Source organism: Phoca vitulina, unplaced genomic scaffold (genome assembly GCF_004348235.1).
Source record: "Phoca vitulina isolate PV1807 unplaced genomic scaffold, GSC_HSeal_1.0 scaffold10, whole genome shotgun sequence".
Classification (NCBI taxonomy): Eukaryota; Metazoa; Chordata; class Mammalia; order Carnivora; family Phocidae; genus Phoca; species Phoca vitulina.
Genome location: NW_022589713.1, coordinates 9,050,269 through 9,111,216, shown reverse-complemented (window position 1 = coordinate 9,111,216; position 60,948 = coordinate 9,050,269). Strand labels below are relative to the sequence as shown.

General features: G+C 40.3%; 1 protein-coding gene and 1 pseudogene across 2 annotated transcripts; one reads left to right on the top strand and one right to left on the bottom strand.

Moving 5' to 3' along the window:
* Nucleotides 1-2,593: 2,593 nt before the first annotated feature.
* TM4SF18 (transmembrane 4 L six family member 18) lies at nt 2,594-26,425 on the bottom strand. 2 transcript variants are annotated; one of them, XM_032408472.1, is made up of 6 exons: nt 26,192-26,425; nt 25,909-26,102; nt 23,010-23,099; nt 15,759-15,901; nt 10,482-10,651; nt 2,594-3,462 (listed from the first exon to the last, which is right to left on the bottom strand). In XM_032408472.1, exons 2-6 carry the CDS (start codon nt 26,083-26,085, stop codon nt 3,380-3,382), a joined length of 663 nt encoding a protein of 220 aa, XP_032264363.1. In that variant the 5' UTR covers nt 26,086-26,102; nt 26,192-26,425; the 3' UTR covers nt 2,594-3,379. The 2 variants fall into 2 exon arrangements, with proteins under 2 accessions (XP_032264363.1, XP_032264364.1); XM_032408473.1 differs by having other exon boundaries at nt 3,217-3,462; nt 10,482-10,662.
* A 5,993-nt stretch (nt 26,426-32,418) lies between these two features.
* On the top strand, nt 32,419-37,128 carry LOC116635217 (annotated as a pseudogene).
* The last annotated feature ends 23,820 nt before the right edge of the window (nt 37,129-60,948 follow it).

Sequence of the window (60,948 nt, the reverse complement as noted above, 5' to 3'; positions counted from 1 at the left end):
GTGTGTGTGTGTGTGTGTGTGTGTACAGGTGCCCCTTCAGATCACTACATTTGTATCCTGTGGATAAATACCCAGTAGTGCAATTGCTGGGTCGTAGGGTAACTCTATTTTCAACTTTTTGAGGAACCTCCATACTGTTTTCCAGAGTGGCTGCACCAGCAGGCATTCCCACCAACAGTGTAGGAGGGTTCCCCTTTCTCTGCATCCCCGCCAACATATGTCGTTTCCTGATTTGTTAATTTTAGCCATTCTGACTGGTGTGAGGTGGTATCTCATTGAGGTTTTGATTTGTATTTCCCTGATGCTGAGCAATGTTGAGCACTTTTTCATGTGTCTGTTGGCCATTTGGATGCCTTCTTTGGAAAAATGTCTGTTCATGTCTTCTGCCCATTTCTTGATTGGATTATTTTTTAAAAACCCAAACTCATATATTTGGGAATTTTAAAGCACATTTAAAAACACATAGATGGAAAAATAAATCCTAAAGAAAAGTAGAAAAATTTATAACTAAATAATAAGGAAAATATAACATATTGAAACTTGGGAGATGCAACCAAATTGACAAATAAAATGTGTATAGTCTTAAATGATTATTTTAAGGAAAAAAAGAAAGTTCGAAATTAATAAGCTAGGCATTCAATTTAAGAAGTTAGAAAAATTACAGTGAGAGAGAAGCAAGGGAAATAAGAGAGAAATAGCAAATATAAAAAATAAATGCATAAAATAGAATTCATTCTCAATTAGAATTAGCAATATTCGGTCTCTCTGAGAATGAGAAAATGAAAAGAACAAGAAAAAGGGCTATCACACACTTACCTTCATGTTTAGTGCTTTTCTATTTTAAGCTCCTTAAGCAGATTTTACAAAAAGGATGAGAGACTACTTCCTTTTAAAATGATATTTATTTTTTCTCATTATTCAGGTAACACATTTTCAAATGAAAATTTGAAAATATAGAACAATGTAGAGAAAAGAAACATGGGTCACAATCCAACCATTAGGGGATAATTATTAACTACTAGCATTTAGGTATCGTTCCAGTCTTTTTTTGTCTGTATCTGAAGGTTTGCACATGTCTACATGTAATCATATGGTTATTAAAAAATTTGGGCTCACAGTGCACACATAGATTTGTATCCAGCTTTTTCCCTTAAAACTGCATTATTAGCAGATGCTCTTTAAATTAAAAATGTGGGGTTGCTGTGTTAATATTTAATTTACTGATACAAATATTCTACTGCATGTGGCTGCAACCGTGTTCTTAGGCAATGTTTCCAATTCTGGGGTGGAGTCGTTCAGCTGACATCTGCTCATGGTCCCCTCAAGGCATGGTGCCATATTGAATCTAAACAAGGTTGAGACAGTCTGACTGTGTCAGACAAACTGGTGGGGTTGACCTGCCAGAAGTATGTTTACCAGAGGGTAAAGGAGTCATTGGGAGAACTAAGAAAGGTGGATGATAAATATGACAAGTTTATGGGCTGGGTGGAGTAATCAGATACTCTCTGTATGTTGGTGTCCTTTCTCCTCCTTTAATTATTTTCCTGACACCAATGATTAGATTGCTTTTTTCTTGGCTTCCTTGAGTTCAAATTCTCAAGCAAGAATGACCACTAATCTCATTTGGATGGTGTTTCCCTCTTGGCTAAGTCAGAGCTAGTAGGGCGACAATAGGCTGCCCATGGCTTGGGTGCCCATCCCAGTTCTTTTGGCTGGGTCCAGGCATGGAAGTAATCTGATATACAACATGGCTTGCTTTTAAGACACTCACATCAGCAAAGGCTGCGGTCAGGGCAGCTTCCTTTAAAGGAGGATGTGGGCAGAGCAGGTGCCAAGGAGAGAAGCATTTTTCCCTCTTCCGCCAGGCTGCTGCCCGGCTTTGGTACAGAGCAGGTATTGACAGAGCATTGTTGACAATGTTCATGGAGGAGAGCAACAGGGAAGGGGCAGAAGTGTTATGGCCCAGTGGGGCCTATGATGGAGACAGGTGTTCAGCAGAGCAGCCATGAAGGGCAGATGGGCCTGGCATAAATATCCAACACTGAGTGTCTGCTATACCTCTTTGTGCTATGTCCTAAGGAGAATGGGAAAATATATAACATAGCTGCTGTTCTCAAGGAGGTCATAGTAAGTATAGGGTATAGATAGAAAGTTTCTAAATGTTTCACTAAAAATTTTTTTTCTATAAATACAGGTAGTGGTAACTCCCTATGACATAGGTATCAACCAGTCAATGGTCACTTTTTTTAACCCATTGAGCATGTCCTCGACTGCTCATTTATTTCAAGGCTACCTCTTGTAGCCCACCACACTCATCCTCAGGAGTGAGACAATAAGGTTAAAGGCTCAGTTAGATTATATAAATTTGTATAACTTTTTTTGCTTTTTCTTCTCTTTTTTCCAAAGATTTTATTTATTTATTTGACAGAGAGAGAGACAGAGAGAGAGGGAATACAAGCACGGGAGAAGCAGGCTTCCCGCCGAGCAGGGAGCCCAATGTGGGGCTCCATGTGGGGCTCCATGTGGGGCTTGATCCCAGGACCCAGGGATCATGACCTGAGCCAAAGGCAGACGCTTAACGACTGAGCCACCCAGGTGCCCCCCTTTTTTTGTCTTTTCTATCTCAATACTTTCTTTATTGAAGGGTTGAAGCGTTATTTTATGATGTTTACAGATACTCAAGGTGGGAAAACATGTGGAAAAAGTATATATCTTTAAAGGTTGGCTAAAAGCAAACATTTTTAATAGTAAAAATATGAGTTTTAAAATATGTTTTAATTGTAAAACATGATAAAGAAAACTTGGGAAATAGAGAAAAGTAGGAAGGGTCACCTATCATCCAGACAAATGACAGTTGACATTTTTCTGTAAATCCTTCTAGGTTGAGTTTTTCTCCTAAATTTTGATTATTTGGTGTTTACCTTAGATGGTTATGTTTATACTGTAAACATAAATTTGTAATCTGCTTTTTTAATTAACAGTATTCATAATCTTAAAATATAATTTGTAATGACTGTGTATCATAATTTGTAATGACTATATAATATTACAACTAATGTACTACTCTTGATTTAATCCTTCCCCTAAAGTTAAACTTTGGGGTATTTCTAATTTTCTAGAATATTAAATAATATTGCATTATTTGTATTTGCAGAAAGTTTTATCTTCTATTCTTATTTATTTCCATAGTATAGATTATTGGAAATGGATTTGTTTGACCAAAGAATATGGATATTCCTGAAGATCCTGGCACATATTGCTTAGAAAAAAATTCCAAATTGAAGGGTGACATAGTTGGCACTTTCAGTGAGGACTATCAATTTTATAAGCAGGCTCAAAAAACACCAAACGGAGAAATCACCATCATTTAAATATTGCCTTAAGGTCTATAGTAGATATGAGACAGATGGATGGCATCTTGATAGTGGAAAATATTTTTGTTGTCATTCAAATGATTCCAGGCTATAAAAAAAGAAAAAGAAAATGAATAAAGTAGTAAATTTGGCTTGATTAATGATCCATGATCCAGGTAGCAACTTAAATTTATAGTTCATATTCAAAACATGATGAATTAGGAAAATATCTACTTGAAAATACTAGGAAGGGTATACATTATTTTTTGTTAAATAAGACACAAGATAACTCGTTCATGATTTCTCTTCACTCTGGACTTGCTGGGTAGTTTTAGCAATTTCAATCATAACGAAATTAACATCAGTATTTTAGCAAATGAAGCAGAAGCAGTTTTGAAGGGATAAAAACATCTTTCTTAGAGGGGGGTGGAGCAAGATGGTGGAGGAGTAGGAGATCTGGATTTCGTCCGGTCCCAGGAATTCAGCTGGATAGGGATCAAACCATTCTGAACACCTACAAACTCAACAGGAGATCGAAGAAAAGAATAGCAACAACTCTCTGAACAGAAAAGCGACCACTTTCTGGAAGAGTCATATTCTATCCCTTCATAGTAGTTACCCTTATTTTTGGCATATATATATAAGTTGTTCTCTCTTTAAAATTTTGAGATAGTTTCTCCTAACAGATCAAAATATACCCTAAATCTCTAGTGTATGGCTTTGTTCTAGTCTCCTGCCTGATCACATTCTCTCCTTTTTTTTTCTTTTTTTTTTTTAAAAATCCTCTTCTTTCTTTTCTTTTTTCAAACAACTTCTTATCAATTCCTTTTATAAAATTTTTTATAATTTTCATCTTTACAGTCATATTCCATCCCTTCATCATATCAACCCTTATTTTTGTACATATATAAGTTTCTCTTTCTTTAAAATTTTGGGAGGCACTTTCTTCTAACAGACCAAAATACACCCAAAATCTACTGTGTGGCACTGACCTATGCACCAGCCTGATCATATTTGATCATATTCCGTTTTATTTGTTTTGTTCTGTTTTTGTTTGTTTTTATCTTTTTCTTTTTCTTTTTTTTTTTTTCTTTTCTTTTTTCTTTCTTTCCCTTTCTTTTCCCCCAGCTTCAGGCCTTTTCTGATTTGTTTAGAGTATATTTTCTGGGGACGTTGTTACCCTGTTAGCATTTTGTTCTCTCATTCACCTATTCTCCTCTGGACAAAATGACAAGATGGAAAAAATCACCTCAACAAAAAGAACAAGAGGTAGCACTGACTGCCAGGGACCTACTCAATACGGACATCAGTACGATGTTGGATCTAGAGTTCAGAATCATCACTTTAAAGATACTAGCTGGGCTTGAAAAAAGCATGGAAGTTATTAGAGAAACTCTTTCTGGAGAAATAAAAGACCTAAAATCTAACCAAGTCGCAATCAAAAAGGCTATTAATGAGGTGCAATAAAAAATGGGGGCGCTAACTGCTAGGATAAATGAGGCAGAAGAGAGAATCAGTGATATAGAAGACCAAATGATGGAAAATAAAGAAGCTGAGAAAAAGAGAGATAAACAACTACTGGATCACGAGGGCAGAATTTGAGAGATAAGCGATACCATAAGACAAAACAACATTAGAATAATTGGGATCCCAGAAGAAGAAGAAAGAGAGAGGGGGGCAGAAGGTATATTGGAGCGAATTATAGCAGAGAACTTCCCTAATTTGGGGAAGGAAACAGGCATCAAAATCCAGGAGGCACAGAGAACCCCTCTCAAAATCAATAAAAATAGGTCAACACCCCGACATCTAATAGTAAAACTTACAAGTCTCAGAGACAAAGAGAAAATCCTGAAAGCAGCTCGGGAGAAGAGATCTGTAACCTACAATGGTAGAAACATTAGATTGGCAACAGACCTATCCACAGAGACCTGGCAGGCCAGAAAGGACTGGCAGGATATACTCAGAGCACTAAACGAGAAAAATATGCAGCCAAGAATACTATATCCAGCTAGGCTGTCATTGAAAATAGAAGGAGAGATAAAAAGCTTCCAGGACAAACAAAAACTAAAGGAATTTGCAAACACGAAACCAGCCCTACAAGAAATCTTGAAAGGGGGGGCGCCTGGGTGGCTCAGTTGGTTAAGCGACTGCCTTCGGCTCAGGTCATGATCCTGGAGTCCCTGGATCGAGTCCCGCATCGGGCTCCCTGCTCAGCAGGGGGTCTGCTTCTCCCTCTGACCCTAACCCCTCTCATGCTCTCTGTCTCTCATTCTCTCTCTCTCAAATAAATAAATAAAATCTTTAAAAAAAAAAAAAAAAAAAAAAAGAAATCTTGAAAGGGGTCCTCTAAGCAAAGAGAGAGCCTAAAAGCAACATAGACCAGAAAGGAACACAGACAATATTCAGGGACAGTCACCTTACAGGCAATACAATGGCACTAAATTCCTATCTTTCAATAGTTACCCTGAATGTGAATGGGCTAAATGCCCCAATCAAAAGACACAGGCTATCAGATTGGATTAAAAAACAAGACCCATCAATATGCTGTCTGCAAGAGACTCATTTTGCAAAGACACTCCCAGATTGAAAGTGAGGGGGTGGAAAACCATTTACCATGCTAATGGACACCAAAAGAAAGCTGGGGTGGCAATCCTTATATCACACAAATTAGATTTTAAGCCAAAGACTGTAATAAGAGATGAGGAAGGACACTATATCCTACTTAAAGGGTCTATCCAACAAGAAGATCTAACAATTGTAAATATCTATGCCCCTAACATGGGAGTGGCCAATTATGTAAGGCAATTAATAACAAAAGCAAAGAAACATATTGACACCAATACAATAATAGTGGGGGACTTTAACACCCCCCTCACTGAAATGGACAGATCATCTAAGCAAAAGATCAACAAGGAAATAAAGACTTTAAATGACACACTGGACCAAATGGACTTCACAGACATATTCAGAACATTCCATCCCAAAGCAACAGAATACACATTCTTCTCTAGTGCCCATGGAACATTCTCCAGAATAGATCACATCCTAGGTCATAAATCAGGCCTCAACCAGTACCAAAAGATTGGGATCATTCCCTGCCTATTTTCAGACCACAATGCTTTGAAACTAGAACTCAATCACAAGAGGAAAGTCGGAAAGAACTCAAATACATGGAGGCTAAAGAGCATCCTACTAAAGAATGAATGGGTCAACCAGGAAATTAAAGAAGAATTTTTAAAAATCATGGAAACCAATGAAAATGAAAACACAACTGTTCAAAATCTTTGGGATGCAGCAAAGGCAGTCCTAAGAGGAAAGTATATAGCAATACAAGCCTTTCTCAAGAAACAAGAAAGGTCTCAAATACACAACCTAACCCTACACCTAAAGGAGCTAGAGAAAAAACAGCAAAGAAAGCCTAAACCCAGCAGGATAAGAGAAATAATAAAGATCAGAGCAGAAATCAATGAAATAGAAACCAAAAGAACAGTAGAACAGATCAACAAAACTAGGAGCTGGTTCTTTGAAAGAATTAACAAAGACTTAGCAAAAAGAAAAGAGAAATGACCCAAATCAACAAAATAATGAATGAAAGAGGAGAGACCACAACCAACACCAAAGAAATACAAACAATTATAAGAACATACTATGAGCAAATATATGCCAGCAAATTAGATAACCTGGAAGAAATAGATGCATTCCTAGAGATGTATAAACTACCAAAACTGAACCAGGAAGAAATAGGAAACCTGAACAGACCTATAACCACTAAGGAAATTGAAGCAGTCATCAAAAATCTCCCAACAAACAAAAGCCCAGGGCCAGATGGCTTCCCAGGGGAATTCTACCAAACATTTAAAGAGGAATTAATACTTATTCTTCTGAAACTGTTCCAAAAAATAGAAATGGAAGGAAAACTTCCAAACTCGTTTTATGAGGCCACCATTACCTTGATCCCCAAACCAGACAAAGACCCCATCAAAAAGGAGAATTACAGACCAATATCCTTGATGAACATGGATGCAAAAATTCTTACCAAAATACTAGCCAATAGGATCCAACAGTACATTAAAAGGATTATTCACCACAACCAAGTGGGATTTATCCCTGGGCTGCAAGGTTGGTTCAACATCCGCAAATCAATCAACGTGATACAATACATTAACAAAAGAAAGAACAAGAATCATAGGATCCTCTCAATAGATGCAGAAAAAGCATTTGACAAAGTACAGCATCCTTTCTTGATCAAAACTTTTCAGAGTATAGGGATAGAGGGTACATACCTCAATATCATAAAAGCCACCTATGAAAAACCTACAGCAAATATCATTCTCAATGGGGAAAAACTGAGAGCTTTCCCCTTAAGGTCAGGAACACGGCAGGGATGTCCACTATCACCACTGCTATTCAACATAGTATTAGAAGTCCTAGCCACAGCAATCAGACAACAAAAAGAAATAAAAGGCATCCAGATCAGCAAAGAAGTCAAACTCTCACTGTTTGCAGATGATATGATACTTTATGTGGAAAACCCAAAAGACTCCACCGCAAAACTGCCAGAACTCATACAGGAATTCAGTAAAGTGGCAGGATATAAAATCAATGCACAGAAATCAGTGGCATTCCTATACACCAACAACAAGACAGAAGAAAGAGAAATTAAGGAGTCGATCCCATTTACAATTGCACCAAAACCATAAGATACCTAGGAATAAATCTAACCAAAGAGGCAAAGGATCTGTACTGAGAAAACTATAAAATACTCATGGAAGAAATTGAGGAAGACACAAAGAAATGGAAAAACATTCCATGCTCATGGATTGGAAGAACAAATATTGTGAAGATGTCAATGCTACCTAGAGCAATCTACACATTCAATGCAATCCCCATCAAAATACCATCCACTTTTTTCAAAAAATGGAACAAATAATCCTAAAATTTGTATGGAACCAGAAAAGACCCCGAATAGCCAGAGGAATGTTGAAAAAGAAAAGCAAAGCTGGCGGCATCACAATTCCAGACTTCCAGCTCTATTACAAAGCTGTCATCATCAAGACAGTACGGTACTGGCACAAAAACAGACACACAGATCAATGGAACAGAAGAGAGAGCCCAGAAATGGACCCTCAACTCTATGGTCAACTAATCTTTGACAAAGCAGGAAAGAATGTCCAATGGAAAAAAGACAGTCTCTTCAAAAAATGGTGCTGGGAAAATCGGACAGCCATATGCAGAAGAATGAAACTGGACCATTTCCTTACACTACACACAAAAATAGACTCCAAATGGTTGAAAGACCTAAATGTGAGACAGGAGTCCATCAAAATCCTAAAGGAGAACACAGGCAGCAACCTCTTCGACCTCAGCCGCAGCAACTTCTTCCTAGAAACATCGCCAAAGGCAGGGGAAGCAAGGGCAAAAATGAACTATTGGGACTTCATCAAGATAAGCTTTTGCACAGCAAAAGAAACAGTCAACAAAACCAAAAGACAACCGACAGAATGGGAGAAGATATTTGCAAATGACATATCAGATAAAGGGCTAGTATCCAAAATCTATAAAGAACTTATCAAACTCAACACTCAAAGAACAAATAATCCAATCAAGAAATGGGCAGAAGACATGAACAGACATTTTTCCAAAGAAGGCATCCAAATGGCCAACAGACACATGAAAAAGTGCTCAACATCGCTTGGCATCAGGGAAATCCAAATCAAAACCTCAATGAGATACCACCTCACACCAGTCACAATGGCTAAAATTAACAAGTCAGGAAATGACAGATGTTGGCGGGGATGCGGAGAAAGGGGAACCCTCCTACATTGTTGGTGGGAATGCAAGCTGGTGCAACCACTCTGGAAAACAGTATGGAGGTTCCTCAAAAAGTTGAAAATAGAGCTACCATACGATCCAGCAATTGCACTACTGGGTATTTACCCCAAAGATACAAATGTAGGGATCCGAAGGGGTATGTGTACCCCGATGCTTATAGCATCAATGTCCACAATAGCCAAACTGTGGAAAGAGCCAAGATGTCCATCGACAGATGAATGGATAAAGAAGATGTGGTATATATATATACAATGGAATATTATGCAGCCAGCAAAAGGAATGAGATCTTGCCATTTGCAACGACGTTGGTGGAACTGGAGGGTGTTATGCTGAGCGAAATAAGTCAAACAGAGAAAGACATGTATCATATGACCTCACTGATATGAGGAATTCTTAATCTAAGGAAACAAACTGAGGGTTGCTGGAGTGGGGGGTAGGGTGGGAGGGATGGGGTGGCTGGGTGATAGACATTGGGGAGGGTATGTGCTACGGTGAACGCTGTGAATTGTGTAAGACTGTTGAATCACAGATCTGTACCTCTGAAACAAATAATGTAATATATGTTAAGAAAAAAAAAAAAAAGATAGCAGGAGGGGAAGAATGAAGGGGGAGAAATTGGAGGGGGAGATGAACCATGAGAGACGATGGACTCTGAAAAACAAACTGAGGGTTCTAGAAGGGAGGGGGGTGGGAGAATGGGTTAGCCTGGTGATGGGTATTAAAGAGGGCACGTTCTGCATGGAGCACTGGGTGTTATACGCAAACAATGAATCATGCAACACTACATCAAAAACTAATGATGTAATGTATGGTGATTAACATAACAATAAAAATTTTAAAAACCATCTTTCTCTACTTTAAAACCAATTACTAATGATTCAGTATAAAGAATGATTATTAGGTTCATGTAGCAGCATTCAGAAGAGAAATTATTTCAATGGGATAATGTTGTGAGCCTTCAATTATCTTATGAACAGGGAAATTCTCAATAAATAGTAAGACCTCTTTGTGCTCTGAGTTATTTCTACACAAAACTGTGGCTCATTCAAAACACTTGTGCTGTTTTCACCATTCAGGACTGAGTGCAGATTTTATAATTATTCCATTGATTTAATCCACATAGGCAAGCCAACAGACACATTGGAATATCGAAAAAAAAAATTGAGCTATTTGTTGAGGGCAGTAGGGATGGAAAGAAAAAGATGGGAGGCTAAAAACCTTTCAACCAGAGTCATTGAATCTTGGGTAATGGGGGGTAAAATGGAGGAGGTACAGGTGCCAGTAGTGATCTATTACCTGGATGATGACTGAATAGGTTCCACACAGTATCTTGGATAACTGAGTGACTACTCTGATGAGGCAAACAATCACTTGAAGCCCACTGAGAGCTATGAGAATAGAAAATAAAATGATGTTCCACTCCACTACGTGTGCAGGTTCCAGGCACTCGGTCCATATGCTGGAGTCTGTAAGGAAACTGAGAGGAGGGATATAGTCAACAAGACTCGTGGCCAAGCCAAAATACTTGGTCCAAGTAAGAAGGCTACAGATGTTTGTATGTTTGGGAAATTAATATATATTACTGAAATACATAATATTATTAAATGTGAAAGAAAGCATTTAAAAAATCATTCAAATACATATATTGAGTATATAGCATGCATAAAGCATTGGGCTATGCTTATTTTAAACAGGGAGCCTGCCTCAGAGACAATTTTAATTCAGTTAGAAGGCAAGACACATTCTGAAGGGTTCACTAGTAATAAAAGGCAGCACGTGTCAATACCAAGAAAGGTAAAGATTGCTCATTCCCTAAAAGTCCAGAAGTTAGCCTGGGCTATCCGGGACAAGGCTGAGCTTGTGTTAGATATAAAAGATCACAGATGTGGCCAAATAACAAAGGGAAATGCTGCTAGAAATTCCTAGACTCAGGGCACCTGGGTGGCTCAGTGGGTTAAGCGTCTGCCTTCGGCTCAGGTCATGATCCCAGGATCCTGGGATCAAGTCCCGTGTTGGGCTTCCCGCTCAGCGGGGATCCTGCTTCTCAACCTCTCCCTTGGCTGCTCCCTGTTTGTGCTCTCTCTCAAATAAATAAATAAATAAAATTAAAAAAATAAATAAATCCCTCATAAGCCCTATTTTGCTTTAAAAAAAAGAAAAGAAAAGAAAAAGAAACTCCTAGACTCTGTCCCCAGAGTCCTTTCAAACAGTGGTTCCAGGATTATCTGGAGGGCTTGTGAAAATGCAGCTTGCAGAGACCCCACCCCCCCCCACCCCCCCCACCCCCACCACCGAGTTTCTGATCCAGAAGGTTTGGATGAGGCTTGAGGTTTTGCATTTCTAAGTTCCCAGTGTTGCTGCGGCTGCGGCTGGTTTGGAGTCCGCAGTGCGAGCACGTCTGCTTTAGAACACCGCTGCGCTCTGCTGCTGCTAAAATTTAAGTGATGAGGTGGGAATGCAAAAACTCGGAAGGTTCCATCAGTCTAGTTTAGCACTGGATTGTGAGAATTCAACCATGCCCCAAGATGATCTTGAAAGCACGCTGAATCTACCCGACTGACATTTGCTCACTTCCGGATCCAGCATGCCCCGCAGTGCTTCTCCGAAGGGTGACACTCTGTTCACTTTGATTCAACGGAATCAAAATGGAAAACTGGTCTCCTCAGAGAATTCTCCAAACAAAGATAATCAAACCTATTTGTAGGGCAGAGTTGTTCATAAATACCTTGTCAATAGCAAGATGCTTTTTCCTGAGACGGCGGCTAAGGCAAAGAGCCTACTGGGCAAGTGGCCTGGAGCACTGGTGTCTGTGGTGGGACCGGTGAATTCTGCAGTTCGGGGAACACCACCACCATGACTTCCCTCTTCTCTTTGTTTTTCCTTCTCCCCTACCCTCCCCCCACTCTGCCCCGTTTCTCTCCTATTCCCTTTCTTTAGTTCTCTCTTTCCTCCCTTTCTTTAGTTCCTACTCTCTATGCTCCGGGACCCTCAGAAGCACTCCGAGAATTTCCTGATCTTTCTAAAGGCACTTAGGTCTCAAGCGGCAAAAGTAGTCAGTAGGTTGTGTACTTGAGACCTTTCTTGTTTCTTGAGAAAGGCTTGTATTGCTATATACTTTCCTCTGGGGAGGGTATGTGTTCTGGTAAGCGCTGTGAATTGTGCAAGACTGTTGAATCTCAGATCTGCACCTCTGAAACAAATAATGCAATATATGTTAAGAAAAAAAAAAAGAAGAAGAAGAATGTAGCAGGAGGGGAAGAATGAAGGGGGGGAAATCGGAGGGGGAGAAGAACCATGAGAGACAATGGACTCTGAAAAACAAACTGAGGGTTCTAGAGGGGAGGGGGTGGGGGGATGGGTTAGCCCGGCGATGGGTATTAAAGAGGGCACGTTCTGCATGGAGCACTGGGTGTTATGCACAAACAATGAATCATGGAACACTATATCTAAAACTAATGATGTAATGTATGGGGATTAACATAACAATAAAAAAATTTAAATAAAAAAAAGTACTCAGTAGGGAGCTCTTGGTTCTGTATGATCTTGGACAAGAGACTTCATATCTCTGACCTCTAGAGTCTTATTTGGACAATGGGATTAACATATGGAACTCTGGGGTTATTAGGAAAATTCGGTGAAAGGTGTGTAAAAATGCTATGGAACCTGTAAAGCCTGATACAGATAAAATCTCCTGTTATATTTCCCTAGACCCATTCCATACACCCTCATACTCTGAACTCAGTCTCAGCCATCAGGGAAGCTAATCCCTTCAAGATCCTCGCTCTAGACTTCCCAGTACACGCTCTGCACAGATCACCCAACACCTGAAAGCAAGATGACCTTCATGGTGTTGATTTTTCTTCTGGACTGTGGTGCTTATTTATTCTTCCTGTAAACCACAGAGTAGTAAATGCACTAGCAGGGTCTGGAAGGAATGGAGATGCTATTTCTGATACTCCTTCCCTCCACAGCCTCCATATAAAGCTCTATCACAGCATTTACTTCCTTATATTGTAAATCTGTCTTATCTGTATCTATATCTATTCCCTCACTAAGCTGTGTACTCTGAGAGCCCTACCTTGATTTCTACACCCCTGAATAGCCAGGCCTAAGACCTAAGGCAGTGCCTGGCGCATTGCAAAGATCCACAAATGCTTGTTGAATGGAACTGATTCAGGATCCCCAGCAGTCGCCATGCCTGTGATTGAGCCTACTGACCACCCAGCAGATGGAGCCATAAAACATTATGCCCGGTAATGATGTTAATCATAAAATCTGGCTTATTCTAAAAATTTATTAAATCTTAATCTGTGCTTTGTTTCCATTTAATTGTCAATTCTGTGAGGTGGAAATGATTTACAGAGGCTCAGGGATATCTGTTTAAGGTCATCATACAGTTTTGTTTTGTTTTGTTTTTAAAGATTTCATTTATTTATTTCACAGAGAGACACAGAGCGGGAGAGGGAACACAAGCAGGGGGAGTGGGAGAGGGAGAAGCAGGCTTCTCGCGGAGCAGGGCGTCTGATGCGGGGCTCGTTCCCAGGACCCTAGGATCATGACCTGAGCTGAAGGCAGATGCTTAACGACTGAGCTACCCAGGTGCACCTAAGGTCATACAGTTTGTAAGTAGCAGATGGAAGACATGAACCCAGATGTGTAAGTATTGAAGGCTTGTGCTCTGAGGGCAATGTTCACTCCAAAGCCTCCATCTTAGCAGAACATTTTGTCAGGTCCGTGTGAGCTCCTAGAGGGAAGTAAAACTGTGTAACTTATCTTTGATTCTCTAGCACCTAATTCAAGACCTGGGCACAGTAGATGCTCAAGAAATATTTGTTGAAAAACATACAAATGAATAACTGATTTGTGGAACTTTAACATTAACATTTGTTCCACCCAGAATTTGCCAAGGTTTGGAAACTTCTCTAGGAGACCAGAGACTTAACTTCCCTTCATGGCTTCTAATGTTTTACCCCCAAATATTTGTCTGTAGCTGGAGTCAGGTGAATACAAATATCAAGGGCAACTTTCAATCTGTACCTCTGAAACAAATAATACAATATATGTTAAAAAAAAAAAAAAGGAGAAGAAGAAGATAGCAGGAGGGGAAGAATGAAGGGGGGGAAATCGGAGGGGGAGACGAGCCATGAGAGATGATGGACTCTGAAAAACAAATTGAGGGTTCTAGAGGGGAGGGGGTGGGGGGATGGGTTAGCCTGGTGATGGGTATTAAAGAGGGCACGTTCTGCATGGAGCACTGGGTGTTATACGCAAACAATGAATCATGGAACACTACATCAAAAACTAATGATGTAATGTATGGTGATTAACTTAACAAAAAAGAATTAAAAAAAGAAAGAGTAATGGAGAGGCATGTGGGCAATCTCAGATTCTTGCATTGAAAGGGAAATCTTCTTTGGTTTGGGGGTCTGGGGATGATGGCACAAAAAAATCATTTTTTGCACCTAGTGGGATTTTTTTTCATTAGGGTCCCCTTTCCTGAGCCCCTAAAGTCCCACAGGAGTGGTCCGAAATGCCTGAGGTTATTTTCTAGGTTCTCCCGACCTGAGAGAGAGCTCTGCTCACAGCACGTGGCACTTGGTGGAACCTTCAGGACAAAGGTGGCTATGGGCACAAAAGCAGTTTTGCAATCCAGGCCTAGCTGAGCATGTAAGACTTCAAATAGATGTGGGTCTTGAACAACAGAGCCAGTCATAGGGAAGTGAGAAGAGACTGTAACTTCCCTAGGGAGTGGTACAGACACTCCCTCCATTTATACCATTAGAATTCTGAGCATAGGACAAGACCAGGAGAGGTTCGATGGACGTCTCCTGCATCTCTAGATGGCCCTGCTACCTCTAGAGCTGTCTCTGCAGGTGGTGGCAGGTACAATGCCAGTGTGAGGTGTTCTGCGATCCAGCACTGGGTTCCCCAACAGCTAACTGAACCACCAGCCCTCTAAGTAAGGCTGCCTTCCTAGACTCCTCTTCAGTCCACACTAGATCATCTCCTGGCTCCCCCACAAACCCCTGCACCTGGTCGTGTCCCCGGATCTCACTCTGAACTTGGCCGCTCATGCTGCCTGCTTCTATCTCTGTGTGTCCCTGATAGTATAGAGCGGGTAACACCATCCAAGGGCACTGGGATTCTCTCCCAGACAAGCCCTTTCCCAGCTCTAACAGACCGCACAATCCGAACTGGCCACACAACGAGACTGAGTTGGCAGAACCATTGAAGCCCTAGGCTCCAGCAGTTGCCAGACCACAGTAACCACAAAGCTTTGCTCTGAAGTTTGGGAGAAACACACCTTTCATTTGGATATCTCCACATCAACCTCAAAATAGTGAATGCAAATGACATTAAAAGACTGGCCAAAAAAAGAGAGAGAGAGAGAGAAGAAAAACATCTAAACAGAGATCTATGTAGGAAGAAATTGGTCTATTATTTAACTAATAGGAAAATTCTGCACTAACATACCCACATGGAACCCCAAAGTGATCATGGAAAATGAGCATGAGCATGAAGCCAGGCGTTTCTGGCTTTCTGAGCCCCTTGATTTGGGGGATTATTCCTTACCGTCCTGCCGTGCCTTCAAAGGCGTACTCCCAGCCATCCAGAGTGCGGCAGTAGGGACCCTGAACGAGGCCCAGAGCAGATATGACCAGGCAGTATCCAGAGAAAGCAATTCCAAGGGCAGAAAAGATCATCGACAGCAGTGTCTAAATTAAACATAGAAGAAGGAGGTCAGAAAAAAAAAAAAAGAAGAGGAAGGAGGAGGAGGAGGAGAAGGTGGAGGAGGTCAGTGCCATAGAATGAGACAAGGGGATATTGTGGATAAATGTTCAGATAGGTACCTTCCCCTACTCACCCAAATCTACTGCATTCAGTCTGTGTAAATGCCCACAGAAAAACAGAAATATTTAATCCAAACCCACCTGATCTTTAAAATAAGTTTTTAAAATGACTTTTTGTTTGGGATTCCACAGAGGATCCTAGTTAATTTACTACATTTCTTCCTTTCTTCTGGAATTTCAATATCAAAATAATGATCATACATTAATGCAGTGAAAGGATGTGACCGATCAATCTATATTTACTAAAGACATTATTTTCTAGGTTGGGTGGGTTCTCTAAGAATCAGAAGCTAGGACCTTGGCTTTTCTCCTGTGAAGATGATATGTGAATACCTTCACTCACAGGAATATGAGGAGAAATATCAGGTGTTAGCCTACATGGCCATATTTATGTTCAAGTGAGGATAAGATTAATGGGGAAGAGGGTGTTTTCCTTGGAGTAGAGAGAACGAGCAGTGTTCACAGGCAGATCGGTACAAGCAGAGTTGTAAGGGTAAATAGATTAGTGTGATCTAAGAGAGGGTTCCTACCGAGCGTTAGAGAGAAGTTTATGAAGACCAGATTGACATGTTTGCTAATGTTGGGGAAATGGGGCTGTTGGACACAACCCAGCCCTCAGAGTTGCTTACAAAGTGAGTGCAACTTGGTATATGCAGGCAGAAGGTGACTTTGAATGCTGGATCAAGGAGGGTGGACTTCATCCTTCAGGGCAAGTAGCTTTTCCCCCCATACCTTTCACTAAATTTTTTTTTCAAATCTACCAAAAAGTTGAACATATAGTATAGTATACTAGAGTCAATGCATCTTTGTATACTCTTTGTCTAGACTCATCTTCTGTGAATATTTTATCATTTTTGCTTGCTCTCTCTCTGTATGTATATGTATATATCCATGCACATGTATGTATTTATTTATACATTTCTGTTCCCGAACCACTTAAAAGTAGGTTGTAGATACTGTGATATCTCACTCCTAAACCCATCAGCACATATCTCCCCAAAATAAAGATATTCTATTATTCTGCAACTGTGTTTTACTTTTTTGTACAGAATCCAATGAGAGTTTATGCACAGGGTTACATCTCTTTAGTTTCCTTTGATCTACATTACTCTTACTGCCTTTTTGTTTTTTAGAATATTAAATTGTTTTTGAACAATCCCAGCCAGTTGTCTTATAGAATGTCCCCCACAATCTGGGCTATTCTGATTTTTAACTCACAACTAGACTTGGGTTAAACATTTTGGCAAGAACACCTGATGGGCATGAATACCTTAGGGACCTCTCACTGCTATTGGTGATGCCTTTGACCTCTTCGTTAAGGTGGTGTCCTTCAGGTCTATAAACATACATTTTCCACTTTGCCATTAGTAAATAAATGGTGAGGTAATACTTTGAGACTGTGTAATATCCTATCCCCCAAAGACATTTCAACTGATGGATTTACCATCCACTGATGATCCTCATATCCATTGATCACTAACGATCACAATGACTGGTTGCAGGGTGCTGCTCATCTCATGATATCATTTCTTCTGCATTTATAACTTACTACTTTTCTGCACAGAAAAACTTCCATTTCCCATCTCTCTCTTTCTCTATTATTGTGTACACATGGATTTTCTAATTCAATGTGTTATCATTCATAACTGTTATTATTCTTTTAGATGCTCATTTGGTCCAAATATGGCCAGTGAGAACATCCTGTCAAGTCAATTCCTGTGCCCTTTGAGATATCCCTGTCATTCCTTGAACACCTTCTTGCTTCCTGGCACAAAATGTACCAAGCTTATTTTGAATTTATAAATAACCAGAATAGCTCTTTTTCCAACAAGCCATGTATTTGGTTTTTGAGTAAGGAAGTGACATGAACCAATGTATAATTTTGAAAGATGGCTCTGCGGCGATAGCATGCCAGCCAGAAGTGAGAGAGCCCAAAACAAGGATTCCATGTCAAGACAATTTCAACTTGCGGTGACAAAGACATGCCCTGGAGGAAAAGGAAAAGACATTGGGGAGGAAATAAGTAGCTAGAGATGGACTAAAAAAAAAAAAAAATTCTGGAATGAAAAGGACAGAAATAGGGATGCCAAAAAGGGTAGTTTGGTTTGGGAGACAACTTAATCTGGTTTTAGAAATGTTCCTTTCAAGCTGAGAGTAGAACAGCCAAGTTAGTTGATGATAAATTCAAAACTTGAGACCAGAAAAACTGAGAACAACAAACCTGTGATTTGGGGAACAAAAGTGATCTCACATTATATATATCTCAAATAATTTAACATTATTTTACTGATTATAACATTAATACATGCTCATTATGGGAAATCAGAAAAAAATGTATTTAAAAACCCAAAGAAGAAAAGAACAATTCTGCTTTTTTCCTATTTGATATTATTTCATTGGCATCTTCACATTGATTAAAAGATCATTCAAATTATATTTCTCATACTGATTTTAATAGAATGTTGGCCCATCATGGGATGAGACAAGCTACTTTTTTTTTTTTTAACAGGTTACTGACCATTACACTTTACAAAGAAAATTTACCTATTCACCAATGCCATCTTCCAAAAAGGAAGAAGGATGTTTTGAAAAGATTGAGCTCCTTGTTTACCAAATACGCTCTTAAGCAGTTCACTGGAAAGATCAACGAAGAATTTCTTCATTTGGTGAAACTGGCAACCATAGCATAGGACATATATTTGTATATATATACAAATTACAGTCTAATGAGTAGATACCATTGCACAATTGAGCCTCGAAATAAAACAGGAATAAGAATCTCTCTGAGTCAGTTTCATTTTCTATAAACTGTAGATGATGTAGATGATTATAGTACCTATGTAACAGGGATGTTTCAAAATTAAAGAACACAATGGATATAAAAATTATTTCAAAAGTGTAAATATAATCACAATTTTTATCTATTATTCCAAGCACCTCTATTTGGCAGATAGTTGTTTTCCAAGGTTAACAACACACAGGATTTTGGCAGAAAATGGGACTCCACAGAAGAATGAATAGCAAACAAGAAGTTAATGGAGTTCAGATCACCCCCAAAATATGGCACCTTAGCAGACTGAATATTTTAAACTGAAGGGGTTTGAGAAAATGGCAGAAACAGGATGGTCACTCCGACCCCTCCCAGCCCCTTCACCCTTCTTCTCTGAAACAGGTCATAAAACTCCCACGTGCAAGTTACCCTCTCTGTACAAGGAGGAAAAGGAAGACATTTTTATCAGCAGAGACAGGGAATTTGGGGCCAAGAAACCTATGTAAACAAACTTCATTAAACTCAACCTTATCTTCCTAGTTACTTCTTCACCATTTACTACCCCTAGCCCAAACCCCCTCACTTGCCAATTCTTTAATTGCTGTTTCTTGCTACTCTGGTCACCCCTTTAGGTCTTCATTCTCTTGTGAAGGCTCCCATGTATACATAAAATTCAATAAAATGTGTACCCCTTTCTCTTGCTAATCTGTTTTTGTCAGTTTAATTTTCAGATTGAGTGCCAGGGACCCTAAGAGGGTCGAATAAAACTTTTTTTCCGCTACAGTATCTGGCACCCAACAGGGGGCACCATTGGCTGGGGACCCCTTGCTTAGTCCCGGAGCTATGGTTAGAGATCCTGGATCTGTGACAAAAGCCACAGAAGAATTCTTGCCATATCAGTTTCTTGGATCTCTGCCTGTGGGGGACTGGTCCAGGGTAGGTGGTAAGAGTCTTTTCCTTTTCAGATTCAGATTGGCAGGGGAAAACATTTATAAAAATTAGTTCTTTGGATTGTGACTCTGGTTAAAATTTGGTTTCGAGTTATCCATTGGTTATTGATCCTTTCCCTCCCATGGACAGCTAATCAATTTCCTGTTTGTCTCTTATTTGTGTTCTGAGAAATTGGCTTGGCCTTCTGCCTGTCAGGGCATGCAAGTGTCAGTTCTTGGGGACAGCCAATTGTCAAGCTGTGGGCCCCCAAAAATCTGCCATACAGAAATTTGGGCTGCACCCCACTGTGGCTAGCATCCTACCAACTGTCGCCAGCTTTCAGGAGGAGTTGCCTAAGTCTTTCTTTTGCTACCTCTGGGAGTGATTTTGCTATCTTGGGAGGGCTGCATCTTTTGCACCCTCCTTGGGGACATCTCTTGCATCCATGGTTAAGTTTTGGTTTTGGTTTCAAGTCATTTGGTTTAAATATTTGAAACGATTTTTTTAAGGGGCTGTATGGTCAGAAGTTGGCCAAATTGAAGGTTGATATTCAGACCCTGATAGAAATTTTTTTTGGATTAGTCTCTGTATTTAGGAATACTTGATTTATATGAGCATTCATTTATCTCTATGCCAATTAGAATAAAACTCTTTTGAGAGATTTTATAAATTATTTTGGTAATACCATCTGGAGGTAGAAAAATATCAAACATCTGTAACAGACATATACAGACATAAATAAACATATAGAAAGACACAGAGATCTTACGGCCTTTGTTTTTAAATTTTAGCCACGTATCAGGTACGTTGATACAAAACTCACCAGTTTATAAAAGAGTCCAAATTGTGTTTCTGGCCGATGGAACAAGTTATGGCTACCCATTCGGATGGCTAAAGTTTTTTACTAATAGTTGTGGAGAAGAGTGTTAAGATTTTTATCTGCCCTTGACAAGTAATCTTATGAAGGCTGTGGACTAGATTTTGGCAAGGGAGTTTTTATAGCCGTTGGTTTTTTAATTTTTTTAATTTTAATTATTTATTTATTTTTTTGACAGAGAGAGACATAGCGAGAGCAGGAACACAAGCAGGGGAGTGGGAGAGGGAGAAGCAGGCTTCCCGCGGAGCAGGGAGCCCGATGTGGGACATGAATTTGCCAATCAACAGGATGTTGATATCTATAACACTCCACAATTGCTTACTTCCTGGTTTTCACTAGAAATTTAAGTTTGTAAGAGTTAAGAATTCTAATATATGGAATTAAAACTGCTAAAAAAAAAAGAAAGTAAAACTACTGGAAATAAGAAGAGAACAACTGTGTGTACAAGAAAAAAAAGTAGGTGTTTTGGTAAAAAAAAAAAAAAAAAGTATGAGTTACAGAGATGTGTTTTTGTTGAGGGAAAAAGAAACTTTTGGGGAAAACTTTTTCTCCTCTGTCAAGTGAATCAATTTCCATTGCAGAGCTTCAGCAGTTCCAAACCTGGGCAGACTCACAGTTAGCCTTCAAGATGTGCTTTATTTAATTTAAATGAGAATTAATTGCCACCATGCTGTAATTGAGAAGTTGTACATAAAGCTCCATACTTCTACTTTCTACTGAAAACTGAGAAACACTGCCCAGTTTTATCATGATAACAATCGGCTAGACTTGAGGAGCAGCTCCCTCTCTCCCTTAAACAGAGACTTGCTCTAATGCCTACCAGGCTCAGTTCTTTCATTTCCATCAGGTAGTTGCTCCTGGGGGCATATAAACTGGGACCCCTATTCTAAAGCCCTACCTTGAAAGAACCAAGCAGGGAATTCAGAGAATCCCCTCTCCCTTCCTCCTGCTTTTCCCTTTGAGATACCAGTCATCTCATTCAATTTGATTATCAGACCCGGTCCAGACTCCACACTGTCTACAGCACCCATTTGTGCTGGAGATGCTAATAGTCAAGGCAAATTGAACACATTTATTTTTATTATGAACCTAATGGCACATACGTTTGTTTTCTAGAGATTCCCTGAGTATCATAGGTTAATGTTTACCTGAATCTATTGCTTCAACTAGGCAATTTTGAAAGCTTTTCCATAACTATAATACCAGCAGCTACTGGGGAATGTCTGAGTTGGTTGGTTGGTTAAGAAAATACATACACCCACAAAGCACATGCACATGCACATGCACGTGCACAGAGTGTCTGTCAATTCTTCAAATCTTCTCCTCCAGAAGCACAGTTCTAAATTTAGCAGCTAATTTAGTCTTCCAACACATCTGTCAAAGAAAGCTGGACATGTCATCTTGGCTGCACATTAAAATCTGGTTGCCCCTCGGACCAGCTAGCTCAGGATGTCTGTGGGTGGGATTCCAACTCCAAGCTCTCAGATGATTGCAACGGGCAGCCACAGTGGGCAGCCACTGCTGCAAGATATGCCTACCAGGCCTCCAGGAAAGTCCTTTTGGTTAATACATAACACGTTCTCTCTGAGCCACAGGTAATTCCTATAAGTATGAATAACAATGATCTAACTCACTGGGTAAGTGTGAAAAAAACTATCAAGTGCTATGCAAATATGATTAAAAGATGATGACCCTGAGGAGAAGGATAATGATGGAAATGTAGGAGCCTAGCACCTGCCTGCTGAGCACAGGCTTAGAAAATTTGGTGGTATTATTCTCTCTTGATTCTATTTAAATTATTTTTAAAATCCCAGTTTAAAAAATGTACATCACGTATACCCAACACATGGATAAATCTAATCATTATGCTGAGTGACAGAAGCCAGATACAGAAGAAAAATTCTGCATGATTCTATTCACATAGACTACAAGCTAATCTATAGTGACATAAAGCAGATCAAAGATTAATCTTTCAGGGGTGATAGAAATGTTCTGTGTCTTGACTGTGATGGTTGCTTGGGTGTATTTGGCTGTCAAAACTCATGGACTTGTACAATTTTAATGGATGCCGTTTATTGAATGTAAATCAGTCCTCAATAAAGTTGAAAAGGGAAAGAAATAAACTCACAGAAACCCAGTTAGGAAAAGGTAATATTATTTTCTAATTTCATGTATCTTTAAATCCTGAACTTCTGGAAGAACATCAGCAAGACAAAGGTGGAGGAAAGACAGTAAACAAAATGGAAGATTTTTTTTTTTTTTTGAGTAAACTCTTGGGCTCTGAGTTGAAAAGATCATGGAGAGGGGACAATAGTGTCAATATTTTCATGTTTCATGAGTGAGAGGAAAGAGAGCCAGAGCCCATTCAACCATCCTCAAAGTACTCTTGCTCTTACCATGTATTTTTTGCTGCAGTTTTCACTCTGGCAACATTTATAGTTGCTGTCATTCTCCAATACAAGAAGAACTGCTGCTACTATAAGCATCTGTAGTAGGGAAGAGAGGAAATATCAGAAATGAAATACTAGTCATAATCAGAGCACAGTGATTCAGAGCAGGGACTCTGGGGTCAAGGGGACCTGGGTTCGAATCCCAGTGCTACCATTTTCTAGCTGTGTGAGCTTGAGAGTCCTTCCCTATAAAATGGTGTTGGGAACTCATCTCATTGGGTTGTTAGGAGGTCATGTATGCAAAATTTTGAACATAGTGCTTGATTTATAGTAAGTGATTGATAAATGTTAGCTATTATTAGCATGGCATCAAAAGCTAATGATTAAGCAGTAAATGGTATGGGCATGGGAATACCACCCCACACAGCAAACTTGCATTTCTCACTGACTCAGTTGCAGAGGTCAAAGGAAAATCATTCACCAGACTTTTCTGTTTGCCAGCCTCTCTCCATTTACTGCCCTCTGGGAATGCAGGTGAGAGGCATGGTTAATCTGAAACTACATGTCTTAATTCAAAGTAAAGTCAGTTTGATTTGCCCAAGCACTCAAATCATCTCAGGTTCAAATTTTCAAGTGTGCTTTGTCTCTATCAAGCCGACAGACTGGGAGAATTCAATGTATTCTACTTTCTTTTCTTGGTATCCTAAGCAAAGGGCTCAAGTTCTGAAAAGAACGTGGATTTCTTTACTGTTATAGTTCCCAGTTTGGGCAGGTAATGGACCGTGAATTGCTTCTGACAAATTCTCCACCTATCCTTTACTCCCAATGCTCAGGACTGAATCTTGAAGCTGAGTTCATTGTTATTTTACTATGTGTAGTCAACATTTCCAGTTTCCAAGTTTGTCAGCTTTTGTTTGTCTACTTACTTATTTATCTACATCCCTCTTCTTTCTCTTAAAAAGATTTGATGCGGTAACAATCATGTTTTTCAAGAATTCCTTGACAATGGAAAAGAGAGAACTGGTTCTTCTCTAACTTTTAAATTTTACACAGAATATAAGCCAAAGAGTCTTATATGCTCCTCCTTTCAACACCATTAGTTATCGCAGATTTTAATAGATTCTGGTTTAATCTTATCAATGCCTTGCAACCCTTCTATTGACTACGGTGACATATTGAGGGAAACAATGACGAGAGAAAGCACAGTACAACAGGTACAGTGACTGGCTTCATTACAATATTAGTAGAAACAGTTAGACCTAGACCCTGGAGTCCTGTGTCCTAAGAGAAACACAGGCATCGCTCGTGTTGAAAGAGAAACTGCTTTTTTTTTTCATTGTCAAATTATAACTGGAATACAGGGCTCAAGCATAATGGAGAAACATTACCCCAAATCCCGCACCCTCACATGTTTTTATGTATTTACTCCCAGTATATTACCACATGTGTATATTTTGCATAGTTGTAATCGTAACTTATTCACAATTTTTGTATCTTTTCTTTTTTTCTTAACACAAAATAATATGCATTTTCCATGTTATTACATCTTCATAATTATCATTTTCATCACCATAGAAAGTGAATGTACCACAATTTATTTGGCCAATTCTATGCTAGGGGGCTCCTACTAATTACTTACTATTATGAATAGTGCTGCCATATATATCTATGTATGCATCTCTTTCCTTATTATGGATTAGTTGCTCAGAATTTATTCTCAGGTTTAGGATTACTGAGTCAAAAGACATAAGTATTTTCATGGATCTTAATATAGCATATCAAAATCTTCTCCAAAAGGTTTGCATTCACTTATAGTACAATAACCAAACATTCATTATGTACCTACCTATCACATAGCAACTTCAGTAGCATTGGATATCAATACTTTAAAGTTGACTAACTTCATATGCAAAATAGTAACTAAATGAAAACTGTTTTCATCATAGTTATTCAAATATTATAATAATTAAGCACCCATGAAGATGTAGAGATAAATTATAATGCATTTTCTTTTGTGTCATTGGTGGTATAGTAAGCTTGTACTGCACAACGTGCTGTTTTTAGAAATGATATGATCAGGAAAAGGGTTTTTTCCTCCAACTTGCCAACATGATTTACTACCAGCTTGTTTTTAAAGAGCACAAAGTCATCAGGAAAACATTCATGGATTCTGACTGTAAATAATTTGATTTCATTTTCAAAAACACCCCCCATTATGAGGTGTATAATATCAGACTATTTAATGATGATCTGGCCCATTCTTCAACAAGTATTTATAATCGCAGTATTCGCTGGCTACCTATACATGTCAGCCTCCGTCCTGGGCACTTCCTTCATGAGATTTTATTGAATCCCCACAATTACCCTAAAAAGTAAATGCTATCACTCCCATTTTTCAGATGAAGACACCGAGGCTCAAAGACATTGAGTAACTTGCTCAAGGTCTCATGGCACAAATGGCAGAGCTTGTATTTGAACACAAATTTGAATCTCCAAATCTCTGTTTTTTCCACGCGGTCTTGATACCTCTCCAATCTAGAGAAATCATGAGTGCAGATAGAAAGTATTCTAGAAAAGAGCACTGCCACTGGACATTAAACAGCTTAAACCAACACACAGGGTTCATGAGGACATAATATTTCGACCAGCCAGCGACCCACAGACTTTCATTAGGACTAATTTCCTGCACTGCTGAAGTGACATAAATGGGCAGCTTACCGAAGACAAAGCTAACCTCCCAAGCCCTCACAGACTACCTGTCCCTCTACCCCCACCCATCTTCCAAATCCCAAACCCAGGATTAGTGGCATGATTTTTCCATTATTCATTATTTCTGCTAGGAACAAGACAATGCTTAGTAAAAACACCCTCTTCTGCAACCCCAAGTCTCCAAAGTCACACTTACCATGATACCTGAGAAACAGATTCCTTCAAAATACCACACGTAGTTGGTGAGTTTATTGCTGGATGCATAGGAAGTTTGCCCATTTGGGAAATACAATAATATATTCACAATTATGCTCCAAAGTGCAAGCAGAATCAGCAGACCACTTAAGCAGCCTCCACATTTCCGAGACCCCATTTTACCCTGCTCAGAACCTGCAGGAGATTTCAAGAGTGTAGAATTACATAAAGCCTTATTTTCTTCCTACCTGTCCCTTTTTTTTTTTCTTTTTGAGATTACCTACCACTTTCTGGATCAGAGCCCTTCACTTCATATTCATGAGAAGCCCAGGGCTCGGACAGAACTGCAGCCCGCAATCTCTGGTGAGAAATAGTGGTTTACTGTTTGGAGAACAATAGACAATGATCCAGGGCTGAAGAGCTGAGCTGGTCTTCATCCTGTGCCAAAGGAATGCGGTGTTTTTACTGCATTTTAAAATAAGTCATTTTCCTCTGGATTACAGAAAGAAAGCCTTAACCCTGAGCATATTTTTAAGAAGGAAGTTGGGGTGGGGGGTGGGGTTGGAGTCAAATGTGGCAAATTTCATCCAATGGTGAACAGGGAGGTTAAAGGGGAAACTACCAAGGAAGTTTATGCTAGAGCAGTATATCCTGACTTTATGTATCTACCCTTCATTCAGTATACTCTATTTTGTGCTCACTATTCACCAAGCTTTGTTCCAACTGCAGGGGGCACAAAAAGACAAAGACAGGGACAGGCTGATGGGGGAGAAAAACAAGGCATCCCTGTGGGTGAGTTTACTGTTGCAACACGGGTACAGTTTTCCTTCCAAGAGTTCATCTCTGTGATTTCTACCTCTCTGGAAAATAATAACAGGTATAAATTTGTATCTCTCTTGCTGCTTAGGAAAATGGGTAAAAGAATCTGGGTAATTTGATTAAGACTTTACGTGTAAGAAGTTTGAAACAAGGATTTAAGAATTATCGCTTCTAAATGACTGCCCTGAATAGAAAGAGCCACAGGTCCTTCTAATTAGGATGACATGAGGAAAGGATTAAGGGACGGCATCCTGACACTGCTATGTTTTTTTGTTTTAAAGATTCGTTTATTTATTTATTTGAGAGAGCCAGCACAAGCAGGGGGAGAGGGGCCGAGGGAGAAGCAGACTCCCTGCTGAGCAGGGAGCCTGACTCAGGGCTAAATCCCAGGACACTGAGATCATGACCAGAACCAAAGGCAGGTGCTTAACCAATTGAGCCACTCAGGCACCCTCACCCTTTTTTAATGATTTTATTTATTTATTTATTTATTTGAGAGAGAGAGGAATTGTTGACACTACTATGTTAAAGATGATGCGGACAATGGTGATAAGGAATTCAAAGTTTGCCTGACCTCATTGCCACCTCTCTCTATTGGTAACAGCAGAACCCTGTTCAACTTAACCTTCTTTTTAAAAATTATTTAATTATTTATTTCTTTATTTGAAAGGGACAGAGAGAGAGAGAGAGCACAAGCAGGGGGAGCAGCAGAGGGAGAAGCAGGGAGCCCAACGTGGGGCTCAATCTCAGGACCGTGGGATCATGACCTGAGCCAAAGGCAGACGCTTAACCAACTGAGCCACTCAGGCGCCCCTCAACTAAACTTTCTTTTTTTTTTTTCAACCTAACTTTCTTAAGTCTCAACTTCCTCATCTGTGAAGTGGAAATTAAAAAAAAAAAATTATACCTTCCCTAGAAGAATAATGTGAGGGTTAAACAAGATTTTGTGTACAAACCACAGTGTCAAGTGATACAGAAGGAGTAGACAATAAATCAGAGCCATCATTAACAATAAAAAGAGCAGTTATAGGGACATAATTTCAAAATAGTACAGAAAGCAGAAGTAACATCTGCTCTCTTGGTACCCAAAGAGTTCTGTTTCATGAGCTCTTAAATCTTGATCCCAGAAGTATTTACATTAATTTGTTAGTGTCCTCCAGAAAGTATTAATATTCTATAATATATATACTTTTAAGTCAAGAGAATAAAAACTTATTTTATATAAATAATGTTATATTATATTCATACTTTTTTTTTTCCAAAAAATTGAGATCCTTGGATCCACTTTTGGATTCAAACAAAAAAAACCTAGAAACTAAATCTTATTCTAGGATGGGTTCCAAAGAGATTTCTTGGCACCCCTGGTGAGTGTGATTTTTTTTTTTCCCTAGTGTTTTTGAGCAAAGTGCATCACAAAGTCTGGTCATTGGATTTTTTTTCCAGGGACATAGAAGCAAACTAAAATCATATTTACTAGAACCCTTAGGATGATAGGGAGAGCAACAGTTTGGGCTGAATATTTATTGAGCACCTCTTATGTGCCAAGCACTGTTCTAAGAGCTGGGGAGAGATGGATCCATGAAGGAGATAGTTCAAAATCCTTGCCCTTGTAAAGCTTACATTCTATTGTGGGGAGATTAACAATAAAAAATATATATATATAGCTTGTCAGGTAGTGATCAGTATGGCTAAAATAAATCAAGAAAAAGGCAAGTAGGAGTGCCAGAGAATCGGGATGGGAATATCATTTCAAACAGGGTGGTCAGGAAAGACCTTAACAAGAAGATGACATCTGAGTAAAGATGTGAAGGCAGTGGAGAGTGTGAGCATGTAGGGAACTTGAGGGGAAAGGATTCCAGGCAGAGAGAATGGCAAGTGTACAAAAGCCCTGAGGTCGAAGTGCATCCTGGCGTGGAGACCACTGCGGCTAGAGCCAAGTGAAGGGGGGGAAAAGTAGTAACATCTGAGATTAGTTTTGAGTAGGAAAATGACTTCCTATGTTCAAAGGCTCACCATGGCTGCTGTGTTGTGAATTGGTTGAAAGAAAGGAGGTGAGTTCTAAAGACATTTCAACAATCCAGGTAAGAGATAATAGTGGCTCAGACCATGACGGTAGTAGCCGAGATGGTGAAAAAAAGGCTGGATTCTGTGCATGTGTGTGTTTAAGATTTTATTTTACATAATTTCTACACCCAACGTGAGGCTCGAACTCACAACCTGGAGATCAAGAGTCACATGCTTTACTGACTGAGCTGGCCAGGTGCCCCTGTATGTATTTTTAAGACAGAATCAACAGTATTTGGTGACAGATTGGATTGAGTATAAGAGAAAAAGAGGCATCCATGCATGCTTTACTGACTGAGCTGGCCAGGTGCCCCTGTATGTATTTTTAAGACAGAATCAACAGTATTTGGTGACAGATTGGATTGAGTATAAGAGAAAAAGAGGCATCAAAGATGACTACATGGTGCAGGGCCCAAGCAACTGGAAGAATGAAGTTGTCATTAACTGAAATGAACAAAACAGCAGGTTGAACAGGTTTGGGAGGGGGAAAGATGAAGTGGTAAGTTTCAGGCATTCCAAGTTTTGAGATACCTATTAAAATCCAAGTGGAGATGTCAATTAGGTAGTTGGATATACAAATATGAAGTGCAGGAGAAAAGTCTTGGGTAGAGTGTATAAGAGTTGTCAGCATTTGATATTATTTAAAGCCATGAAATGCTATGAGAATAAGTGTAGACAGAAAAGAGGCCCAAGGACTAAATCCTGGGCAGTCCAATGAGTTGAGTTTGGAGACATGACAGGGAGCCAGCAAAGGAGCCTGAGAAGTGGCCAGTGAGTTAGAGAAAAACCAGAAGCTTATCCTAAAATTTGAGTTTCTAGCTGAGGAGGAAGTAACCGAGTCAAACGCTGCCTATTCTTCAAGTAATATGGGAGGACTGAGAGTTGGCTATTGGATTTAGCAACACGGAGGTCACCAATGACCTTGATAAGAGAAACTGGTGGTGCGATAGACATAGGAGGCCCACTGGAGTGGGTTCATAAGAGAACGGAAAGAGAGGAGAGGAGTTTTTTTGGAGAGTTTTACTATAAAGGAGAGCGGAAAAATGAAGCAGTAGCTGGAGGAAAATGGAAGTCAAGGGAAAAAATTTAATGGGAAAAATTGTAGTATGTCTGTACATTGATGGGAATGTTCTTGTTGGGAGCGGGTGAGGGGAGGTGGGGATTGATAATGCAAGAGAGAGAGGGGAGAATTGCTGGAATGTGTCCTTGAGTAAATGAGAAGGGTTGGGAGCATGTACACAGATGGAGGAGTTGGTCTTAGATATAGCCTGGGCCCCTCAGTCCTTGGCACAGAAAGGAAGACAGAACAGACGAGATTGGATTTGTTTTCTTGGTGAAACAGGAAGCCAGTTGATCAGCCGAGAAGGAGAATGGGGGGAGAGTATTAAAGGTTTGGAGAGAGAGGAAAAGGTATAAACAGTTGCCTAGGATGGTGGATGGTCTGGAGGATTGCCAGCAGGCAGTGGGGGCCCAATGAGGTCATAAATGGATAGTGAGCCTGGGCAGCATGATTGAGTGTTTTTCCTAGTGAACTGCAGCTGCAGAGGTATGGGCAGAGGAGTAAGGAAGCTGGAATTGTCAGGACTGGGACTTTGCCAGGCAAGTACCGTGAAGAGAGAGAGGCAAGGGAATCAAGAATCTATGTAAGAGAGTGATTACAATGATGGACCATGGAACGCAGTGTGAGAAAGTCAAGTTAAGGACATGAGAGAATGTGAGGAGAGAGAAAAGGGGGTTGGATTTGGAGACTGTGTGTCCCAGTGTGGTTGAAGAGTTCCTGGTTTGGGGTGGCAGAAAGAGAAAGAGCTGGAAAGGCAGAATTTAATGATTGAGAAGTGGGATGCTGGAATTTGAGATTAAAATGTTTCAGGCATTGATGAAGACAAAGTCTAAAGGTGTATTATGGGCTGAATTGTGTCCTTCAAAATTCATTATGTTGAAGCACTAATCCTTATAACCTCAGAATGTGACTATATTTAAAGTGGTAATTAAGTAAAAACGGGGCTGGTAGGGTGGGCCTTAATCCAATGTGACTGGTGTCCTTATAAGAAGAGGAAATTTGAACACACAAAGAGATACCAAGTGCACCTGGTGTACAGAGAAAAGACTGAGTGAGGACACAACAAGAAGGCAGCCATCTGTAAGCCAAGGAGAGAGGTCTCAAGAGAAACCAAACCTGCTGACATCTTGATCTTGGACCTCCAAGCTTCCATTACTCTGAGAAAATAAATTTCTGTTGTTTAATCCCCCTAGTCTGTACTATTTTGCTATAGTAGTCCCTGCAGACTAACACGGTGTGGCCATGAAAGTGAGAGGCGAGGTAGGATGGGAAACAAGAGGATTGGAAAAAGGAATTGAGAGGATTTAGTTGAGATTTTATTCTTATTCTTATTGCTGATACTTTGTACTTTGAAGAAGAGTGACTAAATACTTTTTGTTAAAGTTTACAGAGAGTGGAATCATTGAGGATTTTCCATCTTCTACCAGCGCAATGGCTTCCAGTAAATTCCAATGTCGGTGAGATGAGCAGTCACTCCCAATTCGGGTGTCCCTCAAAGTAATCATGATGAATTGACATCTAATACTCATTAGATGTCTTTTTTCATGCTAGAAACTGTGCTAGAAGCTTTCACACATTAAAACAAACAAACAAAAAAATGAATTCAATGACACTAAGGTGAAAGCATTATTAATCTCATTTTGCATGTGAAAAAAAAAGGACCTAAGAAAAAAAAATTTTCAACTTGCCCAAGAACTAGAAGTTAAGTCCAAGACTTTTATATTCTTTGGACTCTTCAACTGCCTTTGCCGGATACACTTTTATGTATCAATCCCTTCTTCTTCATTGCAAATGGGTTTCAAATGTGGATATTCTGATTCCTTGGTAGTGTTACTTTGAAGACACACTGGTAACAAGATAGGTTAGCTAGATATATGACTGCTGTCTACTGTGGAGATAGGGTCAGGGAAGCCAACATGCATGGCTAATACTCCCCAGTCTTAGTCGACTTTTATGTCACAGGTAGTTACAAAGACTTGGGGAGGTACAGGACCAACTGCCATTTGGAAGACCGTTCAGTAAGTGTGAGGGTGACAGAAGTAAATAAAGAGGATATGACAGGCTGGAAAATCTGATAAAATTGTGGAAAGGGGAGTTGAGTAATATCCTTATTTTGGTGATCCCATTAATGAATACATCTAATGAAGTGTCCCCAGACAAGCAAAAAAAAGAAAAAAAATTTACTTAATTTCATTTCTAAGAAGACTCTTTTTTAACCTGCCTCCTGAAAAAAATAGGTGTACTCATAAAGAAGATTCCTGAAGCCATTTATCTCCAGTAAACTCCCAATTTTCTTGCCAATGAATTCTTACTAAATCAGGATTTTCTTGCTAGTGCTCCAAGAACCAGGGAGAGTCACTGGGCTGCCGTGCTTATTGGCTGCTTCTGGCCTTGGCTTCCTGTTCTCAACAGCAGAGCTGAGGAAATCCGCAGGATGCTTGCTACCAGGGGACAAGATGACTCAGGAGGAAACACTCCACCTAAAATAGTCTTGGTGTGCAGCCTCTGAGTCACTTTGGAATCAAAGTTAATGTGTGATCCTGGAATTAATCCCACAGGTGATGGGAAATGGAGAAGAAGGAAGTATCTGAAAGAAGTTTATCCAAAAGAAAAGTTTGCCACAAAGATGAAAATTTAACTGCAGAAAAGGCTACTATTCAGGGAGAAATTTCATCCTGGAAGTTCAAAGTGGTTGAATTACGATTTTCTCCAGTGACCATGGGCATAAAGTGGTCGTCAAGGCCCAATCTAGGGACCCACCGGAAGTGGATATTTCCTTAAAAACACATTAGGAAAGCAGCAGTAGAACAGCTGTGTAAACAGAAATGGACCACTGGGTTGCAGTAGCCTTGATTTTTGTCTTTATAATTCTTTCTCAAGAATTATCTGGCCAAAATGTTTATGGTGCTGCTAGACTCTACGTTTATCTCTAATTCATAAACATCTAGTGTTTCACCTACTGAGAGAGGGGATGGAATATACAATTCATATTCAAAGCTCTCCAAGCAACATTCTGTATTTGGAATGGCCTCTCAAACCTTTGTCTTACCTGCCCTTTTCCCTGTTCATCCTGGCTCCAGCCCTCAGAGTCTATTTATTTATTGTAGCTCTTCCCAATGAGAGACCAAGGAACTGGTATTCCATCACTTATTCTTTAAATGTATTGAACGATTACCATCTAGCAGGAAGGCAAAGAATGCCAATTTTTTTGCCCTCAAGATGCTCAGAATCTAATTGAGGAAATAGAAAATTTCAATAACAGGTTTGTAATACAAAATGTCAAATCTCCCAATAGATTTAAGCATAGGCTTCTTGAAATCACAGCAAGGCACAGGGAACTTGAATGGAGCTGGAGGTTCATGGGAGATTTCTTGCTAAGGCAGGGACACAACTGAGTCATCAAGGTGAAGAAGCAGGTAGCTGGGCAAACTGTGACTCAATCAAAGTTAAACATTCACTGGTAGATAAATGCAATGTATGAAGCTTGATTGGATCTTGGCTTGGAAAACAATGAGGTGAAATATATTTTGAGGACAATAGCAAACTATGAATACAAAGAGTATTAGACAATATTAGGTATTTTAAATTTACTTAAGGTAAAGTAATGGTGTAGTTATGAAGGAGGTTGTTCTAATTTTTAGGAGATACATACACTTGAAATGTATTTAGCAAATGGTTTAGTAAACATCTGAAATCTGAAATGGTTTAGCAAAAGGAGGAGGAGGAGGAAAAGAAGAAAGAGGAGCAGAAGAAGAAAAGAAGGAGAGGAAGGAGGACCAGGAAGAGAAGGGGAAGGAGAAGAAGAATTGAATCTATGGTAGATAGATAAAGGAGTCAAACATAACAAAATGTTAACAATTGTTGAATTGAATCTGGGTGTTCATTGCACTAGTTTTTCAACTTTGTTGAGTTTTTGAAAATTTTCATAAAAAATAGTGGGAGAAAAAAATACCCTGGTAGATATTCAGTTGCATAAATGCCAACACTACCCAAAATTCAGAGAGTGTATTCATGCTGGGAATAGAAAATAATAGAAACACCACATTAGGCTACACAGAAGTACCGAGTTAGGAAAAAGGGGCCCAGTCTGCAACTTAGAGCCAGTGTCCAGCTGCCTGAGTGGGAAGGAATGTGGTTGGGAGGGTGGGTGAGGAAGGAGCTCAGAGCTTGAAGAGTCTTGTTTGTGTCAGGCTGAAGAGTTTGGACCTTATCCTGAGGAAGTCAGAACCACTTAAGAGTGGAGGGCATTTTAGAGGCACATTTGAGGGATGGATCAGAGTTTGGAAGGCATGGAGCTAAGAGATCATTGCAGAGACAAGTGCAGTCATCCCATCAGAAATAAAGAAGGCCAGGGCACCTGGTTGGTGCAGTTGGTTAAGCGTCTGACTCTTAGTTTCAGCTCAGGTCCTGATCTCAGGGTCATGAGATTGAGCCCCATGTCGGGTTCTGTGCTTGAGATTCTTTCTCCCTCTCCCTCTGCCCCTCCCACTCATGCTCTCTCTCTCTCAAATAAATAAATAAAGCTTTAAAAGTAAAAAGAAAGAAAGAAGGCCAAATGTTGGGGAGGATGCAAAACAAGCTGCTTTGGAAAAGAGTTTGGCAGTCTCTAACAAAGTTAAATATATACATACCCTACAAACCAGCAATTTCACTCCTAGGTAATTACTCAAGAAAACAAAAATCTTAGTCCACACAAAGACTTTGACAAGAATGTTTAGAGCAGCGGGCACCTGGGTGGCTCAGTTGGTTAAGCGACTGCCTTCGGCTCAGGTCATGATCCTGGAGTCCCTGGATTGAGTCCCGCATCGGGCTCCCTGCTCGGCAGGGAGTCTGCTTCTCCCTCTGACCCTCCCCCCTCTCATGTGCTTGCTCTCTCATTCTCTCTCTCTCAAATAAATAAATAAATAAATCTTTAAAAAAAAAAAAAAAAAAAAGAATGTTTAGAGCAGCATTATTCATAATCACCAAAATTGGAAGTATTGACTAGTAAATGGATAAAGTGTACATTCATAAACAGAATAGTGTGTAATAAAAAGAAATGACCTACTGATACTACAACATGGATGAATTTCAAAAGCCTTATGCTAAGTGAAAGGAGCCAAACTATATACTGTATGATTCCGTGGCTATGACATTCTGAAAAAAAACAAAGCTAATGGTACAGAAATCGGACCAGTGGTTACCAGGTGCTGGGGTATGGGGAGGATTTGCCTACAGGGCACATGGAACTTTCTGGGGTGATGGGGAAATATTTTATATAATATTTTTATCATGGTGGTGGTTACAGAGCTGCACACATTTATCAAAGCTATGCACCTACAAAGGGTGAGTTTCACTGTATAGAAATTGGATATCTCAATATACCTCCCTTCAAACAAAAGAAAAAGAATAACAGGACATGAGGACTGAATGGATAGAGAATAGGAGAAGGAAAAGTAAAAGATGTTTTGGTAATCAAGAAAACAGATACACTAATACAAGAAGTGGAAATGTCAGAGGATAGCACCTGATACAGCCAGTTAACTGTTGCAAGAATAAAATGATCAATCAAGTTATATCTAGGAGTAATTCAGAATATATTAAAATATTTTCATCTATTTTTATGTTACTACTTTAGCAGCCAACTTGGCACAAGTGTGAGGAAAATGTTATTAACTTTAAAAAGTATATAATGGATTCTCAAGAAGAAATTTATATTCTGGAAACATAGAAAGTTTGTGTGTGTGTGTATGTGTGTGTGTGTGTGTGTGTGTGTGTGTGTATGCATGGGCATTCCTGTCTCAAAATATCTGATGATAATCTTCTTTGCGTTGTGTTTTTCACTGATTTTACATGGTTTTTAAAATTTATTTATTTGAGTGAGAGAGATTGAGAGCTAATGGAGCAGCAGAGGGAGAGGGACAAGCAGACTCTGACTCTGTGCTGAGCACAGAGCCAGACATGGGGCTGGATCCCATGACCCTGATATCATGATCTGGGCCAAAATCAAGAGTCAGAGGCTTAACCAACAGAACCACCCAAGCACCCCTGATTTTACATGTTTTTTAAATAATTAAAATGTATGCAAAATGCTTTCTTAATTCCAATTAATAAAAAACACTAATTTTTTTTAAAATGAAGAATGCTTATAATATGGTGGAAGCAGTAAGCATGGAGATATTTTGGAGAGAATTCAAGAAGATAGAATCTTTTCCAGGAAGTGATTTTTCAGATAAGATTGCACATGGGCATATGGACCTCTCAAATAAGAATACTACTATAGTATTTGTGGGGAGAAAAGAGTGGAAATAATCTAATTTTCCATTAATAGGAAACTGGTTAAATAAATTATGGTACATCTATACAAGAGAATACTATGTAACAGTTAAAAACGAGAAAAATTTATGTGTGCTGGTATGCAACAATGGTTGAATTTAAAAAAACCAACAACATTGTACAGAATATTACTAATTATACAACAAAAGAGATCACACACACACACACACACACACCGCATAGCCATAGAAGATCTCTGGAAGACTATGACCAGTAGCTGTTTTATCTGTCAGGGTCCATTCAGGAGACAGAAATTACACAATAATTTGAATAGTGAAGGCTTAATATAAAGACGAGTTAGTGGCTGCCGGACACTGGCTGGGCCACCACCCGCCACAACTGATGGGGCCGCTGGCCACATAGAGGCCCTGCCGCCTGGGCCTGCGCCTGCCCCGCCGCACAGCCCGCCGCCACGCCCGACATTCGCGGGCGCCGTGAACATGGCCGCCAGGCTGTGGCGCCGGCTCCTCTGGAAGCGGTGGCTGCTCGCCCTGGTCTTCCGGCTCTTGCTGGTCTACTTCCTCCTCAGCACCTTCGAGCAGGAGGAGAGGGCAGGGAGAGATCAGAATCTCCTCTAGGTTCGAGACCACGGCCAGCCCATTCTGTGGAAAGTGCAGTTGCAGCTGGGCAACAGCAGGCCGGCCTGGCCACCGGTGCCGGAGCGCCATTCAAGGGCAGCACCTCGTCACCGACAGGCTGGGATACGTTGGTGAAAGGGAGGATTTGCTGGGGAATGGCCGCTGGGACGTCAACGTCCCTGGCACAAAGCAGTACCGCTGTGACGGCTGCTGCAGCGCTTGCAAGTACTGCGTGTCCTGCTGCCGGCCCCCCAGCAAGCGACTTCTCCTGGCGCGCTTCCTCACCTGGGCAGCCATGGTGTTCCAGAACCTCTTCATGGCCGTCAGAGATCACTTTGAATTGTGTTTGGCCAAGCGCAGGACCTCATCCCAGGTTCCCAAGTAGTTGATGCTGGCTGCTGACTTGATCTGTTCATCATGACAAGGGTAAAAGAAAAAGTTTAAATTACAGGCGTATCCAGCCCTCTCCCCGCCCACCGCCCACGCAAAGAAGGACCCGGGGTCATTTCGTAGTGAGTTGAATGGTGGCTGCGCAAAAAGGATACGTTCACACCCCGACCCCTTGGAACCTGTGAATGTGAGGCTATTTAGAAAAGTGTCTTTGCAGATGGAATTAAGTTCAGGATCTTGAAATGAGATCACGTTGGATTATCTGGGTGGGCCCTAAATCCAATGACAAAGTTCCCATGAAACACACAGAGGAGGTACACACAGAGGAAGGCCCTGTGGAGACAGAGGCAGCCACAAACCCAGGGATGCTGACAGCCACCAGGAGCTTGAAGAGGCAAAGAACAAAGCCCCCCTAGAGCTCTGGAAGGAGCACAGCCCTACCAACACCTTGACCTTGGACTTCTGGCCTCCAGAGATGTGAGAAAATAAATTCCTGTTGTGCTAAGCCACCAAGTTTGTGGCAGTTTGTTTTGGTAACCCTGGAAAACTAATAGACATTTCGTCTTGCATTAATGGAAAAGGGGCCAAGTTAAAAAAAAAAAAAAAGGATATTGGAGAAGTCAGTAGGATTTAAATAACAAGTTGGATTTATTGAGTACTATACCACATGCCAGGTACCTGCTTCAGTTAAAACATGACAGAAATTTGACCCAGCAAGATGAGCCCCGGAGCTCATGTTTTTAACTTGTTACCCTGTACTTCTAGGAAAGAATGGAAGCTGGAAAGGAACATGGGAAGGGAATGAGAAAAGTTCGGAAAATTGGGGGTAATTTGAGAGAGATTTGGGGGCCAATTGCCATGGAGGTGAGATACGAGTTTGTAAGTTTTGTTTTAAATTATGAATTGAATTTTTGGGGGGTGATCCTTGAGAAATTTGGCAAAGATTTAAAGTGCTCTCCAGTTAATTTTTTTTTTTTTTTTTGACTTGAGACTCTGAAGAGACTTGGACATTTGGTACTTTTGTTTTATATGAGTTACATTTTCACACAGTTGCCATTCATTCACTGAGCTCCATTTGGCTTATGTGCCAGCATCTGTGCTCAGAGGTGGGCAGACCTGCAGATGAGTGAGAACAAGATCCTGCCTTGGGAGGCTCAGCTCGTCCTGGTTCTGTAGACAAAGACTGTTGAGTTTGGACATCATTCTGTGGACAGTGGGAATTTGTATGCAGGGGGGACAAAGCTGAGAGAGAGCGAGAACTGGTTCTGTGTTCCCCAGGCTGCTGAGCCTTCCGGATCTGTGAACCCCCATCCCTAAACTTTAGCAGGCTGTTGGCTAAGAGGATAAACTGAATCTTGCTAGTCTACTGAGGATTAAAGGGCTAACTCATTCAGGTAGCACAATCAGATTAAAAATGTTTCCTCTAGGGCTTTTTTTTTTTTATGGGGGGGGTAGGTGGGTGTGTGTGAAGGAAATAGGAAACGAGGTGTAGCATGGTTGATTGACTTTCCTTTAATCTTATCTCCTTGATAGCCCCTACTGAACCCAGTCGTAGGATCAGTCCTGGCTTTCAGAAAATATATGCCTTGACAATATGGACAAAACCAGATTCTAGTCAGCTCTGAGACTCCAGGGAAGTCATATCTGATGTGGTAGGGCAACTCTATAGTTACTGGAACCCCGGGGAAGAACACACATTACTATGGTCAGAAATGACCCATGAAAACCCTTGGAGAGACATTAAATTGAGACTGTTGTGTTTTCTGTCAGTCCAGTGCAGCCAGATAGCCTACAGTGTTGGGGAAGGTTGTTGATTGTTCGGTTGAGCACCGGATGAAGAAGTTGGCCAGAGTTTAGAGGCCATATTGTATGAAAATAGTAGATATTTAAGCACTAGACTCATGCTTGGGGCAGAGAGGCACTCAGGAGCGGAGGAGACTGAATGGACTCCAGTTCCACACTGGGAGAAGAATGGCAGGTGAAAGCCTGCTTGGCACTTAATGTTCATTTGTCCTCTCTTTTCTCCCATCATTTTGCTATTATTGTTATTTTTACTATTCTGCTGAGTGCCTACAATTGAATTTGCATGACACAATTGCATACATTATAAGACTACACAATAATGGAAGTTTTTCTTGAAACTACTTGCTTTTCAATATGAGAGTTACACCTTCCTGGCTGCTAAAACAGGACTTTAGGGAAACCAGAGCATTTTCGTCTCTGGTCCTTTCTGAGAATAAAATTTAGCCAGCTGAGCTGTCTGTGTGGCTCTGCCAAGGGATTGCATTTTCTAGCCAAGTTGGGTCTTGTCCACAGTGATCTGGAAGCCAATTTTCTGAATAAATCACAAAATCGTTCCTGAAAAAAAAAAGGGTGGTTTTTTACAGAGAATTTACTGAGCGAGAATGAGAAAACTCTGAAGAATACTTTAGGGCTGAGAAAAAGTACCCAAGAAAGGAATGAACTTGAAAGGTAGAGCCTCAAGCCTGGACCCAGATCTCCTTGGAGAGGGAGAGGTCCCACCATGGTGTAGCATTTTACTGGGTTGCCTCAAGTCAGAGCTGGTCCACAGTTGACAGGCGAGGAATGACAAGCTGGAAATACCTCCAGTGAGGAACCAGTAGTCTGAGACTGGTGGGAAAGAAATCACTTGCTGGGGGGTGCTGATGGAATTCTCTGGGAAACTGCCATGGAGAGTGCTGTTGAACTTGATGGGAAGCTGGCTGGGCCACCGGTTGGTCACAGTGGAAACCTGCCAGGAATTGCTTACAGGAGTGTTGCTGAGTTGGCCCTGGGGAAGCCAGCTGGGCCCCCACCATCATTGCGTTTCCCACATACCTGCCTAGCACCACAGGCACAAGAACAGAAAGCCCACCAGAACCGGGAAGAGAAGCCCATCTTTCCTCCAGAGTCCCACCAGTGTCCTCTACTGGCAAAGCTGAACATTGTGGCAGGGGGCAAGGAAAGCTGCTTCATTTATCAGAACAGAGAAATGAAGAGGAGATTGGGGGCTGGAAGGCAATAAATTCCTAAGTGCCACAGCCAGTAACAGTCATATCTGGGGAGAAAAACTGGTTGATAAGGCTCTGATGTGAGAGAGAAACTCACTTTTCACTGTAAATCTTTGTACTGCTTGATTTGGGGGAGGGACATTGAGAAATTTCTTTAATGCATTATCCTAAGTTTCATACTATAAAATAATAATGCTGTTGGTGATAGTGATAGGCCAGCCATTGTTCTAAATGCTTTAACTATGTTAACTCACACAATCTTTCCCTGGTTACTTATTATTAGACCCAATTTTTATACTTGAAGAAACTGAGGCACAAAGAGATTAAGTAACTTGCCCAGGATTAGCTGGCAAGTGATTGAGTTAGTAACTAGTTATCTGGCTGCAGAATCTGTGTTCTTAATCACTACATTATATTAACTTCTCACATTTATCAATGTTTACTGTGGCATAAAACATAGTGAATGAGCGAGGTGATAATCATTAATACTGCTCATCAGATATTTCCCAATCTTTTATTCCCCTTAGGGGTGAGTTGGATCATTTGATTAAACAGTTACGCGTGTCATTTCTAGTCAGGCATGTCATTATTTGAAAGAGACCTTCCACAGCTCTCTTTCTCCTCTTGCACCAGACTGTGTTGACTGTGATGGGTAGATAGCATGAGCAAGAAATAAACCTTTGATTTTCTAAGACCTTGATATTTTTGCTGCTGATTCTTACTGAAGCAAAAATCTAGCTTATTTTTATCGATATAAATGATGTGTTTCTGATTAGAGTTAATACCAAAACGTGTTTTATAAAATGCCAAGTAAGGTATATCACTTACTCTAAAATTTTTTATTGGAATTTTGAACTTAAGAAAAATTGAAAAAATGAGAATTATACAAAGATCACTATTCTTCAGCTAGACTCATCAATTGCTCATATTTTTGCTCCCTTTGCTTTATGTTTCTCACATGCTTTTTTTCCTGAATCATTTTTTTTTTTAAGATTGTATTTATTTGACAGAGAGAGAGCCAGAGAGGGAACACAAGCAGGGGGAGTGGGAGATGGAGAAGCAGGCTTCCCGCAGAGCAGAGAGCCTGACGCGGGGCTCGATCCCAGGACCCTGGGATCATGACCTGAGCCGAAGGCAGACGCTCAACGACTGAGCTACCCAGGCGCTCCTTTCCTGAATCATTTAAAAGAAAGTTGCAGACATCATGAAACTTCACTGGAAAAACTTCAATAAGCATCTCTTTTTTTTTTTTTTTTAAGAATTTTATTTATTCATTTTAGAGAGAGTGCACGCTGGGCAAGGGGCAGAGCGAAAGGGAGAGAATCCCAAGCAGACTCCACACACTGAGTGCAGAGCCTGACTCAGCGCTTGATCTCATGACCCTGAGATCATGACCTGAGCTGAAATCAAGAGTCAACCGACTGAGCCACCCAGGCGTCCCTCAATGGGCATTTTCTAAGATCAAGAACATTTCTACATGACCACTGTGAAAATCTTGGTTCCTAATAGCATTCACATATTTACTTCTCGCTGCATCCTACACTACTGTATACATAAAATAGCTTTAGAACCACAATTTTAATATTAATACCAATCATAAATCTATGAAGTACACTTTAAATGTTTTGCAGTCTCCCTTTTCCTTTAGTATTAAGGACACCAAGGATGTGAAATCATGGTACAATGTATAGTACAGAACAGAGTAATTCAAATAACTTTGAAACCAGTCCTCTGTACATCCTTAGTGAGATATATTCTAAGGACATAAAGGGAATGCCAAGAAATCTTGATAATAACCAGATAGAGATTCATGTGCTTCTTTTTATATTTGATTTTAGTTTTGATTTTTAAAATCTTTTTATTACATTTTATTAAATTGTTTTATGGATGGACTTTTACTTGGTTCAAAAGTCAGAACAATATAAAAAAGTATACTCAAAGAAGTGCCACTCACTTCCCTTCCCTTTACTCTGTTCCCACCATCTCCAGAAGCAGATATTTTCATTAGTCTTTGTTTTATCCTTCCTGTGTTCCCTTTTTTTTTCAAAAATAAGCATGCATATATATATATATATATATATGTATATATATATATGTAATATGTATATTGTTATGTTCTCTTATTTTTTACACTTCATTTTTTTCCACTTAATAATATAATCCTGGAAATCACTCCATATCAGTTTATAGAAATATTTCATATTTCTTGTTGTGACCTATAGTACTCCATCATATAACTATACCACAGTTTAATTTATTAGTGGCTGTTTGGGTTGTTTCCACTATCTTACTATTACAAGTAATATTGTAATGAAGAATATTGTACGTGCATTCTTTCATATTTGTGGTGGTTTACCTTCTTTTTTTTGTTTGTTTTTAAAGATTTTATTTATTTGACAGAGAGAGACACAGTGAGAGAGGAAACACAAGCAGGGGAGTGGAAGAGGGAGAAGCGGGCTACCCGCGGAGCAGGGAGCCTGATGCGGGGCTCGATCCCAGGACCCTGGGATCATGACCTGAGCCGAAGGCAGACGCTTAACGATTGAGCCACCCAGGCACCCCTGTAGTGGCTTACTTTCAAGGTAGTTTCCTAGAAGTGGTTTTCCTGGGTAAATACATAATTATTATTGTTATGTATTGCCCAATTTCCTTCACCAGGGGTTGTATCACTTTGTATTCCTACTGGCATTGTATGACAGTGCTTATTTCCCCACAGCCTCGCCAACAGAGTATGTTGCCAAGCTTTTGAATTATTGCCAGTCTGATAGATGAGAAATGATATCTCTGTATAGTTTTAATTCTCATAGTTTTTATTCTATTATGAATAAATTTCAACATCTTTTTACGTATTTAAGAGTCAACTCTAGGGGTGCCTGGGTGGCACAGTCAGTTGAGCATCTGACTCTTGGTTTTGGCTCAGGTCCTGATCTTAGTGTTATGGAATGGAGCCCCACATTGGGCTCTGTGCCCAGCATGGAGTCTGCTTGAATTTCTCTCTCCTTCTCCCTCTGCTCCTTCCCTCAAGGCTGGCACACTCCCTCTCTCTCTCTCAAATAAATAAATAAATCTTTTTTTAAAAAAAAAGAGGAGGATGAATTAAGATGACAGAGGAGTAGGGGGACCCTAAGTTTGTCTCATCCTTAGAATACAACTAGAAGTTATCAAATCATTCTGAACACCTGAGAAATCAATCAGAGAGCTGAGAAAAGAAATGCTGCAAGTCTACAAGTAGAAAAGCGACTACAATTTGGAAGGTAGGAGGTGTGGATATAAGATGTCTGAACTAGAATTTAAAATGATTATAAAGATACTGGTTGGGCTTGAAAAAAGCCTAGGAAACTCTAAAAAATCCCTTACTGTAGAGATAAAAGGACTAAACTCTAGTCAGGCTGAAATTTAAAATGCTATTACTGAGATGCAGTCCCAAGTGGAGGCCAGATAGATGAGGATGAACAAAGCAGAGGAGTGGATCAATGATATAGAAGATAAAATGATGGAAAATAAAGAAGCCGAAAAGAAGAGAGAAAGAAAACTATTAGATCATGAAGAGAGACTTAGAGAATTCAGCAATTCCATAAAGGGAAATAATATCCATATTATAGGGGTCCCAGAAGATGAGGAGTGGGAGAAAGAGACAGAAGGTTTATTTGAACAAATTATAGCTGAGAGAACTTCCCTAATCTGGGGAAGGCAACAGGCATTCAAGTCCAGGAGGCACAGAGACCCCCCCCCCCCCCCAAATCAACAATATAGGTCAACTCCTCAGCATATTAGAGTGAAGCTTGCAAATTTCAAAGATAAAGAGGAAATCCTGAAAGCAGCTCAGGACAAGAGATCCTTAAACTATAAGAGTAGACACATAAGGCTGGCAGCAGACCTGTCCACAGGGACCTGGCAGGCCAGAAAGGACTGGCATGATATATATAATATATGGGAAAAATACGTAGCCAAGAATGCTTTATCCAGCAAGGCTGTCACTCAGAATAGAAGGAGAGACAAAGAATTTCCAGGACAAACAAAAATTAAAGGAATTTATGAACACTCAACCAGCTGTGCAAGAAATATTAAAGGGGATCCTTTGAGTGGAGAGAGAGCCCAAAATTAACAAAGACCAGAAATGAACAGAGACAATCTACAGGAACAGCAACTTTACAGGTAATACAATGGCATTAAATTCGTATCTTTCAATAATTACTCTGAATGTAAGTGGACTAAATTCTCCAATCAAAAGACAGAGGGTATCAGAATGGATTAAACAAACAAACAAACAAACAAAAAACCCCAAGGCCCATCGATATGTTGCTTACAAGAGATTCATTTTACACTCAAAGACACCTCCAGTCACCATTTATCATGCTAATGGACACCAAAGAAAGCTGGAGTGGCCATCCTTATATCAGACAAACTAGAATTTAAACCAAAGACTATAATAAGAGATGAAGAAGGACACTATATCATCATAAAAGGGTCTACCGAACAAGAAGATCTAACAATTGTAAATATTTATGCCCTTAACTTGGGAGCAGCCAAATATATGAACCAATTAAAAACAAAATTAAAGAAACTCATTGATAATAATACAATAATAGTAGGGGACTTTAACACCCCACTCACAGCAATAGACAGATCATCTAAACAGATCACCAGGGAAACAAGGGCTTTGAATGGTACACTGGACCAGAGGGACTTAACAAATATATTCAGAGCATTTCATCAGCAGAATGCATATTCTTTTTGAGTGCACATAGAATATTCTCCAGAATAGATCACATACTGGCTCACAAATCAGGTCTCAACTGGTACAAAAAGATTGAGATCATACCATGCATATCTTCAGACCACAATCCTATGAAGCTTGATGTCAACCACAAGAAAAAATTTGGAAAGACCACAAATACATGGAGGTTAAAGAACATCCTACTAAAGAATGAATGGGTCAACCAGGAAATTAAAGAAGAATTAAAAAAATTCATGGAAACAAATGAAATTGGAAACACAACAGCTCAAAACCTTTGGAATGCAGTGAAGGTGATCCGATCCTAAGAGGGAAGTATATAGCATTACAGGTCTTCCTCAAGAAACAAGAAAAGTCTCAAATACACAACCTAACCTTACACCTAAAGGAGCTGGAAAAAGAATAGCAATTAAAGCCTAAATGCAGCAGGAGAAGAAAAATAATAAAGATTAGAACAGAAATCAATGATATAGAAATAAAAAAAATAGTGGAACAAATCAATGAAACTAGGAACTGGTTCTTTGAAAGAATTAATAAGATCAATAAACCCCTAGCCAGACTTATCAAAAAGAAAAGAGAAAGGACCCAAATAAATAAAATCATAATTAACAGAGGAGAGATCACAATCAACACCAAAGAAATACAAACAATTATAAGAGGTATTATGAGCAATTATATGCCAACAAATTAGGCAGTCTGGAAGAAATGGATAAATTCCTAGAAACAAACAAACTAAAAAAGCTGAAACAGGAAGAAATTTTAAAAACCTGAATAGACCCATAACCAGCAAAGATATTAAACCAGTAATCAAAAATCTCCAACAAACAAGAGTCCAGGGTTGGATGGCTTCCCAGGGGAATTCTACCAAACACTTAAAGAAGAATTAATACCTATTCTTCTGAAACTGTTCCAAAAAAATAGAAATGGAAGGAAAACTTCCAAACCCATTCTATGAGGCCAGCATTACCTTGGTCCCAAAACCAGACAAAGACCTGACCAAAAGGGAGAATTTCAGATCAATAATGAAATTCCTGATGAACATGGATGAAAAAAAAAAAAATCTCACCAAGATAGCTAATTGGATCTAACAGAACATTAAAAGGATTATGCACCACGACTAAGTGGGATTTATTCTTGGGCTGCAAGGATGGTTCAACACCCGCAAATAGATCAATGTGATACACCATATTAATAAAAGAAAGGATAAGAACTATATGATCCTCTCAACAGATGCAGAAAAAGCATTTGACAAAATACAGCATCCTTTCTTGATTAAAACCCTCCACCATGTAGTGATAGAAGGAACATACCTCAGTATCATAAAAGCTATATATGAAACACCCACAGCAAATATCCTCAAAGGGGAAAAACTGAGAGCTTTTCCCCTAAGGTCAGGAACACGACAAGGATGTCCACTCTCACCACTGTTGTTCAACACAGACTGGAAGTCCTAGCCTTAGCAATCAGACAACAAAAAGAAATAAAATGCATCCAAAGCAATAAAGAAGTCAAACTTTCACTCCTCATAGATGACATGATACTCTATGTAGAAAGCCCAAAAGACTCCACCAAAAAATTGCTAGAATTGATACAGGAATTCAGCAGAGTTGCAGGATATAAAATCAATGCATAGAAATCAGTTGCATTTCTATACAATAACAATGAAGCAGAAGAAAGAGAAATCAAGGAGTTGATCCCATTTACAATTGCACCAAAAAAAAAAAAAAAAACCACCATTAGATACCTAGGAATAAACCTAACCAAAGAGGCAAAGGATCTGGACTCAGAAAACTATAGAACACTCATGAAAGACATTGAGGAAGACACAAAGAAATGAAAAAATGTTCTATGCTCATGGATTGGAAGAACAAATATTGTTTAAATATCTATGCTACCCAAAGCAATCTACACATTCAATGCAATCATTATCAAAATATCATTGACATTTTTCACAGAACCGGAACAAACAATCCTAAAATTTGTATGGAACCAGAAAAGACCCCACATAGCCAAGGGAATGTTGAAAAAGAAAACCAAAGCTGGGGGTATCACAATGCTTGACTTCAAGCTATATTACAAAGCTGTGATCATCAAGACAGCAGGTACTAGCACAAAAACAGATATATAGATCGATAGAACAGAATAGAAAGCCCAGAAATGGACCCTCAACTCTACAGTCAACTAATCTTCAACAAAGCGGGAAAGAATATCCAATGGAAAAAAACCCATCTCTTCAACAAATGGTGTTAGGAAAACTGGACAGCCACATGCAGAAGAATGAAACTGGACAACTTTCTTACACCATACACAAAAATAAACTCAAAATGGATGAAAGACCTAAATGTGAGACAGGAATCTATCAAAATCCTAGAAGAGAATACAGGCAGCAACCTCTTTGACCTCAGCCACAGCAACTTCTTGCTAGACACATCTCCAAAGGCAAGGGAAGCAAGGGCAAAAATGAACTATTGGGACTTCATCAGGATAAAAAGCTTTTGCACAACAAAGGAAACAGTCAACAAAACTAAAAGGCAACCGACAGAATGGGAGAAGATATTTGCAAACGACTTACCAGACAAAGGGCTAGTATCCAAAATCTATAAAGGACTTAGCAAACTCAACACTCAGAACATAAAAAATCCAGTCAAGAAATGGGCAGAAGACACAAACAGACATTTCTCCAAAGAAGACATCTAAATGGCCAACAGACATGAAAAAATGCTCAACATCACTAGGCATCAGGGAAACACAAATCCAACCCACAATGAGATACCACCTCACAAGAGTCAGAATGGCTAAAATTAACCAGTCAGGAAACAATGGATGTTGGTGAGGATGTGGAGAAAGGGGAACCCTCTTACACTGTTGGGAATGCAAGCTGGTGCAGTCACTCTGGAGAACAGTATGGAGGTTCCTCAAAAAGTTGAAAATAGAACTACCCTATGACCCAGTAATTGCACTACCATGTATTTATCCAAAGGATACAAACATAGTGATTTGAAGGGGCACCTGCACCCCAATGTTTATAGCAGCAATGTCCACAATAGCCAAACTATGGAAAGAGCTGAGATGTCTATTAACAGATGAATGGATAAAAAAGATGTGGTATATACATGCAATGGAATATTACTTAGCCATCAAAAAAGAATGAAATCTTGCCATTTGCAATGACATGGATAGAACTAGAGGGTATTATGCTAAGTGAAACAAGTCAGTAAGAGAAAGATAAATACCATATGCTTTCACTCATATGTGGAATTTATGAAACAAAATAGATGAACAAAGGGGAAGGGAAGGAAAAATAAAATAAGAGGGAAACAGAAAGAGAGGCAAACCATAAGAAAATTTTAACTAGGGCGCCTGGGTGGCTCAGTTGGTTAAGCAACTGCCTTCAGCTCAGGTCATGATCCCGGAGTCCTGGGATTGAGTCCCACATCGGGCTCCTGGCTCAGTGGGGAGCCTGCTTCTCCCTCCGACCCTCTCCCCTCTCATGCTGGTTCTCTCTCTCTCTCTCAAATAAATAAGTAAATAAAATCTTTTTTAAAAAAAGAAAATTTTAACTATAGGAACAAACTAAGGGGAAGTGGGTGGGGAAGAGGTAACCGGATGATGGGCATTAAGGAGGGCACTTGATGTAATGAGCACGGGTGTTATATGCAACTGATAAATCACTAAATTCTACCCCTGAACCTAATAACACAGTATATGTTAACTAAATTGAATTTAAATTAAAAAATTTTTAAGTCAACTGTATATCTCTTTCTCGAATTGTCTGCTTATGATTTTGTCCATTTTTCTCTCAGGGCTTGAATTTTATTCTTTTTGACTTTTAGGCACTCTTTATGTATTAAAGAGATGAATCCCAATATAAGTTGCAAATATTTTCCAGCAATTTGTCATTGCCTTTTGACTTTGCTTGTGATGTCTTATACCTTGCCAAAAAAATTTATTTTTTTTTAAAGATTTTATTTTATTTATTTATTTGACAGAGAGACAGCAAGAGAGGGAACACAAGCAGGGGGAGTGGGAGAGGGAGAAGCAGGCTTCCCGCCGAGCTGGGAGCCCAATGCGGGGCTCTATCCCAGGACCCTGGGATCATGACCTGAGCCAAAGGCAGACGCTTAACGACTGAGCCACCCAGGCGCCCCAAAATTTATTTTTATGTAGTCAAATTTATCAGGATTTTCTATTGTTGCTTTGGAATCTTGTTTTATAGCTTTAAGAAGTTCTTTCCAAACTCAGTTATGTTTTCTTAGTACTTTTATGCCCTTTTTTTTTGCATATAGATTACTGATCCATTTGAAATTTATTCTGATCTATGGTATGAGACAAAGATCTAATTTGTCTTTTTTTGAAATGGCTATCTAGTTGTCCCTACACCATTTTTTTAAGTTAATATTTTTCCTAGTGACCATCTTATTATTTACTAAATTCCCGTATATACTTGGGTCTATTTTGGAATGTCTAGTCTGTTCCATTGGTCTGAGTATTTGTCTATTCATGCTGTATCTTTTAAAATCATATGCAAGTATTACTCCCCTATTCTTCTTGAAAAATAATTTTTAAAAAGAGTGCAGTGTCAATGGGACTTGGTGACTAACTGAATGTGGAAGTTGAAATAGAGGAAAGTGCCCTGGCTACTCCCAAACTTCTTTCCTATTTGCCTTGGGCAGTAGAGAGTAAGGTTGTTTGCCAATAGGTGTGGGGGAGAAGATGTAAGGAGAGAGTATCACAAGGAAGGAAGCCTTGGATCATACCAAGGGTATGCACAGGAAGAGGAAACCAGGAAAAGGACTGAGAATGCACAGTTGAAGAGATGTATATTAGTTTCCTAAGGCTGCCATAACAAATTACCACAAACTGGGTGGCTTAAAATAACAGAAATTTAATGTTTCACAGTTCAGGAAACTCGAGGTCTGAATTCAAGGTGCCAGCAAGTTTGGTTCCTTGGAGGTTCTGAGGGCCACCCTGCTTCATGCTTATATCCCAGCTTTGGTGGTTGTGGCAATCCTTGGCATTCCTTGACTTGCGCTACAACACTCCAGGCTTGGTTCTGTCATAACACGGCTTTCATCTCTCTGTGTGTCTTCACATGGGCTTCTTATAAGAATACCCATCCTTGGGTTTAGAGTCTACTCTAATCCAACTATTCGACTTATTACATCAGCGAAGACCTTATTTCCAAATAAGGTCATATTCGGAGGCTCTGAATAGATATGAATTTGGGGAACACTATTCAAATATTCACTATTTAAGATGGGAGAAAATCAAGAGGTGGAGGCAACATGGAAATCGAGGAAATACAATTTCAAGGTTCAATAGGTCCAGTGATTTGGGAAGATCAAGTGAACCATGCCCAGAGAGCCATCTGCTGCTTGCTATCCTGTTGTCCTCCACTATCCAACTACCCAAGTTGCCTTTCAGTTGCCCAAACCTGTAGTGTGTCCTGCCCCCAGGTCCCGTCCTTGCTGTTCCCACTGCCTGAACTCTATCCCCACCTGCTTTGGTTAGTGGGCACCACCTCATCCTTCAGGTCTCACTTTGGAGCCCTATAGGGCAAGCTTCACATCCATCTTAGACAAATGTATATCTTGTGCCTCTCACTGTGCTTGGCACATAGTGGATTCTTAATAAATGTATGTTGAATGAATAAAGGTACTTTTATGTAAATGACATTGTTCAGAGCATATTACTCAACAAATTGCTTTTTTGTTATTACCATAATTTGCTATTTTTTCTTCTTAACAATAAATCAAACAACTTACCTCCTGGTACAGATTTATCTAGCAATATTCAAAGCTCTGCTCTAATTGTCCTCAGAAAATTGACTCTGAAATTGGGCATTTTGTTGTTAATTTCTCATTGCTAAGATGTAGATTAAAGTTAATTTACACTCCTATAGTTTGTCTATACCAATGTACCTTAGAGTAAATTACAGATGCTATAACACTGGGTTAAAAAGTGTATTTTTTTTCACACTTATATGGTGTTTACTATGTTCCAGCTACTGTTTTAAGCATTTTACTAATATTAACTCATTTAATCCCCATAACAACATAATGATGGAGTTACTACTATTTCCTCCATCTAATGGAAGAGGAAACTGAGGCCCAGAGAGATTAAATTACTTGCCTGAAGTCACACAGTTGGTAAAAATTGAAGCTGGGATTTAAACTGGGCAATGTGACTCTAGATGGACTCTGTGCTGTAGGTTGCCTCTCAAACATACTTTTAATCTTTCCTTACATGGGCAGTTGCCTTGTTCATATAACCTTTTTCTGCAGCATGAGCTGAAGAGATAAGCCTGCAGATTTCTCCAGTGGTCCCTACCTACAAGTTCCACATCTGCATCCAGCTGCCTACAACACAGCACACACAGCTCTGTAAGAACATACAAGAAAGTACACGTGCAAGGCAGTCCGAGTCAGATTTAGGAAGATGTTAACGTAACCAGATTGGGCCCAAATTGGAGTCACTTCTGCTAAGCCTCATGTCAGTAAACCAAATCTTTTAATTAAGTTTCTATGCTCAGCTTTCCCAGGAAAGGAAGGTCCAGGTCCACCAATCAGTGCTTGCCTGCTCAGCACAGGCTACCAAGCTCCAAGACTTCCCTTTGCTAGAAGGAAGGTAACCTTGCAATAACCAATCCACTTTTGCCCAGTATAACTTCTTGTTCCTGCTCACTTTGGTCTATAAACCCTCTCAAATTGTACAACTATTTGGGGCTCCTTTTTATTTGCTAACTTGAATGCTGCCAGATTCATGAATCTCTGCATAAAGTTAATAAGATCTTTAAAATCTACTCAGTTTAATTTTGTTTTTTGACAAAAATAAATGTTCTCTAAAGTCTCCATAACATGAAAGGAAATAATTCTGCTAAAACAAACAAACAAATAACTAAAAACCAAAAAACAAACCAAAACAAGAAAACCCATCATTTATATTTCTAATTTACACTACTAATTAGAACCCTTAATTTGAATTCTGGTTAACTTTTTATCCTCAATAAAATTTCATGGACCCAGGTGCTTTATATTTGTATATGTTAACTTTAAAAATGAAACTGTCAGTTATTTTACCAGCAAAAATGGGTTTATTTGGGAATAGCTGAAAATTTCGATTCAGGACACGCAAGCTACAGCAAACCCTAGGCAAGTTCAGAGAACAAAAGAGAGGAATGCTCTTTTGTAGAGGAAAGTGGGGGGTAGTTGGGAGAGGCTATTATAAACAAAAAGTCCATTGGAGTAAGTTGGGAGTTCAAAGTATAGTGGTTTCCCATTGGCTGAGTTGTGACAGTCTCTCATTGGCCTTGCTGTTGCTGGGTAAGGAGAAAATCTTTCTTCCTACTGGGGTTGTAAGGTATAGGCTTCTTCCTGTTGAGAATGCAAGGGCTGCAGCCAGTGGTTTGGTGTGAGAGCTCCACCTTCTGGCCTCTGACTCCACTTTGAATTAGGCTTCCTTTATTCAGTTCCACACATAATGAAAACTCATTACAGTAATTATTTTTCCGCAAAAAAGGAATCATTTTACCCTGAGGCCCATACCCTAGATGGTGTTTTTCAAAAGGTTTATTATGATGAATTATTGAATAGGACAGAAAATAGAGTTCATTGCTGTATTGCTTTTGTGAAACCTAGTACACAGAATTGCTACAGAAAATGGTCTCAATCATTACAACTTGGTACAAGGTGCTTGAAAACTTAGCTCTGGACAGCAGAAATGATACAAAATAACAGCTTTTAGCTTCAAAAAATGCACGTCTAATCTCTACTGGTTGTTTTATTTCATTCATATAGTATTTTATGGTCTACAAAGTGCTTTACCCACATACCTCATTGACCTAAGAACAGGTCTGTGGGTCATGCAAGCAGAACATTCCCATCTCCTTAAACACACACAGATAACAAAACCGAGATGGGGCAGCCAGTTTCTTGGCTGGGCTATGGTGGAGCTGTCCCTAGAATCCACCTTTCTAACTCCAGCTGTTCCAGACATCCCATGGCAGCTGGCAGAGCAACATGTCCTGGTACTGTAATGACTAACAAATGCCTCCTGGGGCTAGAAGTACAGGTGCCTCCATCAGTTTTTAGCACCAGGTGGTGGAGGTGACTCCCTCTCCCTCTGGTTGTTTCCAGGACAACCTCTAGCTCAGAATGCAGGTATACAAGGGGAAAGTCACCAGTAACGGCCTTGGTTGCCTGTGACCCAAGGACAGATCTGCTCACTCTCCATATTCAGTTAGACCACTGGGTCTCAACCTTGATTGCACATTAATTCATGATTAAAAATCCTGAAGCCCAAAGCATACTCCAGACCAGCTGCATCAGACTCTGGGGTTGAAGTCTAGGTATCAGCTTTAAGATTCCCCAGGTGATTCTGATATACAGCAAAGGTCGAGATCCGGAGAATTAGAGAAATATGGTAAATCTCATCTGGTCTAAACCCTCAACTCTTTATTAAATGAGTCAGTTCTTGATTTGAACATAACAAAAATACACTGATGATCTGATTGGTCTACAAATTTTTGACTTACTATCATTATGAAAATAAATCTCAACTTAGAGAGCAATCCTGCTCAGCATTACACTTTGCCGATATTACCTAATTTAAACCTCTCCTGAAGTAGGTATTCTCTCCAATTCAAAGGCAAGGAAGCTGGGGCACTTGGAGCTTAGTAACAATACCCAAGATTACACAGCGGCTAAGGGGTGGAACTGGGATTCAAACACAAGCAGTCTTGACTGCAACACTCAGCACACGACTTCTGAGCAGCCCTGCCTGCATGTAATTATTGATTTTCTGGGCTGGTTCTGTGCTTGGTTGTTGGCATTCATCTGTGCCTTATGCCCCTCAAAATCTGTTGGCAACTGAGACTGGCTCAGATCTTCCTCCTTTCTGCTCTTATAGCATCTTGTGATTCTCTCCAGCCAGGAAGGCTCCTTGAGGAAGATGCCATGTTCTGTTCCATATCATTCTATCTTCCGTGACCAGAAAAATGCTGCATAGTGGGGCTCACACACTACCTATTGTTTGAATGAATGACACTCTAAGCCACATGGACTACATCCATTTGACTAGTTTACACAGTCTTATTGCCCAAACACTTATAAATAAACGCTTTGAGAGACCAATACTATGGTATTCTGCTGGAAATAAAATGGAAGTTCCTCAAAACCAACTAGTTCATAGTGAGTAGCATGAATAAGTTTTCCAGGAGATTCTTAAAACATAAAACAGTTCCATATAAAACTGTAGACATTTGAGCTGAAAGGTACCTTGGAGAAACATGTAATGGCCCCAGTGTAATCTCATTTGAAATTCGAAAATTAGGTCCTCCCACTCTTCCCTCTTCCTTCTTTTCAAAAAAAAAAAAAAAAACAGGTTGGCACACCATGCAGTGAGAGAGGGAACAAAACAGTGCTTGTGTTCAGCGGTCTGGAGTGCGATGCTCAGGGGCTCCAGCAAAACCTGCAAAAGGCAAAACGATGTAGTTATAGATTTTCAGAAAATCTATAAAGTCTATAACATTTATTATAGAATGTATTTAATTAGTATGAACTGCTCCCAAAACTCAAAGTACCCATACCAAATAAAATCGCTGTGGCCCCCACCCAGCCTAGTAACAAAAAGGTCGGTCTTCCTCTTGACCTGCCCCCTCTCACATCGTTCTCTTGGGCGTAGGCTGGCCCGGGATCCTTCAATCCCAGCGCTGTCTTTACTTCCCTCGGCCACATGGTGTCACTGTTGAAGACCAGTTGGTTCACCTTAAAGTGCTTCCTCTGCTGTTAAGGGGCTGTCAGCATGACCCGGTCTGAAGGGGCTGCAAGAGCTCTTCAGGGGCGGTGCCTTCCTCCAGCACCCGGCTCTGTCAACGGCCCCCATGTGGCTTCCCTTTCAAGCTAGCTCTTTTAGTCTCTACAATCAGAGCTGGCCCCTGAAGCTCTGAGGTGGAATGGGTTCCACTGCTTACAGAATGCTCTCCATCCTTTCTCTCCAATGATCCCCAAGAGGTGGGGCGCCAGCATTATTTCCGCCACCCATCCCCCACCCCGCTCAACTCCCCAGACATGAAGGGCCTCTCTATATCACCTTCCCCTAGACGATCTAGGCTACTCACCCTTTACTTACTTGTCTTCTATGGTTTAAATTGGTATATATCCTCTTTTGTTTTTTTTTTAAGATTTTGTTTATTTATTTGACAGAGAAAGAGGGAATACAAGCAGGGGGAGTGGGAGAGGGAGAAGCAGGCTTCCCGCTGAGCAGGGAGCCCCATGCGGGGCTCATCCCAGGATCCTGGGATCATGACCTGAGCTGAAGGCAGGCGCTTAACAACTGAGCCACCCAGGCGCCCCGGTATATATCTTCTTAAGGGAAAACTGCCCCCAGGAGTCCACAAAGCTATTTTCTACCCTGGCCCATAAAGAAAAGTAACTAGCACTTCTCTCACTAAAGAAGTAAAGAGAGAGTGCCCGGGTGGCTCAGTGGGTTAAAACGCTGACCCTCGGCTCAGGTCATGATCTAAGGGTGGTGGGATTGCGCCCTGCCCCGGTGGGGCTCCTCACTCAACCTGAAGTCCGCTTGAAATTCTCTGCCCCTTCCCGTGGATGCTCTGTCTTTATCTCTCTCAAATAATAAAATAAATAAGTAAAATCTTAAAAAAAAGAAAGAAGTGAAGAGATACAAGAGAAGATTAACTCATAGGGCTAAGTTAAAATAATACCAAATATATTTTCATTCTATCATTTTTTTATTTTCAAGGAAGTTACAAATCTGTAATATAATACCTTTGTAACTTTGTGACTATATATATATATATATATATCCAACCCCCTCGGGGTGTTTTATCCTTCCAATTCTCCCCACTTCCAGCCCTGTGCGTGTTTTTACCATAATCTGTTTACATATGGCCTGGTCTAATGTCATGACCATTTAGAAGTGAGTGAATTTAATCAAGTCAGGGGCAGACCTGGGATTGAGGGCCTGGACTCCCAGTCCAGCCCTCTTTCTGCAACACTACCCTGCCCCTCCATTTCTGGAGAGAGTACCAGGCTGGCAGGGCCAAGGTGTTACCTATCAGCTAGATGGGAGATAGGATTGAGTCAAAGTGGACAGTCAACAAAGACTCCTTAATATCTGCTCCCACCACTGAACACACATCTTTCTCCAAGAACTGCTGAATTCAAACTGCAGCTGGTCTTTGGAGCCACCTCACTCTGCTCTCTACTTTCCATTCCCTCTCTCCATGTTGGGTGCAAAGTACCCCAACATGGGATTCCCATCAAATCTACTTATAGTGAAGCCAGCATCCATCTTATCAGATCATATCATCCCCAGGCATAGTTGGACCAGCCAGAAAACACGGAGGTCTAGGCTCAGGAGATAGGAATGCATGCTTATCATCCAAAGGAACATATAGGACTGCAACTCCAGAGCTTACAAGTAGTTAATCAGCACTACCCTAAAGATATAATCACTAGATGTACCTAATGAAATTTCTAATGTATAAAATAAAGATATTTTTCAGATTCCAAGTCTCTTCTCATGGAATGGACCTCCAGGGGACCAGACATTAAGTAACATCTGCTAGCATGACCTCATGGGCCTCCCATCAACGGAGTCTACCTTCTCGGGAGACCTCTGGTAGCATTTCCTCCTGGGCCTCTGATTAACAGCATCCACTTTCTCAGGGGACCCCTCCCCCAAATTTTGCCCTTAAAAATCCTCACTTGCCAGCCATTGGGGAGTTCAGGACTTTTGAGCATTAACTCTCCATTCTTCTGGGTGGTGCCCTACCAATAAACGGCCTCTTTCTTCACTGCAAAAACTCTGTGTCAGTTTTTTTACTGCCTTGCTACAGATGGGGTGGATGAAATTTCATTTGGTTTGTTATAATAGCAACCATGTATTATTGTTTTGGCCACCTAGAATCCCTTTTTTCCTCCTTTGGGGAACTGTCCTCTAGCATTCCATGCAGTCTTGGCATATTTGGCCCATCCCAGCCATCCCTAACTACCCACTGGTGTAAACACATGGCTTGTGCCCAGTCAAAATATCTCAACTTGGGGACCACAGCACATTGGTCTTGTGACCCAAGCAAGGCAATTAGGGCGCATCCTTGGATTTTACTTATGGACATTGGGCTAGACAAGCTCTCATTCTTCTGGATTCACTAATCTAAGATGATAAATCATTTAAGTAAGGAATTATTTCACTCAATGTATTCTGCTCACACACTGCCATATGGAGGAAGCTCATCTGCAATAAGAGAAATGAGGCCAACAAGCCAGGGGATGCAGAGGAATAGGAGAGAGAGTGACAGTAAGAAAACAAAGGGTGTAGACAACACAGTTTGAGGCCTGGAGTCCCTTGAACTCATTGGCATCAGAGTCGAGTTTCTGTAACATCTAACTGAGAAAGTTTTTTTTGACATATTGACCCTCTTGGATCTTTTTTGTCTGTGTGGTGTGATAAGAAATATATTTGGTTTTTGTCCCTAATTCCAGACACAGGTCTCCTAAAACCCTTGGAATTTCCTGAGTGATAGGAGTGTCTTTTGTTATTTATAATTAGCCTCTTTCCACCACACCTGAGTTTATGGGAATAAGGTGACTTAGAATGGGGCCTCTACATAGCATCAAGATGGGGCTGGTCACCAAAAAGATCAAGTGATCAGAGGATGGAAACTCACTGACCTTCAGGAAGTAGAAGGGGAGCTGGAGATTAAACTTTATAAAAACTCTTGAACAACAGACTTGATGAGCCTCCAGGTTGGTGAACATCAAGGTGCTGCGAGGGTGGTGTGCCCAGAGAGGGCATGGAAGTTTTGTGTCCCCCTGTGTATATCTTGCCCTGTATATCTCTTCCAGCTGGCTTTCCTGAGTTGTATCCTAATAATAAACTGACAAACATAAGTGTCTCCCTAAGTCCTATGAGCCATTTTAGCAAATTATTGAGCCTATAGAGGGGGAAGGTTATGAGAACCCCTGAAGTATGAGTGGCCTAGGACTTGAGACTAGTGTCTGAAGTGGGGGCAGTCTTATGGGGCTGAACTCTTAAATCTGTGGAATCTGATACTAACTCCAGGTAATTAGTATCAAAATTAAATTGAATTGTTGGACACCTCATTGGTGTCCAGAGTACTGGAAAATTGGTTGCTGGTGTTGACAAACACCCTATATTTTGTCACAATATACTGATGTTGGGTTTCACTTGTTTGAGACTCTACTTTAATGAAAAGAGTAGCACCGCCACTGTGTGCTGGGGGCAGGGATATGGATGTGTCAAATTCCCAACCATCATATTTGCATTGTCTGCCTTCCTAAAACCCATGCTGGACACATAGTGGGCATCCCCACACTCCTTCAAATGGGTAACACTCCTATCCCAGGAGCCATCCAGTGCCCCTTCTTACACAACCCACAGCTCCCTCCCTTTTCTCCAAAAGTAACCACTATCCTGAGTTAACAGTGGTCATTTCCTTACTTTTCTTCATAGTTTTATCATCTGAGGGCATCCCCAAACACTATAATTTAGTTTTGCTTTGTATGTGTGTGTGGAGGGGGGATGGGGGACTATGACTTTTGGGATATGTCATACATCAAAGGAAAGGATTTTACAATGAGCAGTGGTCCTCAAACTTCTCATGGCAGTGGTTCTCAAACTTGAGTAAGCATCAAAATCACCTGGAAGGTTTATTAAAACACAGATGGCTCATTGGGCTCCACTCCCATGTAAGCTGATTCAGTGAACCTGAAGTGAGGACTGAGAATTTCAAATCAGTTTCCAAATGACGATGCTAGACCAGGACCACACTTTCAGAACCAGACTTAGGGTATGTGGGGCTATACCCAGGGCTGTTCTCAATTCATCTTGAATAACTAAGCTTCTTACTTACCATAATACTTTGGAAATCAGGATTTGATGGCTCCAGAATTTTACAATCATCTGTTTATTCTTTTCATTATGCTGGCAGATGATGATTTGCTTAACCAGTTTCCTTGTACCCAAACAAAAGAGCCTAGGTCTAAGATCCTGTGAGCTCTTGTATTTAGACCATCATCTGGTGCCAAACCACTGCTCTGTAAAGGTCAGAACCCATAAAGGTGGCTGAGTTCTCTTGGGTAACTGGTCTCTAGAGCTTGGAAAAGAGAGATTAGTAAAATCCTAAGATTCTCCATTTTGCACACAAGCCAGAAGGAAAGCTCTCCATCCCTAGCCATAACAAGTAGTCAAACACAGAATCTTCCCTTCAACATCCTTTCACCCTCATTGCATCTGCCTCTCCAGGTAGACTGCTGTATGAACTGAAAGGATGAGTTTGGTGCTGGTATAAACCTAAAGGAAGATTCAATCTCTTCCAACAGAATTTATATTCGGTAAAAAGAAGAGTGCTACACAGGGAAGAAAACTAATGTTTATTTCTGACTTTCTTTCCATCGCTCAATGTGTTGGGTGCCAGAGGAATCAGTCTTCAAGATGGCACCCGGTGATCCTTGCCCTCCTATCTTATCCCTATCTTGTGACCAATAAAATATGGCAGAAAAGACAGTATGTAACTTCCAAGATTAGGTATAAAAGCTGGCAGCTTCCATCCTTCCATCTTGGGCCTTCTCTCTCACTCTCTCTCTCTGTCTCTCTCACACACACACATACACACACACACACACACACACACACACACACCACTGACTCTAGGATCAGTGTCATAAGCAGCTCAACAGAGAAGGCTACAGTGCAGGGACTAAAGCCTCCAACTGACAGCCGCATGAGTGATCTTGGAAGTGGATCCTCCATACCCAGTCAAGCCTCAGATGACAGTGGACTCGGTTCACTTTGCAGCCTCATGAGCAACCCTGACTTAGAACCTGAATTAAACTGCTCCTGGATTCCTGGCTGCAAAAACTGTGAGGGGGCAAAAAAAGTTTATTGCTTTAAGCTGCTAAATTTGGGAGTAATCTGTGATGCAGCGTTAAATAATAAATACAGGTGCCTTTCCCTAATTTTTAGCCCTCATACAGCCCCAAGAGATAGTAATGGCTGTATTTCACTGGACCTAAGATGTCATCAATTGCAAGGTGTTCTGTGAACCATTAAGAAAGGAAAGAAATGTTATTTAAACTGTGGTATGCCTTCAGTTGTAAGATGCACTCCAATTTCAGGTGCAGAGTGACAAAAGTGGGCATCTCAGAATTGATCAAATGTGTTACCTGTATTTTGTAGCAAGGGTTTCTTCTCACACATAGGGGAAATGAAAGCTTTCTCTTTGATCCCCATTATTCAGCTCTGTGTGGAGTAACCACTTAGTATGTTTTGAATAGAGAGGTCAATGGTCTACATGGACATAACCTGACTTCTAGGGCCATGCTGAACTCAGCATGGATCTTGTTTTTCAGTATAGTTCAATACGATAAATTTTTAAGAGATGTAAGTTCTCCTAATTCTCATTTTAGCCAAAGGAAGGCTCCTCTCTGGATTCTTTTTTTTTTTTTTTTAAGATTATTTATTTATTTATTTATTTGAGAGAGAGAGAATGAGAGACAGAGAGCATGAGAGGGAAGAGGATCAGAGGGAGAAGCAGACCCCCCACTGAGCAGGGAGCCTGATGTGGGACTCGATCCCGGGACTCCAGGATCATGACCTGAGCTGAAGGCAGTCGCTTAACCAACTGAGCCACCCAGGTGCCCTCCTCTCTGGATTCTTAATCAGCACTGTCCCTACATTGTCTCTTACTAAAGCGCAGATATACTGCCTTTGTGGCCCTTTAAAATCAGCCCCAGCTGGCCCCAGCTCTAGAACAGCTGACATCAAGTGTCTGTTCTCACATACATTATCTGAGCCAGACATTATCATTCCCACCGGACATAGGAGGGAAGAGAAGCTGAGAGGCATGAAGAAACTTGCTTACGATAATAAAGCTAGGAAGTGACAAATGCTGGATGGAGTTCTACCAAGCTGTGCTCACTGCCATTCCTCCCACATCAGCAAGCCTTCTCTAAAGCACGGCGTCATGGCCTGGTCTCTTGGCCTTAAATGATATTCACAGCCAAGCGAAAAAGACAGCCAATGCCTG

Bases quoted from the DNA above. Each gene is read 5' to 3' on its own strand.
- TM4SF18 (XM_032408472.1), bottom strand. From the start codon at position 26,085: ATGGGGTCTCGGAAATGTGGAGGCTGCTTAAGTGGTCTGCTGATTCTG. The intron at 23,100-25,908 runs GTAAGTGTGACT...TCCCTACTACAG, and splicing joins TCTGTTTCTCAGGTATCATG to ATGCTTATAGTAGCAGCAGT. The intron at 15,902-23,009 runs GTAAGAGCAAGA...TGTTTAATTTAG, and splicing joins ACTGCAGCAAAAAATACATG to ACACTGCTGTCGATGATCTT.